This window comes from Malaclemys terrapin, chromosome 1 (assembly GCF_027887155.1).
Source record: "Malaclemys terrapin pileata isolate rMalTer1 chromosome 1, rMalTer1.hap1, whole genome shotgun sequence".
NCBI classification, from domain to species: Eukaryota; Metazoa; Chordata; order Testudines; family Emydidae; genus Malaclemys; species Malaclemys terrapin.
The window spans coordinates 225606960-225679048 of NC_071505.1; positions in this window are offsets into that span (position 1 = coordinate 225606960).

The window sequence follows — 72089 nt, forward strand, 5'->3', positions numbered from 1 at the left end:
AAATAAAAGTAATATACCAACCCACTTACTTGTCAACACTAACTCATGAATAATTGTTTGGGGACATACTATACATTATATATTGAGACGTAGTCTAGCTATAGTATGCAAAGGTTGTTAGAGGTGCGCTAATGGGAAACACTGTACCAGAGGGCCTCCTTTTCAGAGTTGCTGAGCATCCACAATTCCACTGAAGGTGACAGAGTTTATAGATAGCCCGCACTTCTGAGAACATGGTCATCATTGCCTTATTTACCAGGTGATGTTCAACAATACAGTGCTTTAAACTGTTCAGCTGATAAGAAAGTAATTGGAAACTGCTTGCCTCTGCTTCAAGCTGGAAGTGGTCAGAGTTCCCTGGCTTGTAGGTGAACAAGCTATGTGGAGCTGATGGGTCTCTTTGACACCAGGAAGGGATGTATCATTTTATTCTTGGGTTCTTTTTCGAGATAATCACCCTAAATATTTACTTGCTGTTGTGGCCACTTCTTCTTTACCATCTCTATGTATGGACACTTAAGCAGGTTAAGATTTGTTAGGTTGCATCAATAAAAGGGGCTGGGATACAGCTTTTTCTATCCAGACAGGACATTACAAAATCTACCCTATCTCCAGTAAACTAGCAGTCAATTTGTCAGGCCATCCTTGTGCACTTTGAAAATTACAGGGCCCTTCTCCTCACCTCAGCTTCATTCAAAGATTCTGCTTTCTACAGTCTCCAGTATCCGAAAGAAATGGGCAACAGTGACTGCTATCTTCTACTATTCTGTTCTCAACACTGCATCAGGCTCACAGAACCTACAATTATTTTTTCTAGACATCAAGATTTAGGAATGTCCAAACTGTCCAGATTTGGGGTCTTCAGAACGCTCTTTAACTTCCTTTTCTGACATTCTAGCAGTAAATTACAGATTATAGGTGGCTGTTTCCCCTTTGTGCTGAGTGTGTGCCCACCATGCATAGCTGACCCATTCTAAACACTTCAATGATAGCTTTGGTCTGGTACTTTAAAGTTCCTGTTTGGGGTCTGTTTTTATAGTTTATTCCTGTTTGGCATTTAGAAGTCCCTGCTCGTGCCTATGGCTCTGACCATCTCAGGCATAGAAATGGTGGATTGAGGCCAGGCTGAGGGTATGTCTACACTACAAGCACTACAGCAGCACAGATGCAGCATAGCAGCTTTGCCACTGTAATGCAGAAACTACAGCAACAGAAGTGGGGATTTTTTTGTTTTGTTTTTTTACATTGTTGTAATATATCAATCCCCTTGAGAGGTGATAGCTAAGTCAACTGAAGAATTCTTCCATAATATTAACTGTGTGTACAATGGGGGATAGGCTGACCTAACTATGTTGCACAAGGCATGGACATTTTTTTACAACCTTAAGCAGGTTAGGTGACCTAAGTTTTAGGTGTAGACCAGGCCTACATGAGCCCATCTAGAGATTTTCTATAGTTCGGGGAAGTTGAAAAGAGGAGAAAAATAGATCCATTTGTGGGGAGAATAGATTTTTTTCATATGATTGTATAAGAAAAAGTTTATTGTAAGGTCAAGGTCAATTTGGGATCACCCACAAAAATTGCCTTTCCTTGCCACTATCTGACTCATGTGTGTGATTCTGCTGTGACAGCAAAAAACAGAAACAAGGTCTTGCTACAAAGGAAGATGTCAGGTTGGGCTGAGGTGGTTTTGGCTTCCATCATGTTCTGAACCATCATGAAGACAGGGGCTGGTTTTGAGGCCAGACTGAATATGAAGCAATTGCCTAGTATCAATTCCTCCTTCATGAATTCTAGGAAGTGTGTGAGATGTGACACGTTGGTTAGAAATTTAATTTAATTAATTTAATTTAATTAATGGAGATATCCCATCTCCTAGAACTGGAAGGGATGCTACAGTAGAAACCACATAAGGGCAAAATACATCTGTTTCTCAGATCATTAAGTGAAAAGAAAGTCATTACTGAATATTTATAGGGTCTGCTGTGATTTCTTGGACCTGGCCAAAGCTTTAAATTAAGGATGGTCAAAATTTGAAAAAAATCAATAAAAATAATTTGTGGAGTTCACAAGTTTTCAATTATTTTTTTTTTATCAAAATTAATATAAATAAATAATTGTAAAAAGTCTGAAAATGGTCACCCTAATCCCCCTTTTTAATAGCTATATTTTAATTACCAATCAAATAAAATAGTATAGCTTTATCTCCCAAGGTATAAAACATTCACAGAGAAATTCACACTACGTTCCTTTGTATTACTGCTTGCTCCATTACTGTCCTGATAGCTATCCATTACCTGTAATCCATTACTAGTTGTATGTTCCCATGGTGATCCAACTATGGAGTGGTGTATCATCATTTGTCAGCCTAAGTAATGTCACACTGTTAGTAATAGTAGGTGATAGCTCCAGTCCAGGCTTATGTGGATATTCTCACAAGATTGTGTCTCAAAAGATTCAACCAAACAGATCCCAAATAAGAAAAAAAATATGCTTCATTGATGGTCCCTCAGCATTTGTTTGCAAGCAAAGTTTTTTTGGGGATAGTTCTTTCCAAGTATTCCATTTTCATGGAAGAAGGCAGCAGCTTTTAGTAGTAGTAGAAAGTCTATGAAGACAAGGGATGAAATCCTGGTCCAACTGAAGTCAGTAGCATTGACTTTAATGGAGCCAGTATTTTACCCTATGTAGTGATTCTGATACAGCCGCATGAAAGTACACTAATCAGCAAGACGATCAGTTAGGTCAGGGGACCAGGAAGTCAGCAGAAGGGTATCTCAGTATGCCAGTAGATCAGGTATCATTCTAAATAAAAATAGAGAAGGTCCAGAGATTCTTGAAAAATGTTGGTAATATTTCAAATCTGCCCCTCACTAGAATTTTTGCTATATCTCACTAACACTTAGCAATTTGGAAAACAATGAAAGTTTCTTTTTCTGAATGCTAATTAAGAAGCAAACTAACTCTAGTTTTACTGATAAAGAAATATTCTGAAGTTTTTCATATGAAATACCATATGATTTCATTCAGAATAAAGCAATACAAACCCCAGTTGGAACAAAACAACTGTTTAGCTATTCCCAGCAACAAAGCACTTTGCAGGAACAGCATGAGGACTTTTGAAAGTTCCTAAAATCATTAGAATAATTAACTGATATGTTCTACAGCTAATGAAGTCACCAGGGCATTGCTCATGAAGGATAGATGGGAGAGGGATATAGATACATCCATTAAGGATGTGATAGTTCACCGAAAAAAATCTGTGGACCCAAACCATCTTCAGTAATGTACACTTCAAACTGACCCTACACTAAATTGTAACTTCTGTATATTCAGGTACTACTGTGCGTGTATTGAATAAGATCATCCCTAAGAACCAATAGATTGCCCTAGATACCACATATATGAAATCATCACTCTCTGTCTCTCTCTCATCGGGTATCATTTCCAGTTACAGGTTTAAATTTGTTTGTATACTCTGCATGATCAAAACGGCTAACTAGGTCTAGTTTGTTATTTCCTGGGAATAACTGAGCAACTGGACAAAAATCTATGATTTTTGTAAAGCCTTAACGTTAGCTAAGCAAAACATTATATTGCTGTAGATGATAACATATTGTAGACACTTCTGAGATTGTGACATATTACCATGGATATTTCAAAAGCTAAGAAGGAAGGAAAGATAAAATCTGTACAGTTTGGCAAATCTTTATTGCCTTTATGAGTTTGGATCAGCTATTAACGAATAGGATATTTTAACTATGTAATTGCTCCAAACTTATATTTTAATAAAGAAATAATTTTAAACTAACATATATATAGTACATGTAAATTAACTTATGTGAATCATATGTCATAATAAAAATAGAGCATGGCTCTATTGTGGCTTTGGCAGCCAGTTTTGTGTTATAGAAAGAGGGAGAAGCAGGTGATAGAGGCAGTTTGACTAGGGAACAGAAGCAAGAAGAATGTCTCCATGTATCCAGCTTGTCACTAAGGCTAGCAAACAGGACAAGAACATGATCTCTACCTAGTACCCTCTCCCTGAGGCCAGCTGAAGGGAAAAGAAGTAGAGGAAACAGCAGATAGTTCTACATCTATCTATGTAGATGCTGAATAGAATGTCAAGCAAATGACCCAAATAAATTCAGCAAAAGATTTAATCAATGGATAAACTGCCACATATGCCATACTCATCCCTATTGCTGTTTTTGGCACTCCCAGAAATGCCACTTCTGAAACCTGCACTTGAAAGAATGAATATCACTGGATAATGCTGGTGTGTTGATTCTAGAGCATGGTGTGATTCCTAAAGTACAGAGGTGATGTGAAGATGGTTATTTCAGTCCTAGGCCTTCACATATACAATGGTCCACTGGAAACATAGCATGAAAAATGTATATATATATAGAATATATAATATTCTAAAATCAGAGAGAGGCTAAATAAAATCGGAACCATTTACCAGAGTTTGTTTTGTTTCTGATGATGGTGAGAGATTAAATATTTGGATAAATAGGAGAAATCCAAGCCAACCCACATCTGGTTTTGCAAACGCAAGCCAACCAATGGAGGCCTTATATAACTAAAACCAGTTTAACTCCTCTCTACTCAAGAATGCATCAAACTGGATGTCAAGGTTTTTCAAGACTGTTTAGTGATTTTAGGTGCCTCAAGTTTTGGGTTCCCAGACTAAGGCATCTTGAAAATCAGGCCCCATTAAGATATCTCAAATTAAACATACAGAACAATGAGCCGCTTTGGAAAATCTTGGTCTCATATTGTCAAAACTTTTGTCTGACCATATAATGCCAATCACATAAAAAAAAATTTAATGCAGAACTTCCATTGCTTTCTCCATTAACAAATTTTGCTTCTGTAGGTTCCCACTGATATTCTAAATACAAACTTTTCATTAAAACTGAGATTTGTTTTGCCAGTTAATTGTATTTCCCTTTAGTGACAGATTATGCTTTTTCACACCCGAGCGCATTTCATTGCTTTTATTTGTAATAGATTTTTTCTTCAATTAAATGATATGTTTTACTTCAGGGATGCAGTGGGTCATAAGAATTAAAGTTACTTGCCAGATGCCATGGTGGACTGCAGATGAACAGCATTTTCCCTTCAGGCAGACTATCAAGAAAGCCTGGAGGAGCAGATTAAAAAACAGGCTGGGTAGTACTGTAAGTATTGTGTGCATTGGTGCCGACTCCATGGGTGCTCTGGGGCTGGAGCACCCATGGGAAAAAATGGTACGTGCTGAGTACCTACCTGCAGCCCCCGATCATCTTCTCCCAGCTCCTCCCCGCCTGCCGCGATCAGCTGTTCCACAGCATGCAGGAGGGGGAGGAGGAGGGGGAGGGGGAGGATTTGAGGGCAGGGCACACAGGATTTGAGGGGGCAGAATGGGGCGGAAAGAGGCAGGGTTGGGGCGGAGCGGCGGTGGGAAAAGGTGGAGGGGGGCAGGATCGGGGCAGAGTGGAGGTCGAGTACCCCTCGGCTCATTAGAAAGTCAGCGCCTCTGATTGGGTGTATATAAGTTTACAGAATGTGAATGGTAGTGTAGGACTACTTATTTGTTTAATGCCTGCTATTTGGTTAGCAGACCAGCTACCATGCTCATCCCCTGTGCTCTGCTTCTAATTCACCCCTCCTTCAGTGGATGGAGCACAGTGGTATCCTTAGCCAATGTGCTGTTGTTATTTAGCATTAAGCACTGACTTTAGGAGTAGCAGTCATGCTAATGACATCAGAAGGGTGGCCAATGACATCGGTAGTATAGCAGGGATAAAGCATCCATGCTAGCCAGAAACATTACTGAACCTTTTGTCAGTGCCTGACTAGACTGATGGGAATGACATCTTTGTGCTTATGTACAAGACACCTTAATATGCACCAGTGGAGGAGTGAATTCTAATGCATACCAGCATGTTGCACACTAATTGGTCTGTGCGGTCCCTGCTGATGCACACTAAAAGTCCATAATGCATAGTACTGTTTCAAACAGGACTATACTACGCTAATATAGTGTGCACTAGAAAGGTCGACACAGGCCAATTAGTGCACCACACTGGTGTGGTGTGCACATTAGAACTTATGCCCCTGCTGATGCATAGTAAGGCACCATGTAGACAAGCCCTTTCTGATTGCACTATTGTTCATCTGGTTTGTACTGAGTTCTTTTTGGCCTGGTGTTGTTTTCAATATACAGGGCTATACACTAAGGAGACCTATGTGGTAGTGCAGAAAAGAACCCCCCCACACACACAAGCTATGCAATGACATCAAAGATATTGAATTTCAAAAACTCTGATTTTGTACATCTCCATGATCTATGCCCTAAAATGTCCAGAAATAAGCATCCTCTTCATGGATTCAATCTTGCAAGGTGTTAAGCATTCTAGCCCCGGTCCAACTAAAAGCATGTGCACAGTCCCATTGAAGCCAATGGGGCTACAAATGTACTTAAAGTTAAGCCTTTGCTTTGCTGGGCCAAGGTCAGAGTATTCAGCACCCTTTTGAGAAGGGCGAATACTCCAAAAAAATTCATGTAAATATCTCAGTGTCTAAGCTAATTCATATTGGCAGTGTTAATGCTGTATTTGCGGCTGCTTTTGGCAGTGTTCATGCTCTTTGTGGCTGCTGTCCATGAACATGCATAAGATCATGTTTTACCACCACATACCTATGTGCATGCATCCCTGAACTTTTGAAAAATTGGGACTTCAAAGATTGGACCCTTTATGTCCAGAATTCATACTCAGATGATGGGGTAACAACTTGGAGGAGATGAATAATGGATTGAAAAATCAAACTAATACCCCTCAAGCAAAAATGTATTGATAAAAACCTTGTATTACTCTTCAGTGAATGCTGAGACAGAGAAAATATCACTTTCTTTTTTTGCTTAACTTTCCTGTTACTCAAATTTCAGTGAATATTTCTTCTGCTTGAGAAAATCAGTGCCAGGAAATGTCATCTCTGAAGGTACAACACATCACAAAGTAGGTTATGCAGCATTCTGTGTAATCATGTCACTTTATGAAAAACTTCAAAGGTTTCTGGAGGACTTTGACAGGCATATCTATAAAGGCTTTATTTTCTGTGCTATTGTCTCAATCTACCAAAACCCAAATGTGGGACAATACATGATAGATATCTCCCCCTCCCAAACAAACAGATTAATGCATGAAACTTTAAATGTTGTGTCATTAGTTCCTCTGTTGAACTAACTTTATAGCTCACTTACATGAATCTTTATTTCTGATGTAAATAATTTGCAGCAGTAAAAGCCTAGATATTCCAAATTCACATTTGTAATTAACTTTGTAACTAAAATGAGTTACTTCATTCAAAAATGAAATACAGCTACTATTCCAGAAAAAAAAACAAAGAAATACACTAAAGTATACAAAATCCTTTCACAAGAGATGACACTTGGAGATATCTGTTAACTTTCCCGACAAACTATCCAAGCCATTCATATTCATTGAAGACTAGGAAGATATGTGCATGTATGGATAGCAGTATTTGAGACTCCTGGCTTCTGGTGGATAGAGAAGGAGAGTGATATGGAAACTTAAGAAGCCTGGATTTGTACATAGGGCCAGGAACAATGGCACTCACATTGTGTGAGCTAATTGAAAGGACTAATGTCCATTGTTTATTTCACCCCTTCCTGTTGCTGTTTGTAATGTGCTATGGCAGATAGGTAATGTCAAAATAAAATGTGTTATTTGTTTTGGCAAAAAAAAATGGAATAATGATAACAATAAGAGAGGGAAAGGATTCAGATTGAGACTATTTACTAAATCTTTTGTTCTTTCTATTCCTTAAAAAGGCCAGAACAGGATTTCTAAGTGAGATCAAAGAGCTGGATAACCATGCTAAAGCAAGCGTTAGTAGGAAAAGGAAGTCAATGGCCTATTGCATTAGACAAATAAGGTTCTGTAGTCTGACTAGAGATGTAGGAGTTCATCCACTGCTGGGTGATCCAACATTTGAACTATCATCATAGTTTATTATCTATGAAAAAACAGATTTTGATTTGGAGAACTAAAACTTTCCTAAAATAGTAAAGTGATCCAGTAATTTCCAATCACTTTATACTAAATGAGTCCAGAACTCTCATCACTTTCAAACTTAAGTGCTTATAAAAATGTCTTGAGTGCCCCAATAATTTAAAACCTTTCTATGCTGCATATTTGAACCACACTAGTTCCAAAGTGAAATGCATTTTAAAATGTGAAAGATTTTTCTCTACCTTTAGAAAGTTTTATATCATGTCACTGCATAGAGTATCCAGCGCCAACAGCAGAATATTTCAAGGTATGAGGAGGAAAGAGGAAAGTCCAGTCTGGGTCTAATCTGTAATCTCAAACATGTAAACCGTGTTTGATCTTTGCATTAGTGTCAGATCATGATCAAAGATCTCAAATGATCTTTGCATTAGTGTCAGACAGGGAGATAACTTTCTTAATTAGAATAGTCTACTTAGAATAATGAGTAATTCAAATGATGTAATAAACCATAAGAGTAAAAAATGGGTGCCGTTATAACAATCAGAAGTCTGAAATAGCCTTAGTGTTAGTTACTCATACTTTATAACAATATGCAGTATACCAATAAAAGTCTGTTCTCATAACCCCAGTGATTATGTAACTCACTTTTATGCTTTAATATGTGCCTTAAGCTGTATCCTGAAGCTTCTTTTAGAAGGCTGAACTGTTGGGCCATATGTTTCTGCTATATCCTTTATTTTTGGAGGTAATTAGACTCTTGGTACACTTGCTTGCTGAAGTGCCATCTGCATAAGTGGTCATAATCCACTTCCTAGTGGACAGCTATTCTCATCCAAGGCAAATACCTCAAGCTTTTGAAAATGGGAGGTAATAGTGGTTGATGAACTGAAGTGGGAGTTTTGACAGTTGGACATGAGTTTCCTCCCAAGTGGTGAATAGGGAAATCAGTAGTATTATCTCACTAAAGCTATAATGAAAGTAAAAAATAAACAAAATAAAATATCAGGGTAGGGGGCATTTCTGGGTAAGTTGCAGGATAGAGGCATTTGGAGCTAAACCATACTGTAGTCCAGTTTACCATGGCCACCAAGGCAGTTCCTAAACTGTAGCTAGTGTAACGTAGGGTATACATACTGCAGAACAGTGTGTTCTGCACTCATGTTACATAACCCGCTATAGCTAACTCAAATTAGCAGCTCAGGTTCAACCCAGGGTCCCCTACACATTAGCATGAGTTAAGTATACACCTTATTTTGCAGTGCAATCCTACCCTAACAACAGCTCTCATTCAGGAAGTGTCTGACCTTTGGCCTTCATACAAGAAGAAAGTGTGTCTTATTTTGGACATAGGGCAATTCCTGTTCCCTCTCCAGAGATCTGTAAAATCTCCAGCATTCTGTCTCACCTCTGCTCTTTAAAAAAAAGTTTTGTTTTTTTTTAGTATGCCATAAAATATTTTTTATGGTATGGAGGCCAGGTTTGCACTCTGCTCCAGATAGAACAAAATCAGTGTTAGGGCCACCATGTGCTTGTTGCCGTAAAAACACAGAAGCAGTATCAAGATACATTCTCTACTCTAAATAGCGTATAGTCTCAAGATACTGTGATGTTATATTTTAAGTCCTGCTTTAATATTTTGGATATTAGCTATAAACCACTATGTCTTTTAGCTGATATACACCTCTATCCCGATATAACGCGACCCGATATAACACAAATTCGGATATAACGCGGTAAAGCAGTGCTCCGGGGGGGCGGAGCTGCGCACTCCGGTGGATCAAAGCAAGTTCAATATAACACGGTTTCACCTATAATGTGGTAAAATTTTTTGGCTCCTGAGGACAGCGTTATATCAGGGTAGAGGTGTATTTTACTTTGAGAAAAATAGAGTGATAACTTTATAACTTTTTTGGTCAAGAAAAAGAAACTAAATAAATCCAAAGATAAGCAACTTCAAAATAATCCAGAGTCATTTAGCAACATGACACCCTTTTCAAGAGACCCTTTTCAAGACACTTTTGATATATGCAGCATGCAAGGAATTTTCTCCTCAGCAGCATTAAACATTGAACCCCATTATTCTGGTTTATTTTGAGCATGATATGCTACTTTATTTTAATTAATATAATGTTTAGATTTGGGTAGCTCCCATTTATGTTTCCATGACATTAGTAGTTGTAATAGGATTTACTGTACTCAGATGCAACTCTCTCCTCCATTTGGAGTATTGTTTCTTTTTTGTGCTGCTCTCATTATAGATTATATAACACTCTAGTGATAAACTCATGCATCTGCAGTCACTTACAATGACCTGTCAAAATGTGTTTGTGCCAACTCCACCAATGATAGAAGTAATTTTTAAAATTGCCTCCTGTATAATTCATGGCCCACAGAGCAAAGTACACCATCTATTTTGTTTAGATAGTTTGACAACTCTGCTAAATTTCATATGGAGCATACAACCCAAAATTGCTATCCACAACTTTAATTTTATAAAACAATGAATGGAGAATATTTTATTCAATACTTATATAGTTCCATTTGAGCTATATTGTATTTCTCATTGGCATTGTTCGATTCAGTACAGTGTGTCAATCTCTGTGGCATGATGGCAACTGCCAGAATTGAAAGTGTTTGTTCATAGGAGCTATTTTAATTATAATAATCAACACAATATTGAGGGGCACCAACGGTGCCAAAATCATCACTGAGATTTTGTTATGCAACCCTCATGTGAGGATAATAAGGAAACAAGAAAACAATGAGATGGTTGTTGGTGGAAATAGGCCAGAGAGGGAAGATTGTGAAGAAGTTGACCTTGTTTCCTGAATGGCAAATAAAGTTTGCCAAATAATCGACTATTCATATCTCTGACATGACACGAGAAAGATACTTCCTCAAATGATCAGGAATATAGAAGAATTCAGACTAGAAATAAAGGCACACAATTTAACAGTGAAGGTAATTCATTCAAGACTGGATGTCTTTTAGGAGATATGCTGTAGCACACACATAAGTTATGAGTGTGATGCAGGGATCTCTGGATGAAATTCTTTGGCCTGTGTTATGCTGGAGGTCAGAGTAGATACTGTATTTTCTGGCGTATAAGACTACTTTTTAACCCAGGAAAATCTTCTCAAAAGTCGGGGGTCGTCTTATACGCCGGGTGTCGTCTTATAGGGCGGGTGCTGAAACTTCCGAGCCGGACTGGAGAATCTGCGGTCGCCGCATATGGTGGGGGGAGCTCAAAAACGGCCGCGGCTGCATCCCCGCCCGATGACGAGGTGAGGGGGCGCCTCACCGGGAAGGTGTAAGTGAAGGGCGGAGCAAGCTGCAGGCGTCCGGGATGCCCGGGGTATGGAAAAAAGAGAGAGAGCGGCGCTGTGCCCAGAAAAACACGCCTCTTTCACCCGTCTGGCCCGCCCTTGTATCCTATTACCGTACCTCCTTCTCTGCCTCTCAGATCTCGCTCCTGAGGACTGCAGTGAAGCGGCGCAGGCGCGCATGTGCGAGATCTGAGAGGCAGAGAAGGAGGTAATAGGATACAAGGGCGGGCCAGACGGGTGAAAGAGGCGTGTTTGCGCTACCGCTCTGATAGTCTTGGAGACAGGGAGGGCTGGGCAGGCAGGGAGAGCTGACCAATCCAAGCAGGCTTTGTATACAACAACCAGCCAATCGCCGGTAAGGTACATCGCTTGCCGTGATTGGCTGGTTGTTGTATACTGGGTACCACATACAGTACAGCACCAGTATCTGTACCTGTTCATACAGTATAGCACCAGTACATACAGTATAGTATACAAATGTCCAACAGTCAAAACCCCATCATGGGTCCACCAGCAAGAAGAAAGAAATATGAAGCCAGTTTCAAACTTAAAGTTGTAAACTTTGCCATGGAACATAATAACTGCGCTGCTGCAAGACAATATGGAGTAACAGAAAAGATGGTTCGGGACTGGAAAGCAAATGAAAAAGCATTAAAGAGTATGCCAAGGGGTAAGTGTGCATTAAGAAGAGGCACTCCACATTGGCCAGAACTCGAAAAACATGTAGCAGACATGGTGAATGAGCATCGCCAAAACGGTTATGTAGTGACACGAAATAAAATACATTTGTTTGCACTTCAGTGGGCCAAATCTAACCCAGATCACAGCAACAGATTTAAGGCCACTGTATCCTGGTGTACTAGATTCATGGGAAGGCATAATATGGTACTGAGGCAAAAGATGAAAATTGCCCCAAAATTACCTGCAGATCTTGATAGCAAAGTAAATAGTTTCCATCGATATGTAATACAACAGCGCACTAAACATGGCTATGCGTTAAGTAGTATTGGAAATATGGATGAAACTCCAATGAATTTTGATATGGTTGGAAATAAAACTGTCCATCAAAAAGGTGAAAAAACAATTTTAATTAAAACAACAGGACATGAGAAGTCCAGTTTTACAGTGGTACTAGGATGCACAGCTGATGGCGCCAAACTGAGACCAATGATTATTTTTAAAAGAAAAACAATGCCGAAATTCAAGTTCCCTGTTGGTTGTTTTGTACATGTGAATGAAAAAGGCTGGATGGATGAAGAAGGGGTAAAGCTATGGCTTGATAATGTATGGAGCAGGCGACCAGGTGGACTTATTCAAAAATGTAGTCTACTGGTGTGGGATATGTTCAGGGCTCATTTAACTCCCAGCACCAAGCAAATGTTTGCAAGACTAAACACAGATGCGGCAGTTATTCCTGCAGGATTGACATCGTTGGTACAGCCACTGGATGTGTGCCTAAACAAGCCATTTAAAGATCGCATTCGAGAACAGTGGAATGAATGGATGGTTAGCGGCGAAAAGTCATTCACAAAAGGAGGAAACATGCGTGCTCCACAGTTGGATGTTTTGTGCAAGTTTGTCATGAAAGCCTGGAATGATATTGATGCAGAAACAGTAATCAAGTCTTTCAAGAAGTGTGGCATATCAAATTCATTAGATGGTATGGAGGACGACTACTTGTGGCAAGATGAAGAGGAAGCCGAAGCTGAGACCACACCATCTGATACGGAATTCGATCCATACGATGACTGCCTTACAAATGTATCACAAGATGTCATTGATGTACTTATGATATCAGATGACCAACAGGAGGATTTTGAAGGCTTTTAAAGGGAAACTGTCACGCCAGCAAAACCTGTAAAAATACCGTAGCTTGCAGTTATGATGGGCGTTGCTAACTCGCCAGGGACTTGCCCGGCACTTGCTCTCTCTCTCTTGTTTGTTATCTTCCTCCTATCATCATCAGTTCCAGTTTGGTTGACAGCTTAGAAAACAAACAGCATGGCAGCTCCCATGGGTTTATTGTCTTATCCTTCCTTTCAGCTTTAGAGTGAATTAGGAAAAGTTTAATCCACTTGCACTGTTTTATGTTTACATGTTTGATGACAAACAGCCTTATGTTTATAAGTGACAGTTTTCCTGCTAAGTACCTGCATGTCATAAGCATTTGAATTAAAATTACCATATTGAAATCAAATCTGATGTTTTTTAAATTTTTTTTTGGTGTGCGTTGGAAGAGGGGTAGTCTTATACGGCGAGTATATCCCAAACTCTATATTTTAACTGGAAAAGTTGGGGGTCGTCTTATACGCCCAGTCGTCTTATACGCCGGAAAATACGGTAATTGTAATGGTCCCTTCTGGCCTTAAAATAATGAATCTTCACATCAAAAAGTGACAAAAAAACTGTGCCTGACCTTGGGAAAGAGAAGAAAATTGGCTTAGATGTCATTGTGCTATGTAGTAACCTGCCACTGGGATCAGGAATGGGCAGTAATAACAAATACATTCAGAGGATAAATCCAAATGCAGTCTGTAGCTCTGTCTCCAACAGATACCTAACAGGTCTGTCCATTTTCACTTTTTGGCAATGCTGGGGTCGCTTTTCATGCTACTAAAATCTCGTAGAATTCAATTGTGCCCCCACTTTTGCCATCCCAGTATTCCTCATTTTAACAGAAGAGACAGGATTTTGATGCTCCAGCCTTGAAGATGCACATACATTGTTTCTACTGCAGCATTATTCAAAAGAGAGACTGATATAATGTGTGTGTGTTAATGTATGTATCTGAAGAGAGAAAAAGGGATTAAGAACATGGGGCAGGGGACCCAGGAGATGGAGACTAAAGAGTAGAACAGAGACAGTAAGGGAGAAAAGGGTCAGAAAAAACAGAGTTGAAAAAGAAATGAAAAACAGATAATAAAAGAATCAACAGAAGGTCCCGTGGCACCTTTAAGACTAACAGACGTAATGGAGCATAAGCTTTGGTGGGTGAATGCTCATGCGTCTGACAAAGTGAGCATTCACCCATGAAAGCTTATGCTCCATTACATCTGTTAGTCTTAAAGGTGCCACAGGACCCTCTGTTGCTTTTTACAGATCGAGACTAACAAGGCTACTCCGCTCATAATAAAAGAATGAAGAAATAACAAAAAGGGAAAGACAATGCTGCTGTCCCTATATATTTTATTATATTTTGGGATATGCAACTGTGACTGAAGGTAATATGTTGGTATAAAATTATGAACTACATTTTGTTTTGTGACTTCCATTTTTGCACCCTGTCTCCCATTTTGTGGACTAACTGCCAATTTCTGTTTTCTATCATATAATACCAGCCTGATCTTGTCAAGGCCATTCTTTTCCAGACACTATCCTGCTGGGCCGGGGTGAGGGACACCTGAGAAAAGGACTATCAATGAGAGAGCCATCAACTTTGAATGACTCTCAGTGACTGGCCCCTTTCTGGAGACAAATGGTTTTCTTCACCTGAAACTTGCCCGTATAATGGCTGGAGTTCCCTATTCTGGGAACATGGAAAAATAGAGTCAGACTATATTTAAGGGTTAATATTCTCTGAGAAGAGGGGCCATCCTCTGCCATGTAATGGAAGACCAGGATATATAGAGAGAAGTCAGGAGGGACTCTGCTTAACCTGAAACACAGACCGATGTTGGACTCACAGGAGTTAAATCAGACTGGGATTAGGCCAGTGAAGTGCTTCAGAACTGTTTGTCATTTTTCCAAGATCTGTAATTCTGGTGTTTTAAGAGTAAAAGTGATAGTGGTTAAGAAATTCCTTTGCCAAGCCTATCTTCCTTGCCTTCCTGCCAAGCTGTCCCTGAATGGGGTTAATTGAGAAGCTCAGACTGCCCATAGCAAGACAGAAATCTGAGGGAATGTATATAAGCAACTTGGGGTTTGGGAGGGCTGTGGCACTGGTTTTAGAGTCTAAGGGGGCTGATGGCAGAGCCCTACTTACCCAAGAAGGGTGATAGACTCAGGGTCTGATCTGGCACTGTACCTTAGGGATGCAGATCTGGGAAAGTGACCCAGCTCTGTCCAGGCCCAGTTATTTAGGAGCAGTTGGGATCCAGCAGTTGGGTCCACTCACATCAGAGTTGTCTCTATCCAGAGCAGGATTTGGCCAGATTTTGACAGTGATATCCAAAGGATTTAAGACCTAGGGCATCAGTGCACATAAGTTTGGCCCTGTATAACAGCCCTCTAGCTCAGTCTAAGATTGACAGCAATAATTCAAGCCACAGAAGCTGATATATCAAATATTATTTATCAAATGTCAGTGTCTAAAACTTTACATTTCATGACTCTGACATGTAAAATTGGCAACCTCTAGTTTTGACCTGACATTTTATGCAACCTCATCATTTAGCTAAGACTGATTGCATGTCCCAGCCTGTGCCTATAATTATAATGGCAGCTGTGATGGGTTGGACACTTCTCCCCTCTTTCAGAGTGCCACCAGATGTGCTAGAGTCCCACTGAGCGCACTGGGTTTCCCTTGCTCTGTGTTGCTGTGACCGGCTATCAAGCCCCTTCCCAGCACACCGACAGGTAGGGACACACCCAGCTGTAGAATCACACAGTGCCTGCGATCAGCTCTCTGTGGGAGGGCTCAGCTAGGGGAATACCCAGCTCTCCTGTGCACACACCCTCTGGAGTGTAAACCCAAAATTATATTGTCTTTTGCTGAATAGATCTGTATAGCATAAGCTCATAAAAATTGCCCCCTCCCTCAATGTGGAGGGAGATATGCACAGCTCTTTCCCCCACCCTCAGTTATGAAATACACAAACTGGGTTTTGGAATAAACAAAAAATAAGGTTATTAACTATAAAAGGTAAATTTTAAGTGATTATAAGGGATAGCAAACAGAACAAAGCAGATTACTGAGCAAATAAAACAAAACACGTAATCTTGGCTTAATTCACTTAAGAACCATGTTACAAATAGTAATTTCTGACCCTAAATGTTGTTTTAGGCAGGTTGCAGAGTTATTTCTCTTCACAGGCTAGACCCCTGTCTCAGCCTGGACTTAGCCTTGCCTTTTCCCAGCTTAGTTCTTTTGTTTCTTCAGGTGCTTTCAGCAGTCTTCCTTCATGGGGAGGCAGTGGAGAAGAGCCCTGATTGACTCACTTCCCAGCCTTAAATAGAATTTACATAAGGCGGGAATCCTTTGTTTCCAGTGGAAAAATACCAGCAGTGTCCAAAGTGGTACTCTGTACCAGGTGATGTTATCACATGACCTTGCAGTGTTAAAACCACCATGAGACAAGGTTTATTTGTAACATCCACAGGAAGGAACTCCAGGAAGTTGAGAGATCAGCATCTTCAAAGAACCATTCTATTGTCTTTCCTAATGGCCCATTCAGGCTGATTGCCAACTGTCTGTTGGGCATTCACCAAGCATACACAAAGTTGTAATTGTTACATAGTCAATATTCCTAACTTCAGGCACTTTACTCAGTACAGCATGACATTATAATTGGATGGTAAGGATAGAGGCCCTCCACAGTATCTCCCTAAAGAAAAGCAGTCACATTAGACTCTCAACTAGTCAATTCCACCAAGCTGAGGCTATGGCAGTTAGGCCACTATATCCCCAAAAGGCAGCATACAAAATCAGTATTGGATCCCTATGGCAGTAAAGGTTTGATGAAAAGGGTCTGTGCAAAAAATTTCTATCCAGATCTAGCAAAATTCCACAGACCTGATGATCACTGGAACCTCTGATGATCACTGGAACCCCAAACCCATCCTCATTTCAGTTGGATTTTGTCTTTTTATACTGCCCTATTATAATCCTGTATTTTCACATTGTATCTCATGATACATTCAGTCCTGTCTTCAAAAGGGATGCTTGAAATTGGAGATCTTTGAACCCATCAATCGCTTTTAGCATTATTATTTTCTCAGCATTTCACTTCCATTCCATAACTGCTCTCTCTCCCATTGAATAGCTGTGGTTTGGGATTATTTGGGAATTTATTATTTATTGTTTTAATTATCATAGCACCTAGGAACCCCTAGTCCTGGACCAGGACCCTGTTGTGCTAGGTGCTATACAAACAGAACAAAAAGACAGTTCCTGTCCCGAAGAGCTTCCAATCTAGGCAACAGCTGTTCTCTAAATTTTACTTACTATAAATACTCCATGGGAATTGTGTGATTATGGGAGACGAAGTTTAACCGATATAGATTGGAGGACAAGTACTGCTTATAACTATAGGGCCCAGATATTCCTGATTGATTTTTTCATTAAAGAGTCACTGAACCAACAAGTGGTGATACCATTTTAAATTTAGTATTGATAAGCAGAGAGGACTTCATAGAAGAACTTGTTGTAGGGGACAACCTGGGTTTAAGTGACCGTGAGTTAATTCAGTTTAAACTAAATAGCAGGGCACACAAAAATACGTCTTCAACTAAAGTCCTTGCTTTCAAAAGGGTCACTTTAAAAAAAATACTTTAAGTCAAAGTTGCAGAGGCTATCCAAAACCAGTATCCCAAGCAAGGGGAAGAAATTAATAGTGAAGGGTTGCAGACCAAACTGGATGAGTAAGCATCTCCAACAGGTTATTAAGAGAAAAAAAAAAGAGACTACAAAGAAAAGAAGGTGGGATGGATCAGCAAGAAAAGCTACCTTTTGGAGATTAGAAAGTGTAGGGGAAAAGTGGGAACAGCCAAAAGCCAAGTAGAATTGGACCTTGTTAAGGAAATTAAAAGAGTCTATAACCATATAAATAAAAAGAAAACAAGGAAAGAAGAAGTGGGAACACAAAGTACTGAGGATTGGGTGAAGATTAAAGTTAATCTAGGCATGGACCAACACCAGAAAGAATATTTTGCCTTTTCTCAATTGTATAGTGCAAATTTGCAAATTGTATGGTCAAATTAGATTCATAACTGTCCATTTAAATATCTGAGGAGGTCACACAATTGTGGTAAAGTGCACATAATTTCGGGCTTAGTTTTGCATACATTTTACATACATAATGCTCAGGCAGTTTTGAAATCTGGCCCTATATTTTTCACAATCTCTGAAGTGTTAGATGTCAAATTAAACTAGGTAACTAATCATTCAATTGGTAAATTGCTTTAATGGGAGTTTTGTTTAAGTAAGGACTACAGGACAGGGTTGAGAATTTCAAAGCTGACTATGGAATTTTGCGGCACATCTCCAGTTCAGTCTCAACCTAAGGACCTAATGTATAAGCTAAAATGTGCAATAAATTTTAAACAAATAGTAGAGAGTGAAGGGTAGGTGGCCTTTACAGTAATCAAGATGGGAAATGACTAATGCTGCTGGGGGTGTAGGTAGAGATTTTATAGATATTAAATAAATGAAGTGTACATGATCTGGTAATTGAATTAATATAGGAAGCAAGTGATAAATCAGAATAAAAAAGATCTAAATTCCTCACAAATTAAATACATATAGTGCAGGAATTATTACTGTACTACTGGCAATTCCTAGTGTATTGGGAACCAGAGTAGAAAACTAATTTCCTGAGCCAAAAAACATCACAGCCAGATGGCTTTATATGTCTATCTACCTCTGCAACCTTCAATTGGCCCCCAGTGTGTATGCATTATTATACGGGCTATAATTACATGATCAGGATCCGGCATCATTCAGTGTACAGGATGCCCTGCCAGTGCTAGTTCTCTCCACAAACCCTTGGTCCTCCTCAGATCTAAGTCCCCTCCCCTCCCAGTCCTTTCCCCCTACCAACTGGTTCCCAGTTGTAGTCTCCTTGCCCTGCCAGTCCCAGTCTCCCCATCTCATTCCTCATCTATCTCAGTGTCCCCCATACCCACTAGCTCATTTACTTTGTCAGCTTCCATTCAGTCTCCTCTGCTCCCCCAAGCTCAGTATCCTTGCCCAGCCAGTCCTAATATCCTACCCATTCCCAATACTCAGTCCCAGTTTCCCTCCCTCCCTGCCTTCCAACCTCTAGTCCCAGTCTCTACCCCCAGACTCCTAGTCACAATCTACTCCCTCTGAAGGTGAATCAAGCAGCTTCTGCCTTTCCAATGCCTGGGCCCAGTAGGGGGGTTGAGGGGGGGAGGTGTCATTGAGAGCACGGGAGAAGCAATCTCCATGCTCTTGGTTCTGATGTCCAGTCCTGACCCCAACAAGGCCTTCAGCAACCCAGTGCTACAACTGCAGGGAGAATCCTGCTCAACATATACAGTCATAGGCCTGGTCTACACCGGGGTGGGGGTGGGGGGGAGGAATCAGTCTAAGATATGCAACATCAGCTACGAGAATACCATAGCTGAAGTCGACATATCTTAGATTGACTTACTTTGCGTCCTCACGGCGCAGGTTTGACGGCCGCCACTCCCCCGTCGACTCCACTTCCACCTCTCGCAGCGGTGGAGTTCTGGAGTCGACAGGGAGCGCATTTGGGGATCGATTTATCGCATCTAGATGAGATGCAATAAATCAATCCCCGATAGATCGATCACTACCCGCCGATTCGGCGGGTAGTGTAGACGTATCCTTAGCAAGTGTCTGCGGAGCATGTGCAAACTGAGATTTTACAAAGACTTATAACATGAGCAAATTTGGGAGGATTTTCAAAGGGTAGAAAAAGGCACATCCCTGACACAACAGCCGCCTCCTACCAAATTTCAAGGATCTGCTCCAAAGTCCCAGAATTTTTTAACCTGGGCAAAACAATGCCAGGCTTGCCGATTCATTCTGCATAACATCTCTAAGATATGGCCTCTCCTGTGCATTCCCATAGCTAAAACTCTTGACTATCTTGCATTTCTATTATTGCAATATCCTTCTTTCAGGCCTTGACAAATGCAATCCTGCCCAGTCATATAAATTCACAATGTTATTGCAAAGACCATTTTATAGCCCACTGATTTGACCAGATCACCACTCTGAATCCTTCCACTGGCTACCACTTCTCTATCACATCAAACATAAGCTGTTTATTTTCACTTACATGGTGCTTCATGACTATGAAGTATTACTGAATGTCTCTGTTGACCACACCTTTACAGTGAAGCAAGGACATCTGCAATCCACTCCATTTGGCCTTCATGCCTATCATCTCTCCTTCACTATAATTATGTCAACTCCCATTTCTGACTGGCCAGTGATGCCAACCTGCATCACCCATTTATTAAATTTTCAAACAACCACTTTCATATTTTTTCTCATCCTGCTCCTCATGATTGCAGGGAGCTTTCATAAACATTTGCAAAGTTACATCATTATTCTCATTTAAAATACACATTAAAACTCTTCTTTTTCATGATACCTACAAAAAAAAATTGACAATGCTGTAGTGCCAAGACCACAGCCTTTTATGCTGATCAACATTATCTCACTGTTTCCTTTTTTCTCCCCACTCTGTCTGTCTCCATCTGTTGTCTCTTGTCTTATACTTATATTGTAAGGTCTTTGGGGCAGAGACCATCTTTCTGTACTGTTTGTACAGCACCTGGCACACTGGGGCCCTAGTACATGATTGTGGCTCTTAGGTGCTAGGGTAATACAAATAATAAATAATAATAATGTGTGTTCCAGGATGGCCCCTATGAGGGGAGGGATAGCTTAGTGGTTTGCGTATTGGCCTGCTAAACCCATGATTGTGGGCTCAATCCTTGAGCGGGCCACTTAGGGATCTGGGGCAAAGTCAGTACTTGGTCCTGCTAGTGAAGGCAGGGGGCTGGACTTGATGACCTTTCAGGCTCCCTTCCAGTTATAGGAGGTAGGATATGTATTATTATAAAATAGGTATAGAAAACTGACTACAGTATACTCCCATTTTTCTGATACCTTATTATCTGAACCTCCACATTATCTGAATCCCTTTCTTGTCCCCATCTGCAAAACAACTGCCTGCATGCAACCCCCCAGTGAAGCTGCCAGCATGTAACCACCCCACCCTGTGAAACACCGTCACCCATACCCAGCTGCTGGTATGCACATCCCCTTCCTTTGTCCCATCCCCACATCTCTAGGGTAGTTGCTCTTCATCTGGTCAGTGTTGTAGTTCTGGCATTGGCTGATGCAGAACTGAGGTACCCAGTTCCTTCTTCGTCATCGCCTCCATGCTGCTCCCCACACAGCCCACAGGAGCTGGGGCACATGTGTTCTGAGCAGAGACTGGAGGAGTTTGCTGCCTTGTTATTAGTGCACATGCATAGTGACAATAGTGAAGTCTAGACCCTGTCCAGCTATTACTGACTGCAAGGGAGAGCGTAAGAACATAAGAAATAAGAACTGCCAGACTGGGTCAGACCAAAGGTCCATCTAACCCAGTATCCTGTCTTCTGATAGTGGCCAATACCAGGTGCCCCAGAGGGAATGAACAGAACAGGTAAGCATCAAGTAGTCAATCCCCTCTCACCCATTCCCAGCTTCTGGCAAAACTGAGACTAGGGACACCATCCCTGCCCATCTTGGCTAATAGCCATTGATTGACCTATTCTCTATGAACTTATCTAGTTCTTTTTTGAACCTTGCTATAGTCTTGGCCTTCACAATATCCAAAAGGAATTCCATAGGTTGAATGTGCGTTGTGTGAAGAAATACTTCTTTTTGTTTGTTTTAAACCTGCTGCCTATTAGTTGCATTTGGTGCGCCCTAGTTCTTGTGTTATGAGAAGGAGTAAATAACACTTCCTTATTTACTTTTTCCACACCAGTCATGATTTTATAGACCTGTATCATATCCCCCCTTAGTTGTCTCTTTTCCAAGCTGAAAAGTCCCAGACTTATTAATCTCTCCTCAGACGGATGCTGTTCCATGCCCCTAATCATTATTGTTACCCTTTTTTGAACTTTTTCCAATTCCAATATATCTTTTTTGAGATGGGGCAACCACATCTGCACACAGTATTCAAGATGTGGTGTACCATGAACTTACATAGAATATAGAATGCTGGAAGCTGCCCCCTCTATTATCCAAGGAGGGATGGCTCAGTGGTTTGAGCATTGGACTCCTAAACCCAGGATTGTGAGCTCAATCCTTGAGGGAGCCACTTAGGGATTTGGGGCAAAAATCTGCCTGGGGATTGGTCCTGCTTTGAACAGTGGGTTGGACTAAATGACCTCCTGAGGTCCCTTCCCACCTTGATATTCTATGAAACTCCAAATAAAATCTGTGTCCCCCATGTTTTTTCGTTGAATGGGAGTGTGACAAGTTGGGTCACAGAAACGCCCTTGGGACTGCCACCTGATGTGCTGAGACTACCTCTAAGCCCATTTTCCCTGACAGCTTGGGACTTCAGAACCTTGCCTTGTTGAGCCAGACATGCTAGCCTGCTGCAAACACAGACCCAGGTCTGAACCACATACCCCAAAAGCTGCAGTCTTAACCGGAAACAGCTTAAGAAGTGCTCCTGTCTCTAGCACCCAGATACCCAGGTCCCAATGGGATCCAAACCCCAAATAAATCCATTTTACTCTGTATAAAGCTTATATAGGGTAAACTCATAAATTGTCCTCCTTCTATAACACTGATAGAAAGACATGAACAACTGTTTGCTCCCCCAGAAATTACTTACTCTGGGATAATTTATAACAAAAAAGTGATTTTATTAAATACAAAAAGTATGATTTAAATGGTTCCAAGTAATAACATACAGAACAAAGTAAATTACCAAGCAAAATAAAACAAAAAACACAGAAGTCTAAGCCTAATACAGTAAGAAACTGATTACAGATGAAACCTCACCCTCAGAGATGTTCAACTAAGCTTCTTTCACAGACTAGACACCTTTCTAGTCTGGGCCCAGTCCTTTCCCTGGTACAGTCCTTGTTCCAGCTCAGGTGGTAGCTAGGGGATTTCTCATGACTGCAGACCTCTTTGTTCTGTTCCCCCCCACCCTTATATATCTTTGGCACAAGGTGGGAACCTTTTGTCCCTTTGAGTCCCCACCCCTCCTTCTAAATGGAAAAGCACACAGTTACATGGTCATATGTCCTGTGAGACCCCAAGCCTTCATTCTTCCCTGCCTGACCCACAGGAAGACTTGCAAGTAAACAGAGCCATCTGCAGTCAATTGTCCTAGTTGATGGAAGCCATCAAGATTCTAAACCACCATTAATAGTCCACACTTTGTATAATTACAATAGGACCTCAGTTATATTTCATATTTCTAATTTCACATACAAGAATGATACATTCATACAAATAGGATGAACACTCAGATTATAAGCTTTGTAAAGATAACTTACAAGAGACCTTTTGCATAAAGCATATTCCAGTTACATTATATTCACACTTATTAGCATATCATAAGATCATATGGAGTGCAACATCACAGGGAGTATACTGTATTTTTATATAATGAAATTCAGGCACAAATATTAACAAAAATTTAATATTTTTAATAGGGTTTCGCCATCAAGCCAGACAAAATTGACTTTTCTTTTGTTTCTAGTATCATATCATATGCAATGTGTTTAGTCATTATGAATCTTATTTGGTACTGTACCTGACAGATCATAAGTCAACTCTAGAAATTTAGTGTACGTACAGTATGTACCCTTTTTTATTGCATGCAACCCTTTGTAACATACACAGCTGCCATTTCCATAGGATTATACAACTAGTAATTTGTATTATATCAGGCTGAAGTTTGGGAATACTACACCATTTATCAGTTCATATGTAATTTCTAAAAAAAAAAAAATCTGTTAAATTGTCTTTTGTTGTATAGCAGTACAACAAGTTAATTTTTGATCTAATGGTAAAGTGACTTATGATGTGAAATGATGAAAAAGTGTTAATTTTAATAGGATGTAGGATACTAGCAGATACAAAACAGTCTTCTGGAAATTAAAGATGTGTTCAGTTCAAAGGAACTTGGTTACATGTGCTAAAGAGTATTTTGATTTTCATATTTTCTTATGAGAGAAAACGTTCAGAATGGAACTCTCTCTCTTATGTGCTCCACCCTTCCCCATTTATACATACTTTTACATTTATCTATATATCATATTGCACATAAAGGTCTCCAGTAGAGACACACATACATACCATTATTTATATCATTTGCTCTATAGACTGTTTCCTGACTATTTATTCACTTTATTCTAGCTCATCTTAGATGCCACTGTGTATTTATTCAATAATTGTTTATGACAGATCCTACTTTCTTACTGTCAGTGTGCACACATGAATGCTATAGCACATGTTCTGAATACTGCATGCAGTCAGCAGTACATTTGCCTTTCTTGGCATACAATTATAAACCAACAAAGTTTGTATTTTTCATTGGCCATCAGTAAATAAAATAATTCATGATTTTTTATCTATGACATGCAACATATGGGAAGACACTGAGGGATAATGACCGAATCCAAAGCCTATTGAAGTCAATAGTGAGGTTCCTCTAGACAGACTCCTACTGACTTCAATCGGCTTTGGATCAGATCTATGTTTTTATAGAGGTATACAGGGGAGGCATACCTGCATTTGCTAATAGGTTTTAACTCAGGTCCTTCTGTTGCTGAAGACAATGGCAGAACTCTTATTGCCTGCAATGGATGAAAGTCCACTGTTTGTTATGCTTCTACCCCAACTAACAAGAACTGTTCTAAGCCTTTATCTCAATTCTCCTACAGAAAGCAGAAAGAAAAAAAATGCCCTTTTCAGCATATTAGGTGTGTTTCAGAAATTGATGGTTAGCAGTTAAAACTTGATCCTGTACCACTGAAGTCAACAGGAGTTTTGACTAATTTGAAAATAGGATCAGATCCTCAGATATCAAGCTGATAGGAACCCCAGAAAAGTAGCGAGAGACAGGAAGTGGAGGCACAGTCAATACAATTGAACTCTGATCCATAAATGACCTTGTAAGGGATTTTGGTTTGAATGATAATTATATTAATTGCCAGATTGGAGTTTCTTTCTTTTGATTTTTTTTTGGGGGGGAGGTTATTTTGTGCACTGTTTTTTCTTGTCCTCAAAACTGAGGACAAGAACACCACTTTATTTCTTTTAATCTCCCAGATCCCTAGAGTAATTTTAGCAGTGCATATGCAATACTAAGCATGAAAACCTTTTCTCTTTCGTATGTCTATAGGCATGTCTATGTGTCCATGTCTATGTTAGTTTAAAGCTTCTAAAATATTTATTGTTGCTTGAAGCATATTGAACCTTCATCTAGAAAAGACTAAATTGACTCATTTGCATGTTGCAAGGTGAAAGAGAACTCCATATTGACTTATTTTGACAGACAACTGTTGGATATAAATGCAATCTATACAGGTATAGATATTTGTTTTCCAAACTGGCTACTGGTGGAATTCATAAACACTGATACTGCACAAATCAATGAAGGATTCATTTCACTATTTAGCTGAGGTCTCTTTCTATTATTGTGTTGAAATAAGATTGCCTAGCATTCTGTCATGCAGGTTTTAAAATAGCTGAAATGTAACCAAAAAGAGACAGGTGCTAAATCTAAAACCTGATTAATAAAGAGAGGAGGAAAAAAGACATGTTGCAAAAGCATTACTTGGAAAATACTATAACACTGGTCTACAATTTTTGAGAAGTTGTCTGCTTCAGAGATAAAATGTGCTATTTATTATGTATTTTGATGTGCTGAATTCAAATATGACAATTAAAACAACTGATTGGCTACTGTTTCTAAGATATTTAAGTTTTTACATTTTATGTCTATGTATATTGTGTAGATAGTAGAGTTTTAATCATAAATAGTAAACCTAGGTCTTTTCATATGTTTATGGCTGCTTTACATGATAATATTTCACCTGTCCTGTTTATGTAACACTTTAAAAATCAGCAAAAGGGTTATATAAATAAAATTTATTATGAAACAAAAGGCAAAAAACTATTATGCACATAGTTTAGTCCTATTCAGTGTCTACTCGGCGCTTCTTGGCTTGTCTCTTGTATTCATTAAATGGAGCATCTCTTGTCACTGTCCAGCAATAGTCTGCAAGCATTGTTAGGCTCCATTTGCGCTGATAGCATTTCTCCATTGTTGCAATGTCCTGGTGAAATTGCGCGCCGTGCTCGTCGCTCACTGCTCCGCAGTTCGATCAAAAAAAATCTAGATGAGAGTGCAAAAAATGTATCTTTAATGACATGTTGCAACCAAGGCTTTTGTTTTCCACCAACAACCTGTAGTTGTCTGCCTTGTTGTTTCTGAGAAAATTTATTGCCACTAACTGGAAGGCTTTCCATGCCATCTTTTCTTTGCCATGCAGTGCATGGTCAAATGCATCATCTCAAAGAAGTTCACGAATCTGAGGACCAACAAAGACACCTTCCTTTATCTTAGCTTCACTTAACCTTGGAAATTTTCCATGGAGGTACTTGAAAGCTGCTTGTGTTTTGTCAATGGCCTTGACAAAGTTCATCAGACCCAGCTTGATGTGTAATGGGTAACAAAATCTTCCTTGATTCGAAAAGTGGTGGATGCTGAACACTTTTCCTCCCAGGCTCCAATGACTGTCGGAGTGGCCAGTCTTTCTTGATGTACTGGGAATCTCTTGCACGACTATCCCATTCGCAGAGAAAACAGCAGTATTTTGTGTATTCAGTCTGCAGACCAAGCAAGAGAGCAACAACCTTCAAATTGACACAAAGCTGCCAGTGATGTTGATCATAGTTTATGCACCTCAAAAGTTGCTTCATGTTGTCATAGGTTTCCTTCATATGGACTGCATGACCAACTGGAATTGATGGCAAAACATTGCCATTATGCAGTAAAACAGCTTTAAGACTCATCTTCGATGAATCAATGAACAGTCTCCACTCATCTGGATCGTGAACGATGTTGAGGGTTGCCATCACACCATCGATGTTGTTGCAGGCTACAAGATCACCTTCCATGAAGAAGAATGGGACAAGATCCTTTTGACGGTCACGGAACATGGAAACCTTAACATCACCTGCCAGGAGATTCCACTGCTGTAGTCTGGAGCCCAACAGCTCTGCCTTACTCTTGGGTAGTTCCAAATCCCTGACAAGGTCATTCAGTTCACCTTGTGTTATGAGGTGTGGTTCAGAGGAGGAGGATGGGAGAAAATGTGGGTCCTGTGACATTGATGGTTCAGGACCAGAAGTTTCATCCTCTTCCTCTTCCTCGTCTGACTCAAGTGAGAATGATTCTGGTGCATCAGGAATCGGCAGTCCTTCTCCGTGGGGTACTGTGCATATAGCTGAGGGAATGTTTGGATAATGCACAGTCCACTTTTTTTTCTTTGACACACCTTTCCCAACTGGAGGCACCATGCAGAATTAACAATTGCTGGTATGACCTGTTGGCTCTCTCCAAATCATTGGCACTGCAAAAGGCATAGATTTCCTTTTCCTGTTCAACCACTGGCGAAGATTTGTTGCACAAGTGTTGCAGCATATGTGTGGGGCCCACCTCTTGTCCTGAGCTCCAATTTTGCAGCCAAAATAAAGGTGATAGGCTTTCTTAACCATAGTGGTTATACTGCACTTTCGTGATGCAAAAGTCACTTCACCACAAACATAGCAGAAGTTATCTGCACTGTTCACACAAGTAGGAGGCATCTCTGCTCACTTTGGCTAAACAGAAATGTGTCCCTTTGCAAAATCAAACACTGACAAATAAGAGAGCACGACACTGTATGATTTCTAGAGCTGATATAGGGCAATTTGTTCAGCAGAGTGATGTAAGCTTCATTATGATTGCATCATCCATGACTTCTAGGAATAACATGATGCAATTCATATCATGTATGATGCAATACCAGCTTCAGATTGCATCATTCATTGTTTTGCCTAAAAAGCAAGTACTGTCCAAACCCAGTCATAGATTTATTCATAGATCCAGTCAAAGATGTATTTTGTCATTTCTGGTTTAAATTGAGATCCCTTCCCTTTATAATTCACTTATCCTCCGCCATTCCCAAGTCAAGGGTTGACCCAATAGCATATCTTGAAAACTAGAGCCAATCAACAATTTTAAGCATCATTTTCGTTCTCAGTGACCCAGAATTAGTAAAGTTTGACTACATTTATTTCAGAAGCATTTTGGCTGTAGAGCAGTGTTACTAGTCAAAATGATAATGGAGGATGTACTTAATCCAGGATTGCTAGTTGTGTCTGTGCAGGAATGCAGGATACTTCTAAGGAGGCTGTATTTGGCTTCATCCTAAATCAGCATCTTATTGATTTTGCCATGAATTGTCATCCTTTCCTGGGGAGGTGCTGAATGTGAACATTTCATGAAGTAGGAATCCAGATGTTAAATTGCATTCCATGGCAGGGCATATTTATTAGAGCTGCCTCTGTAGCTCACAAATCCCCTCCATTTATTGATATGCTGATCGGTGACCATACACGAAAAAAATCTCCTTAACGTAAATGCATGTCTCCCTGCTGCTGGTCTGAAATAAAAGCTCATGCTTCCATTCAGGCATCTCCAGAACAATTATGGCCTCTAGAGCTTGCCCTGCCGGAAAGGATTATAGAATCATAGCTAGTAACAAGATCCTTCATAGCAACCCCTCCCTCCCAGGGGGAAAATTGTGGAGATTTTAAAATGATTTTAATTTATTTTGGTACATGCATCTTACCATGATATGTGTGTTGGTTTGAAGCATGTCTTCTAGGAGCTTCTGCACAGGGCAATGAATTTTGTCTGCATAAAATCAAATCAAATGATAATTGACCTGAAGTGACACAGTCCCTGGAACATGGCTGTTTCTTCCCTCTTCTGCTCAAACAATAATGTGATCTTTCATTTTCCTTGGCAGGCCCTTCCACCTGTGCTGTCTAGAGAGAGGGAACCAGGAACCTGGGGGAGTGGACTCTCAACCAGCGTACAAGAAGGAAGAGAGTCAGGGATAAAATGATGCAGGGCATTTTGGGCAAACTCAATGAATACGTGTTGTGATGGGGCAAGGCCAGATGGCTACAGTAAAGTAGTGAGTAACAGGTATGTTAGCCCCAGGCTAAACAAATCCCTGGTACCATGGTAACCAAATGGCAGATGCTCCAGGTTAATCAAGACACCTGGGGCCAATTAAGATCCTTCTAGAAGGCAGGAGAGACAGCTAGATTGATTGGGACACCTGAAGCCAATTAAGGACTGGCTGGAACTAGTTAAAAGCCTCTCAGTTAGCCAGTGCATTGTGGGTGTCAGGAGCTATAGGAGGGAACTCTGTTGTTAGAGGAACAAAGTAGTACGAATCCATATCAGGTAAAAGGAAGGAGACCCTGAGGTAATTGTGAAAAAGATATTGAGTGGGGGCTGCTGTGGGGAAGTAGCCCAGGGAATTGTACATACCCTATTTCCAAAAGTCAGCTCTCATAGCTACTAAGTTTAGGATCCCTGGGCTGGAGCCCGGAGTAGAGGGCGGGCCCAGGCTCCCCCCTCTCCTCCCTGATTAATCACTGATACTGGGAGACAACAGAGACTGTGTGAGGGAGGGTTGTTTCTCCTCACCTCCTTTGCTGGCTTATGATGAAAATGGCTCAGTAGACTGTGACCCTTGCCTCTAGAGAAAGAAGGGCTATGTGGAGGGTCACAGTGAGCCTCTGAGGCTAGCAAAAATCCATCAGGAAATGCAGGACCCACGGAGTCAAGGACAGAACTTTGTCACAACTGGTGTTAGGAGTGGGATCATCATTCACAGCGTGACGGAAGAAAGAGGTTAAAAAAAAGTGCACTGGGGTTTTGGATTTTTTTTTTTTAATTTTATTTTTATTTTATTTTTTTGTTTGCTTTGTATCACAATGGAGGAGGTGGAAAGAGCTCTGGTACAAGCTACTGCATCCCAGCAGGAGGCCACCCGGGTTCAGGCAAAGGCGCAACAGGAGTCTATGCGGCTACAGCAAGAAGCCAATCAATTATTAATGGGCCAGGCAACCCAAGATTGTGCCCTCTTGCAAGAGGTAGTGGACCAGCTAAAGATCCTCACCACCCAGGCCTGGGGGTCAGATGGGACTCGAACCTTGAGGGCCACTGGTTGTCTGCCAAAGATGACGTCAGAAGATGACGTAGAGGCATATCTCCTCTCATTCGAAAGGACTGCTCATCATGAGACATGGCCCCAGGAGCAGTGGGCCACATTCTCACCCCTTTTTTGTGCGGAGAGGCCCAGAAGGCCTACTTTGACTTGCCTGCCACGGATGCCACTGACTATACCCGACTGAAGGCAGAGATCCTAGCACGATCGGGGTGATGGCAGCAGTACGGGCCCAGAGGTTCATGGAGTGGAAGTACTAGGAGAACAAACCCCCGAGGTCCCAGCTATTTGACCTCATACACCTCACACGGAAGTGGTTACAGCCCAAGGTGTGCAGCCCGGAGGAGATTTTGGAAACGGACCATTACATGTGAGGACTGCCACCAGATCTCCGCAAATGGGTAGGCCAGAAAGATCCATCCACCTATCCCTACAGCGGGGTAAGTCGGCTGTGATACGTCGAATTCAGCTACGCTATTCGTGTAGCTGAATTTGCGTATCTTAAATCGACCCCCCCCCGTAGTGTAGATGTAGCCAAATATATCCTCTATGTTCCTCTCCTCCTGTTCTACCACAGCCCATGTGTGCAAAATGTTGTTGAAGGGCCAGGGAGAACAGGAATACTGGGGGGACACAGTCACAGAAACAGTGAAACTGATATGGTGATAGTGTATACAGTTTGGCCGTTTTGAACTTTTTTCATTTAGTTTCTTAATATGTATTGTTTGGTTTACTGTCTTTTACATCTTGATGTCAGCTGGTCTGTTAAATTGATACTTCTTATGTACAATCATGTTTAAAATAAAGTGTTCAATCTGCAAACAAGGTTGTATGATCAGATTTTATTATCAGTAGAAATATACTACATCACAGTAATCCATTAGCTGTGTGTTGAGATAAATTAATAGTTTTTTTTTTAATAAAATGCATAACAAAATTCACAAAAGATCATTATCCGAAGAAGTGGGCTGTAGCTCACAAAAGCTTGTGCTCTAATAAATTTGTTAGTCTCTAAGGTGCCACAAGTACCCCTTGTTCTTTTTGCGGATACAGACTAACACGGCTGCTACTCTGAAACCTCATCCATGTCACCCTGAAAACTCATTATGCAGGCGCAGAAAGCATCCCTGGTTTTCCTTGCACGTACAAATCCTGCCCCAATAATGATAGGTACACTTTCTGGTTATGTGTACCATTCCAGCAATCCAGTCCTGGCACAACGATTTACCTTTTCACATTCCACCATCATCCTACATTTACTGTGCATGTAACTGAACCTTCTTTTTTCAGGCCTTCTGAGTTTATAGTATGATTTCCTAAGCTATGGCAGAAAGGTGTATGTGGGGTCCCCTAGAATAACAGTGGGGGTGGGGACTCCATTTATAACAATGTCATTTGAAGGGAATAATGCCCCAACTTGTCAATGACAGTGAAGTCACAATCTAGAGAATCCTGTCATCATGTACCCATCCAGAACATCTGACGTTGGTGTCCATGAAGCTGCCTCTTTTGATCTGCTAGTTGGATCATCCATTTCTCCAGACCACAGATAAGCAGCAGCTGGGTACTTATGGGGGACACATCATGAATGCCAATTCATTGTCCCCCTTGGACCTTTGTGAACCAGTTTTGTACCAGACATTTGTGCTGCAGCAGAATTTCAGTGGCGTTTTAAAGACAGTCCATTCTGTCAATGTAGACAGCCCACAAACCATGACACATATTGTTGAGGACTGCAAAATAACCCAGCTTCCTGTAGGTCTTCATGCTTTAAACATCATTGATAAGAATGCTGTGGCTTGGCTTGCCCAGATTTCATATGCCAAATAAATTATGTGCTTCTTGTGGAGGAGAAACTCTGGGCACATGAGTGCCATTGAAAGCCCGAGCACAGCTTTGGAAACCTATTCTCTCAAAGCCAACAATTATTTCAAGGACACTTTTTATGCCCACCACTTTTGGGTAAACCACAGTCCTGATCACCTCACAAACTTCTGCCACAACAACCCCACAGTTGACTTGGCCTCATGAAGCTTTTTAGCCACAGACCTGTAGCAGTCTGAGGTAGCCAGCTTTGAGCTGGCTATAACCTGCTTCTCAACTGGCATGGCCGCCCTCATGCATGAGTCCTGATACTGGAGGGTTGGGGCAAACTGCTCACAGGTGTCCAGGAACCTGTGCTTCTGCATGTGAAAATTCTGGAGCCACTGTTGATCATCCCAGGTCCACATGATGATGGGAACCTGCCACTCTGTCCTTTTGGCCCTGCTCCAATAGTGCCGGTCCAATAGTGCCCTCTTCTGAGAGTTGCTTCTGGTAGGACAAATGCACTGCCAAAATGTCTGTGAGCATCTCATCGATGCTCTGCCAGAATCCTGAAATAAGAGGAAAAGCATGAGGTGGAGCAGTTCTTCCACTGGTGCTGGATCCATGTTACAGGGAGTGCACAGACTCAGAAATGGCTTCACTGGATATCTTGGTGGGCTAAGAGAACTTCCAGTCAAGATGGACAGACAAGTTCTCCCACAATACACCATGATCCAAACCCTAGAGCAGCTACAGCTATCAAGGGCATTAAGAACCCTAGGATACACCCCCAAAACCACAGCATCCAATTTGTGTCTGCACAGCACAGTATGGACACATTGGCACAGTTCTGAGGCTCACATAGCAATGCAGTGTGGATGCTCAAGAAGGAGTTTGGAAATATGTGTATAAGTTCTCAGGCTTGCTATGCAGTGCAGATTTACCCTGAGTGAGCACCTTCATTTGTAATGTACAAAACAATAAATTGAAATGTCACTTGACTAAATTAACTGCAAAAGCCAGTGAATAAACTTTATATCATATGAGACTATTGTTAATATGAAACAAGCAAAATATAAAGTATCTTTGGTTTCCTCTGCTTGTTTTGAGGCACGTGCCACTTTTTCCTGACATTCCAATAAGATTAAGCTAATATGAATAAATTTGGGATTTCATAGCAAACAGTTGCCCAAGGGAAAGTCTCTATATAGTGCCTGATAGAAGAGGATTAATATTTAAAGTGAGCTGTGCAATCTTAATAAAAATCACAGACACTTTCTGGTAAATTTTCAAAGTTGTGCACAGGGATTTAGCTGTATAACTCCTATTAATGTCAGTGCCAACTGATCAGCTAAAGCACAGTGAACTGCTCTGAAATGTATCCTTGCCTCAAGAATGTTTCACTGTGATTTGAAAATCACTATTTAAATTCATTATTTTGAATTAACAGCAAAATTTTACCAACTTGTGTGCCAAAGTAAAGTTTCTAAAATACATACCTATACTCTTAAAGAAATTTTCAGCAGTGCTGGGAATCAACAATTGCAGCTGAAGACAATGGAAGCTGTCTATTCTCAGCAGAGCTTTCTGGAAAATGGAATTTTCCTGTAAATTTTCCAAAATAGAAGATCTGAAAAAGTTACATGAAGTTAAAAGTGAAGAAAAATAAACTAGACCTCATTCATTCTATTACAACAAAAGGCAAAATGGTGAGTAAAAGAAAAGAGGAGGACAAAAGAGCAAGAACATAAATACAGAAATGATTGATTTTGATAGAATACCAGAACATTTCAAAAACTTGAAAAGTTTTCCTGACACTGCTTTAAAAAAAAAAAAAAAAAAGCAAATGTTGATTGGAAAAGTTTTTATTGTGAAAAATGGCAACAATCTGTTCTTGAAACACCTATCCTATGGTAGTAGGGAAGAGAAGCTGGGACGGGAACATAAAAGTTGTGTGGCAGAGTTGAGAATTGGGTCACAAAAATTGAAGGGCACGATTTGTAAGAGTAAGACTAGTAATCCTACTTTCTTGTCCAAAATCCAACTCTTAAGTAATGTCCTAATCTAACAAATACCTCTTCCTTGGTATAGTGCTTACTACTGTGAGCAATCCTATTGACTTCAGTGGGGCTAGTCAGGCAAGTAAGGTTACTGTGCATATAAGTGGTCGAAACATCAGTCTCTAAATTATCATTTTGTTTCAGTTTTTTAACAGTGAGAGTAATTAACAGTTGGAACAATTTACCATGGGTCATGGTAAATTCTCCATCACTGACAACTTTTAAATCAAGATTTTTTTTTTAAAGATATGTGCCAGGAATTATTTTGGGGAATAGTGTTATAGAGCAGGTCATACTAGATGATCACAGTATAGAATTCCTCTTCATTTCCTGGGCTAAATTACCTTTACTTACCTCACAGGGTGTTGTGAGAAAGAATAAATATTTGTAAGATGCTTTGAGAACTTTATCCAAAATACGTGTGAAGTATTATACTATTACAATACTATAATTACCAATACAGAGGAATAAACTATCCAGAAACTGGTTAGCTGTCAGTGATTTAATTCAATATCATGGGGGCTTAATGTGCTCCAAACTAAGTGATACCAAAAACCATAGAAAAGGGTGGGTTTCATCCAAAAACACAAAGAGCCAAATTCTGCTCTTAGCTACACTTCTGCACATGCAATAAATCCACTGACTTCAATGTAGTTATTTGAAATTTATACTATTGTAAACAGAAAAAAAGAAACTGGTAATGCATGCATTTTTTTTTCTAGAATATAATATCAAACAAATATAATATAGTGTGTTTTTAAGAAAGGAATTTGCCACTGATTCAATAATTACTTAAGTACCATAGGCAGATTTATTTTGGAAATATTAGTACTGTGGCTGGTAGAATACAAAATACAATTTAATACTATGCAGTCTGAAGTTATATAAATGAGGTAATTTGAAGTTAAGAAGAAATGAGAACTGCCCCCCCACCAATTTAGAGAATTAATTTGAACTTCTATAAATTGTTATTTTTTGATAATTAAAATGCTAATTGTTTTGTATTCTATTAATATGGAAAGAATACACTTGGAATAGCAACATTTCATGAACAAAACAAATCAAAAAGCATATTTCAAAAGCTCCTCTTGAACTTCTACAATAGCATAATTCCAGCTCTGTCCATTATTAGGGTGTCAATTTCAAACACATATGACTGTGTTATACTGGCTGGCACATTACTTAGTGACTTCTGGCTCCTTTTCTGTAAAGTTGGACAGAGAGAATTGTTGGCTTCCTGCACTGCAACATGAGGAACATAAGGGAAATAATGAGCTGTACTGCTCGTTAAAGAACAGTTCCACTCTGAACTAAAAGTAGACTATGTAAAAATGGAACTTTCTTACTTAGCAAATATGCTCCCCATGTGTGTTCAGAATTATATCTGCTTGTGTTGGGGCTAGAGCCTGAAAGTAGATCACTTGGGCACATCTTTGCCCAGGCAGAGCCCACTGAGTGCCCAGGGTGATACATTCACAGGACCTAGCTCTTGAGGCCAGTTTTTAATGGTATTTAGGTGCCTAAAGTTGTAGATAGGTGTTTTTGAAATCCCCACTAAGCACCTAACTCCCACTGAAATCAGTAAGAGTTAGGAGTCTAGCCAGGTGCTTTTGAAAATCATGTTAGGCACTTATCTTCATCTTTAGCTGGCCAGAGACCTTTAAAAATCTGGCCCTATGTGACTAAAATATTTTTTTTTTTTTACTCCTTTTAAACCTGCACAAGCACCATAGATTTGAGAGCATGAGCTGGAGAACCTTCCTCTTTACACATCATCAACAGAATAATTTACTAAATCCAAATTACAGAATAAGTCACTTGACAATTATGCAAATATATGGAAAATAATTGGGCTGCACAAGTGTAAATAAAAGTATGATTGGGCCTACAGAACCTTTATTATTTTTAATGGTGCATGAGTATTGGTGATGCATGGAAGAACATACATTCGCCTACACTCCTCCGCTTCAGACTGACAATTAATATAAATATCCTTTTACATATTAACTTAATAATGTTTGATCTGAAGGTCATTGACAGACACTTAACATGGAACCTCATTATGCCACTGTTTATAGTCACTTTTCATAGAGAAACTTCAATTTACTGGTACATATCGGACCAGCAAGTCCCTTTCCTATCATTTTTCACTGGTGATCTTTGGAACTTTTTATTTCTGAATGGAACATTTCATTAATACTGAAGGAATATTATTAACCGAGGACAGATATATATTTTATTACCCTGTATGTATATGTATTTTTATTAGGGCTGTCAAGCGATTAAAAAAATTAACCACGATTAATCATGTGATTAATCGCACTGTTAAATAATAATAGAATACCATTTATTTAAGTATTTTGGATGTTTTCTACATTTTCAAATATATTGATTTCAATTACAACACAGAATACAAAGTGTACAGTGCTCACTTTATATTTATTTTTGATTGCAAGTATTTGCACTGGAAAAACCCAGTGCAAGAAATAGTATTTTTCAATTCACCTAACACAAGTACTATAGTGCAATCTCTTTATCATGAAATTTGAACTTACAAATACAGAATGTAAAAATTTTTGACCCTGCAAGTCCACTCAGTCCTACTTCTTGTTCAGCCAATCGCTCAGACACACAAGTTTATTTACATTTGTAGGAGATAGTGCTGCCCACTTCTAGTATACAGTGTCACCTGAAAGTGAGATCAGGCATTCTCATGGTTGTGGCCGGTGTGGCAAGATATTTACATGCCAGATACACTAAAGATTCATATGTCTCTTCATGTTTCAACCACTATTCCAGGGGACATGCGTCCATGCTGATGATGGGTTCTGCTCGATAACAATGCAAAGCAGCGGAGACCGACACATGTTCATTTTCATTATCTGAGTCAGATGCCACAAAGTTGATTTGTTTTTTTGGTGGTTTGGGTTCTGTAGTTTTCGCATCAGAGTGTTGCTGTTTTAAAACTTCTGAAAGCATGCGCCACACCTTGTCCCTCTGAGATTTTGGAAGGAACTTCAGATTCTTAAACCTTGGGTTGAATGCTGTAGACATCTTTAGAAATCTCACATTGGTACCTTCTTTGTATTTTGTGAAAGCTGCAGTATAAGTGTTCTTAAAATGAACAACATGTGCTGAGTCATCATCCGAGACTGCTATAACATGAAATATATGGCAGAATGCAGATAAAACGGAGCAGCAGGCATACAATTCTCCCCAAAGGAGTTCAGTCACAAATTTTATTAACATATTATTTTTTAAATGAGTGTCATCAGCATGGACGCATGTCCTCTGGAATGGTGGCCGAAGCATGAAGTGGCATATAAATGTTTACCGAGCTCTGGTCAAGTGTAGGTAGTCTCTTGGTCTATCCAAGGCCATGATCAAGTGTCTTGATGTTTTCGGTCTTTTGGCCTCGAGATGAAAACCTTGTCTTTGCTTCTGGGACCTTGAAGTGAAAAAATTTCTCTAAGTTATATCTGGCACGTAAATACCTTCCAATGCTGGCTACAAAAATGCCATGCAAAAGACTGTTATCACTTTCTGATGACATTGTAAATAAGAAGCAGGCAGCATTATCTCCTGTAAATGTAAACAAACTTTTTGTCTTAGCAATTGGCTGAACAAGAAGTAGGATTGAGTGGACTTGTAGGCTCTGAAGTTTTACATTGTTTTGTTTTTGAGTGCAGTTATGTAACAAAACAAATCTACATTTGTAAGTTGCACTTTCATGACAAAGAGATTGAACTACTGTACTTGTATGAGATGAATTAAAAAATACTATTTCTTTAGTTTATCATTTTTACAGTGCAAATATTTGTAATAAAAATAATATATACTTTGATTTCAATTACAACACAGAATACAATATATAGGAAAATGTAGAAAAACATCCAAAATATTTAATAAATTTCAATTGGTATTCTGTTGTTTAACAGTGTGATTAAAACTGCAATTAATTGTGATTAATCGACAGCCTGAATTTTTATATGTGCACCCAACCCTCATTAACATTATCTAGTACTTCAAGTTTTGTCAACAGCAACTGTTCTGCAAATCTAAAATGTAGACTCTTTATGAACCAACAGACAACTAAAAATTTGGCTGCTTGACAAATGAATTTATGTAAAACTAACCAAACACACAAATAACAAATGTGTGCTTTAAGGAATGCCTGATAGCCAATCCAGATACCTTGATACTCATTTAAACAATAGGCATTGAAGTGCATGTAGGGTTTACAGTCGAGCAATGTGCTCCATGTGAACACCAAGCTGAGTGTAGAGTGTACCATAAACATTTTTTAGACACTAGTGGTGAAACCCTAATCTGGGTTAAGTCAATGTCAAAATTCTCATTAACTTCAGTGGCTCCAGGATTTCACACTGGAAGTCTTTAGGACTGATGCTTTCCATCTCTCACTGAAAAACATACTCCATTCTCCCTGTTTACAGTAACTTTCTACTTTTCTATAGCTCACAGTTGTGATCAGTTTTGACTTCTTTTGTAGATTAATTCAGTATCACCACAAAGTGCATGTACCATTCCAAAACTTTAAAACACCTACATTCAATCAATTTCAAGTAACTAATTTTTAGACTGAAATAAGTTCAAAGTCTTCTGCTTAGCTGTGAATTTTTACAAACAATTCCAACTGTTCAAATAAAAAAAAAATCAATGTTCCCGTAGCCATCTCATAGGCTGAAGAATCTCAAGAAAGCACATGACAGTTAATAGACTAAAACAAATATTATAATTTTTGGAATATTTTTACAAAGCCACTCCTGTTGTTGTTTTATAGAGGACAGCATACTGATACTAGAACAGAACAGTTTTCCTTTATTCATATATAAATGTGCCTTTATATGTTAAGAATCATGATGATACTGATTTAAGAAAATAAAGTTTAAAATATTTATGATTATTTATCAGGTTGCGGCAGTGCCTAGGGACCAACTGAAAACCGGGCCCCATGGCAAGTACAAACATGGAATAAGAGACAGTGTTTGCCCAAAGAACTTACATTCTAAATAGATGAGGTAGACAAAGGATGGGAAAAGGGGTATAAGATTCAAGCAGTGTAAACAGCAGGGATGGATTTCCAATTAGGCACAGTAGGCACGTGTCTATGGGTGCCCTCATTTTCTAAAACCTTACCTCTCTAAAACTGTGTGCAACACAAAGGTCAGCTGGGGGAGGGGAGGAGGAGTGTTGTTGTCGATGTGCCTAGGAGTGCATAAGGTGTTAAGGTGTAAATCCAGCCCTGATAAACAGTGGGGTGGCAGCAAACATCTTATTAGTTCTGTGATTTTAATTTTGTTATTTAAAACCTTTCAATGGGGTTATAATAGGATTAACTAGATAGAAAGATAAAGGAAGGGAGGAGATTAGTGATGATGTGGAATGGGGTGGAGGGGTAAGAGCAGATAGTCAATCAGTGCAGTGGACAATGTTCTGGGTGAAAACTGCAGAAAGCAGACTGAAGACATGATCAGTGTCTTTTTCAGTCCCTGCTTAAGCAACTGCTGTGCCAGCTTCAGTGTCTGACTGGCTCCTCCCTTTAATTTCTTTCCCAATGACTACATGGCTGGAGGGAAGGGGGGACACCACATAGATCCTAGTGCTCCTAGAGCAATGTCTCCCCTGCCCAGCTCTTGATCTGGGGAGTAATGGAGAAGATGGGCGGCATCAGCTGGCTGCCATGTTAACCCCTTCCTTCACAAATGAAGCAATACATACTTGAATTGCTTTGTGAAGCTGCCCTGCCAGCTTCAGTCTCTGGCTGGCTCCTTCCTACAGTTTCTTTCCCAAAAATTATGGCGATCCATTGTAATAACTTTATTAGAGTAACACTTTAGTGAATTTTGGACATGAATCAAAACATAGTATAATCAAATTAACCATGGACTTTTACTGTATCTGATGGTGCAGATGAAAATAAGTAGGTGAATATATGATTATAGGATTCAGCAAGGGAGTTAAGGAAAGTACAAGACGAATTGCTTTTTCAGTATTACAATGAGTGTTGTGTTATAATGGGATTACCTGTTCTTATGTTGTATAAATTATAAAATAATTATTTCATCTACAACTGTATATGCTGTTCAAGTAATGTGCAGGATAAAGGATGATAGGCAGTATTCCTTTTATTTTTTATGTGTACTGGTAAATCAATACTTCATTACATTATTAATAAAAATATAAGGACAAGTTCTGCACTTCCGGACAGTTGTGGAACCCTTGAAGTGAGTGTTGCAGAGGTGTAACTGAAGGCAGAAAATGACTTAGATAGCATGATTAAAACCTAGTGTTGGTGAGAACAAATAGGAATTCTGTCCTTCAGGAGTGGCCTTTGCACACCTAGTAAGGAAAGTTTGACATGCTTTGTCAGAGACCATGTGTTCCGCCATGGAAATGGATACATTCCTCACACAAAATTCCAAACCCAACTACCTAATTCTTGGAACAGTGAGGATGATACCATCTTATCATTACTTCACCTTCCTGTGTAGAAGAAAAAACATTTTCCAACTCAGTTTAATACTTTCAGGGTTTGTTAACTCATTTCTATACCTTTATGTGAAACCAAACCCCAACATTTTCTGAGTACATTAAAATAGGGTGTGTATGTACGCACAGAGGGGTTGTGTTCTCAAACGAATGTGACTTTAATATTCAGGCTATTGCCATTTGATTAGTTCATTATCTTTTATCCTTTTCCACATGTTCTGTGTTTTCTAAAGCATTGCTCTGTATCACGGCACCATTTCATTTGATACAATACTGTTAGGATCGAATAGATAATTTAAAAGAGAATACACTATTTTATATTATTTCAGATACCAAATCATATAGAGTGAAATTCACCCCTGTACGGTGGGACAGCACACAGACTATGTACTACTTAAGTCCCACCAAATCCTTATTTTGAGAGTTTCTATGTAAGGTAGTTGCAGGGTCCCCATCACCATAGTGTCTGAGCACATTGCCATCTTTAACATATTTATCCTCAGAACACCCCATGAGTTAAGGGAGTTCTATTATTCCCATTTTTTTATGGCTAGGGAATTATATACAGGCAGACTAAGTAACTTGTCCAACTTATTACAGGAAGTCTGTGGTAGAGCAGGGACTTGAACCCAAGTCTCTCAAGTCATAGGCCCTTACCACTAGACCATACTTCTTGTCCCTCTGCTCCACCAGAGGCGTGCACAGGAATTTAAATTTGACCCTTTTTGGAGGGGCACATTCTGCCTTCCCCCCACCCTCCCCAGCTGGCCCCAGGAGGAGCTCGCCCTGACACTCTAAGCAGGAGTGAATTTTATCCATATAGATTAAATGCAGTTTAGATCACAGTGCTTGGTAGATTACAAATAATTAAATATGTAGTTTTACCCACCCACAAATCTTATAGCCGTCTATGGCCCTGATTCTGATCTCATTTATCCTGCTGTAAATCAGAAGTAATGTCACTGAAATAAAGATTAGAATTAAGCCCTTAGCTCTCTATTTATAAATCACTTGTATACAATATTGATTTTCATATGATAGGAGGGTAGGCTGTATAATAGATTAGATGATATGATGAATCATACAGTGAATGGGTATGACAGTACTTGATTTTTCTTCATTTTCTTAAAATTGTTTTTTAATTGTTCATAAAGATGAAGAACAACAGCCTAGCATGAACCATCGAAGACTGAAATTTATAAGGGTAAGAAGATGTATTGTGCAATGTAGTATTTCTGTAGATGGATGTATGTTTCTAATACTGCTTGTTTTCAATTCCCTTTAGAGATGGCACAAGCCTAATGAGCAGTCAGATCTTTGTTGTGCTTATGAACCACTGGAAAATGAGAAAAATTTACCAGAGTCATATCAAAATGATGGTATGAATCACAAGTTGTTGAATCAGTGACATCTCATCTGGTAAGCAATTAGCTTAATTTGCAGAATCCCTGAAAGTATTCTAAATAATATATTGTTTGAAATGAACATATTTATTTACACAGAGCTTGTGAGAGATCATGGTCTCAACTTGCTTCCTGAGTGATGCACTTGGGGATAACTTGGAAGGAACAAAGGTCATGCCTTTAACAACCTCATGGAATATGAAAGTTTTTAAGCAAATTGGCTTACAGTAATTTTGTCATGATATAGCTAGCTGTATATCCGATAAACTCAATTTGCCTGTTTGCCAGAATCTGGGAATGGGCAGCAGGGGCTAGATCACTTGATGATTATGTGTTCTGTTCATTCCCTCTGAAGCACCTGGCATTGGTCACTATCAGAAGACAAGATACTGGGCTAGATGGATATTTGATCTGACCCCATATGGCTGTACTTATGTTCTTAATGAACCTGATCCTGCAATGGAGGTCAATGGGGCTCTATGCAGGCATAGCAACCTGCCTACGAACAAACAGTTCACTGCTGAATCCGGCTCTATAATTGTAATACTCAAAGAAGTTAAAAACAATGGGTCTGAACCTGCTCAGATTTACTCCTGTTTTACATGGCTGATTCCAATGACTTAAATGGAGGTTACTCTTTATTTCCACCCTTGGAGATTAGATTAGAATTAAATTGATAGAGCGCAGGTGATCCATATTGGTCTTCAGGTAGATATTTGTTTGAATTCCAGATGAAATTCTGATATTGGGACACATTAATTTTTCAAACAACTATTAGAAGCTAATAGTCAAAAGTTCCCAGCAAATGGGAGCAGCGGGAAGCAGTGGCCAGCACATCTCCGCAGCCTGCACCGCTTCCCACAGCTCCCATTGGCCGGGAACAGGGAACCTTGGCCACTAGAAGCTGCGGGCGGCTGTGCAAATATAAACAAACTGTCTCACGGCCCACCAGCATATTACCCTGATGGACTGCGTGTGGCCCGCGGACTGCAGGTTGCCCACCACTGGGCTAAACCAACCTGGAAACTGCAGCTATGTTTGTAGACACTACAGGGAACAAGAAGGCTCCTTTAGGGGCCTAAGTCAGCAGGGAAGAGCTCAAGAAGCAGAAGAGAGTGAGAAAAGTTCTCCAGGCCTGGTAGCCTTGGAGAGACTGCAAAGACCAAGCTTTAAAGGTCTGTGAAGAATGGCATACTCCAGGCAGGAGGTGTCTGGCAGCAGAAACAGTCCCTCAGGGAGGTGGGGCTATGCCCATATGAAGCTGGAATGAAGGCTGATTTTGTGTTCTATTTTTGAAAGACTTTGTGTTATTTTGGATTATAGGAGAGAGCCATTGAACTGGGCTTGGGGCAGAGTGGTGCAGTGTGCATCTGAAGATTCCATAAACTGGACCCCAGGAGGGGATTGTTTGAACTACCTTTGAAGTGAGTGAGTTCTTATAAGTTCCTGAAGATGGGGAAAACAGAGGCAGGGTGCTATAGACTGACTTCTGTCCATGAGGGAGTGCTTGGGATGCAGTAGCCCGTGTTACACTCCTGAATTACACTAATGTGAGTATGATTGCAGACTCACCGTCTTAAGCTTGTATGTAAATGTATACAGGGCCAGCTCCAGGCACCAGCGCACCAAGCAGGTGCTTGGGGCAGCCAACGGAAACAGGGAGGCACGTCCGGCTCTTCGCTGGCAATTCGGCGGTGGGTCCCTCAGTCCCTCTCGCTGAAGCTAGCCCTGAATGTATAAACCAAATATAACTCCAGAATAAGCTCTTTAAACTTTTCAGGACACAGCAGCCCAGTCTAATTTTAAAAAACAAAAATAATGAACATTTTATACAAGAAAAGGTAAATCTTTTTAAAATAGATTTTAATTGCTGCAAAGTCTTTATAGAGAACGGGTATAACAGCATTTAATTATAATTAGAGTTTCAGCACTGACATTCCCAAACATCTGTTTCACCAAAGTCAATGCTACATCTGCAATGCATTTTTTTCCATAATGTGCGCTAATGGCAATAGTAAGTTTCTAATAAAATAGAATAGGAAAATAATATCTGAATCATATGTTCTCCTTTGTGAGGATAAGCTTGACTAACTGTTGGTATAGGTTCTTATTACCACCTAACGCTGCAATGATCAATCAATTGAAGGGACTGAAAGTAAGAACTAATAAAAAATATATCATAGAAGGCCAGTACATTGTTTTCACTTTATTTTTGAACTGACCTTCTTCTCATATGTCAAAGCCAGTTTAGTGTATGTTTCCTCTTGTATCGAGAATGCATTGAAATGTAGACTGATTATTGGTATAAACTGCCTTTGTTACAGCTGCAAGTCCCAAGGATAGAGCTACAACATTTGAATCTATATCATGCTTTGGATGAACATGTTCTCAAAGTTCTAGAATACTTGGACATGGATTATGGGTTGTCTCTCATCTCTTTTTTTACAAAGAGGCTGTTGTCTAAAATCTAAGATTATCACTCTAGTTTTATTGTTATTGGAGTGAGACAAGCAAAAAACTTAACAAAACATGCTGATGTATAATAGTGAATTAGTTAACTTCTTATCTGGCTGCTTCTTGTACAGTATTTCTGATGTAAAGGGAAAATAAATCTTGAATGTATAAAAGTTAATGAACAAGCAGGTCAATTTTGCACATAGACTGATTATCTTTTTATCAGGGAAAGGATTTCAAAATTAAAAAAACATAAACAAGGTATTGACTCTTACCCTTTTGACTTTTGAAATGACTTTTTCTGTGAAACAAATTAAAAAGAACCAGCACTGCTCACTTTCTGATGAAGAAAACTGACAACACGCTGCTTAGATGGACAAGGTGAATGAGGTAATGTCTTTTATCGGACCAACTTCTGTTGGTCAAAGAGAGACGCTTTTGAGCTATTTAGTCATTTAATAAATAATCACACCTGAAAGGCAAGAAACAAAAATTGCTTTCATCTTTTTGTTGTACGGAACATATTTGTGACTTCCAAGTTTCAGAAAGCATAAAACTCACAATATACTTTGGTTCACAATACTATGATTTTAAAATAACTTTTATTGAAATATGAATAAACTTTTTGTTACACAACGATAACTAGGAAATCAGACTTTTTCCCTGGTAAATGTGTTTCAGGTTCAAGGGAAATATTAAAACACCCCACATATCTAATGAAATCCTATTGTGTCTCTTATTTTACATTAGTTGTGTAAAGAATCCACCCAGACAAAGATCCAAATAATCATGTTTAATAATTATGCACATCATGCAAGGCCTGTTACAGGGAGGGTTGGAGGGCTCGGAAGCCATTTAAAGGGATTCTGCTTAATTCCTAAACACTATGGACCAGATCGACAGAGCAGCTTAGGCACCTAAGTCCCAGTTTTGGCTCCACTGTGGTCTACAAAACTCCCACTAAATGCTGTTGGCACCTAAACTCGTGTGAAACCTACGTTTTCAGAGTAAAAGTTCTCTCAGCATTTATGTTTCTTCCTCTGAGCATGCACACAGCTGCCTCGCTCTAGGCATCCAGATACCTGTCTCCCAGGTGGGGAAAGAATGGTGTTTGGCTACTTAAGTATTGAGCAGGGCCAATTCTAATAGTCATACTCAGAAGTGCTTATTGGATCAAGTCCCATTCAAAACCTGGCCAGAGGAGGTGGTAGTGGTGATATGCATTTTATAACTTTTATCCCAGTGATTGGAGCACTTGGTGATGGTGCTTCCTCCCGCCTTGTAACTTTTACCCCAGCTTGGGAGACCAGGTTCAATCCCCGCCCCCTCGCCAGAGGGGAACAAAGGATTTGAACAGGGGTCTCTCAACTCTCAGGAGAGTGCTTTAACCACTGAGATATAGGATATGCTAATGTGGGGCTCCCTCAATCTCTCCTGGTAAAGATATTCCACTGTGGATAAATAATGAAAGACTGAACCCTGAAGGTGGGGGCCTTAGCCACTGTGCTACACAGTGCCATTCTCCCCCCGCCCCCTCTCTCTGGCTGGGCTAATGACTATTTTAGTATCTATCTACAATAGAACAGTCATTAGGTCAGAGAAAGTGAGAATGTTTGTAGTCCAGTGGTTAGGGCCTGCACTTGGGAGGCCCAGGATCCAGTCTGCCTGCTCCAATCACTATTTCATTATTTATCCACAATGGAAAAGCTTTAGTTTTTCATAATGGAAAAAAAAAACGCCTACACTTCTTCAATGAGAAAGACATTCACAACTGTTGAAATTTGGAAGTACAGTGGAGAATGAGACATGCTAATAGCACTATTACTGGGTGGTAAAGTCATGCCACTATGCGCTTCATCTTAGAACAATTGACGTCATTAACAACAATTCTATTGACTTGAATGGATCAGAGCTAGTTGATGGCATGGCTATAGGGCGCTTTTTTTCCTCAATAGGAACAATAATTGCTGGTACTATCGCGTAATGCACAATCTCAATTTATGCATGGAGAAGAGAGTTCAGCAAATTTATATTGAACATTATTAAAAACGTACATTGTAACAGAGCATCGAGGGAGTCTTTGTTACACAGTGTTCTTGGATCCCTATTTTTCAGAGTTTCTTATTTTGTGGTCAGAATTTTGTGACCATAAATAACTGCATCTATATTTTGCCCCCTAAAACAACTACATGTATTAGCACCTGCTCATCGGGGCATTAGATGCCCAGTTACTAACTCTATGGGGATAGTTACTCATCAGCACAAAACTGTGTCCACGGAAATGGAGGTTGGGTAGGTACTTGGCTGAAACTCAGGTTAATAACAAATCTAATCCCCAGATTATTCATTGTTTTTCCTTCATTTATATCATTGTGTTGATGGAATTAAAAATGGAATATTTTTGCCAGTCCTTTGTTACATTTAATGTAACATATGAAACATATAATCTGTTTGAAATATGGTAACACCATAGTTAAGGACTCAATCCTACAATATGATCCTCATGAGCTAGCTGATCTTTGTACCCACCTAAAGTTCCACTGAAGTGATGGATCTCCACTCAGATACAGAGCAGGATTGGGGTCTATTTCTGAAGACAGTTTCCATTTGAATCCTGAATTTGCTCCCAGATATTTTGGCCTGAAATTTCAGACACACTTTAACCATAGATTATGGTGGAAAAACGACTAATGTACTGTGACAAAGTTCCTCCTCTATCTTGGTGGGTCCTGCACTTATTGGTAGATTGTCTTGCCTCAGAGATTACCATGTGGATTGGGGAACAGCCCAGAGGCCTTCCCCTCTGGAAGAACCCACAGTCCAGGTCAATTGGGAGGTTTGGGGGGAACCCAGGCCCACCCTCTACTCCAGGTTCCATCCCAGGGCCCTGTGGACTGCAGCTGTCTCTAGTGCCTCCTGTAACAGCTGCATGACAGCTACAACTCCCTGGGCTACTTCCTCATGGCCTCCTTCAAACACCTTCCTTATTCTCACCACAGGACCTTCCTCCTGGTGTCTGATAACGCTTGTGCTCCTCAGTCCTCCAGCAGCACACCCTCTCACTTTCAGCTCCTTGCGCCTCTTGCTCCCAGCTCCTCACACTTGCACCACAAACTGAAGTGAGCTCCTTTTTAAAACCCAGGTGCCCTGATTCGCCTGCCTTAATTGATTCTAGCAGCTTCTTCTTAATTGCCTCAGGTGTCCTAATTAGCCTGCCTGCCTTAACTGGTTCTAGCAGGTTCCTGATTACTCTAGTGCAGCCCCTGCTCTGGTCACTCAGGGAACAGAAAACTACTCATCCAGTGACCAGTATATTTGCCCTCTTCCAGACTCCTGTACCCCACTGGTCTGGGTCTATCACAGTACACACACTTCCTTTTACCTGATCACTTTTCATGGTCATATTTTCTCCTCCCTTTTGTTCTGTGCCATGGCTCTGCAGACAATTCTCAGTGTTCACTTTGGTTTTATTATCAGTAATATCCTTTCCACAAACAATGAACTCAGCAGTGTTCGTTGCCAGTGGCACACTTCAGAAGCTATTTTTGTTACTGCCTGAGGTCCTTGTCTAAGACAGATCAGAGTTTTTCATCATTTTCTTTGCAGTAATGTGTTCTGTCTTCCTGTTTCATTCAGTTATGAGACATACCCGTCTCTTGATATGACTACTTGAACTGGGTGTGACATCTCACATGACACACTGTAGTAGCTGACCAAAAAAAAAAAAAGTTTTCATTCATTTCAAAACTTTCATGGTTCCACAATAGATTTATGGAAATAATTCACACACACATACACACACTGCAAAATGTCAGCGAGGCATTCACTAACACCATTGCTATAAATAATAAACAGGTTAAGAAATAGGTGTGTACTGCTATCATGCTGTCTCATACCAATACTGGACAGCCCAATGAAAAGATTGTCAGGTGAAATGGCTTGGTATAAATGACACATCAGCAGGAACATTTTGGGGAGCCCCAAGCCTGTGTGGACATTAAAATAAGTCAGTGCAGAACATTTCCTTTCCTTCAAGGTCAAGCCTTACAGTGATTTTGAAACATCAGAAATACAGATACAAATACAAAATATGAAAAGCTGTTCCTTCATAGATGCCAGCTTTCCTCCTAGAATCAGGAATACAATTCTGAACCTAAAGAAATTATGAAGTTAAACAACATAAAAACATGCACTGACTTTTTGAAAATACGCAACTGTAATTATTAGTATTATTATTTGTATTACAAAGCACTTAGGGGCCCTAGTTATGGACAAGAACCCCATCGCACTAGGTGGTGTATAAACACAGAACCAAAAGATGGTCCCTGCCTCAAGGAGTTTACATATTAAACCCCCAAATTTCCCAGTATACTGCTCTTACATTAGTACTGAATTTGGCCCTCTTAAGAAAGCAAATCATGTAAAAGTGACAATAACTGTAATAGGATTCTTTAATTCAATAAATTATTTTCTTCTCTTACTTCTCTCCCCAGCAGATATGACTTTGCATATTACAGGTTCTTTGTGTTTTCCCTTCTCATTTTCCCCAGATGGAGACAGTAACTTATACATTCATATATTATGACTTAATTTTATATATTGTCATCTTTTGCCATTGGACAAGAAAGCTCTTTGCTGTAAACCGAAACACACCAAAAGATTTAAGCTGCAGAGAACTAAACCGGGGGTGGGGATTTCACTGGTATGTTAATTTAAAACTGCTTTAAATGTGGCTGCCAGTGGGGATACAGCTGCATGTCCCATAGCATAAATATGCAAAAGACAAAATTAGAAAAAAAAATCATGTACACAACTCACATGCAGTACAGTATATGGGTTTTATCATACCTCGCCTTATACATATAGAGAAGTACTGAGTTGTCTGGTAAAAGGACAGCATGGGCTTGCTGAACACAGCTATGAGTCTATTGTATTAAATGTGGTGAGTTGCCTAGAGAAGGGAACATGATATAGTATTTTGTAACTACTGTACAGGAGATTGCACTCTGTTTAAGTCCCTAAAACAGCCCACACCATACAAATTGCATGCATGTAATGTTCCAAGTTACAGATTTCTCTTATGAAACAATGCACTGCATGGCACTATAACCTTGGCCAGCTTTGCATGTAAGAACACGGTTACCGACTGCATACTGAAAGCAAGATAATTCATTCAGATACCTGCATTGCAGTGAGCAACCATTTACTCCTCTGGAATCCTACAGCATTTAATGCTACCTCCCAGCCATGCAGTAAGCCAATTGTCAGAGGATCATATAATTCATTTCTCATGCCATACGCCAGAGACAGACAATTACTGTCAGTGCTCAATGCTGCAGTTATTATCATCTTCTAGAACAAAAGATGCATTTTTTGAGAGAGAGAGAGAGAGAGAGAGAGAGAGAGCGCTTTGTCAGCTTTTTTGGCCATGAACCTTAAAGAATTCACTCAGTTTAACAGCCTTAATATCTTTGCAGCACTATAAATAAGGATCTGTTTTCCCAAGGTAGACAATGTATCTATAGTACATACCAAAAAAAGGGAGGAAAAGAGAAAGAAAGCAAACAAAGGTAGTTCATATTAGGCTAGCACCAGCCTGACCCTTCTGACATTGAGGCCGGCAGCTTGCTATAAATTATCATTCCTGTGAAGAGGAGAGTTGTATTTGATATGCGCCAGGGTAATTTAGAGAGAGAAATTGCATGGCATCCTCTCTAGCTGCACAGGTGACCTTACTGTGTATGGAATATAGTGATTCCAACAGCAATCTGTCTTATATTATGATGATGATGATGATGATGATGATGTAAGGACAAACTTAGAGCGCCAGCTACTGGCAGCTGTTTACTGGCATAAAATGATGCTGTAGAGTGAAATTCACAGCAAGGGTGACTTGCTGGGTTTAGCTTTTTCTCTAAAAGGTCGTCTGCTTTTTCGTTAGCTGAAATCCCTTGCATTTTCTTTACAAGAAAAACACACGTCCTTCACATCCTCTCCCCTTCCTTTACAGCTTTACCTCTCTGTACAACATTAAGGCCAATGTGCCAGGGATGTTCATTTTATGTCCATATTTCAACTTCCCTCCCATGGGTTTCTTTGTTTGCTTTCCTGTGGTGATGCCCCTTAGTGCAACAGGACTTCAGTGCCGCCGCAGGCTTTCTAGCATTACAGCCCTGCAAATGTCAAATGTTGTTCCAGTGAAGCTCTGCTGGCTCAGTGGTATTCAGTTGCTTGGAACTTCTCCCTCTGGGCTCTTTCTAGCTTTCTCTTCTCTTCTCCTCCCCCCTCAAGTGTCTATTGCTTGGCACATTTCCCAACCTCATATTAGTCATGCTAGAAACTGAACCACAATATTCTCAGTTGAGATGGTTCCACAAGCTGCCCAAGAGCCCTTATGTGGCCAACAGACCATACAGCTTCAGTAATTTTGCTACAAATATAGCGCTTATGGATGACAAAGCAGTAATTGTGCATTTCAAGCAGCTTTTCTCGAGTTATAATGAAGATCACTGCAAAGTTTGTTCCTGAGGTAAACAGGAAACTTAAGGTTATTGTTAAAACTTGTTGGGCTCCATGGACTTAGAAATGGCAAGCTTTTGTGAAGCCAGAACTTGAAATTTTTAAATGCAAGCTGTCAACCTATTTGTGCAACAGACTTAGTTTTCTTAACAACATTGAATCCTGGGCAGTATCTCTAGTAACTACAGTATATGTCTGTCTTTATTAGAACTGGTCAGAAAACGGAAGCAAATAAAAAAAAACACGATAATTTTCCATTCTTCACTGAAAAAAACCCAGGAATTGTATGTGGAATATGGAAAGTTCTGGAAATGTAAATACTAAAATCATGTCAATTAAACCTTTATACCACACCATTTTGCATTCCTTCCTCTGTCACTCCCCTTTCTAGGTATATATACATATATCTGTCTATAAAGAGAGAGAGAGAGAGAGAGAGAGAGAGAGATGGATAGCTATATCTGGATGTCTGATTTACCATTTTGTATTAACCCCTTGGAACTTTCATATATTTCCTGTATGCTGGAGACATAAACCCATGATCCTACTGTATCTTAAAATCCAATTGCATAAATCAGATTTGACTGGGAATGGGCAAAATAAATATTTCTTTGTTTATACATGGAGTAGAAGGAATCACCAGAGACCTGCTAATAAAAGCCATCAAAAAGGTTTTATTACAGAATCATTAAATCCCTTAAACAAACAAGGGAGGAAACAAAGTGCCCTTCCTTGTCATGGGGAAGAAAAGAGTTTGTTCATGGATGACCTAGTCAATTTTACAGATTCAAGGGAAGGGAAGGAACTTTGGGGAGAACAAAAGAAACCTGAGCCCTGGGACCTCCATCCAAGTATGCTGTAAGGGCCAGCCTGGTAATGGACAAAGTCTTTTGTGGTAATTGAGTCCTACTCGGAAGAGCGTGTGAGGCCTGAGGACTCCTGTCATATGGAGGACCTAGAGAAATCTGGGCTGATATTAACTTCCATTTAAAAAGATACATTCTAGCTCCTTTCCTTGTGAAAATACCCTTGATAAAATAAGCCATTTCTGATCCTTCTGTTCTAATCTATCCAGATACTTATCCCACACCCATCACCTTGGTATCTGTTCTGTACGATGATGTATTAAGTGATGTGACTAGTATGTGTCATGTGAGCTTTCATCTCTAGGCCTCTCTCCAGAGAGACACTTGCATGTGGGTTTTAATAAATTATGATCATGTGCTGTTATGAATAAAGACCAGGCTAAAGAAGCATGCCTGGCTGTGGGGGTGAGTTACAAGAAGGTTCTGTCGCCTGCATAAATGATCTTGGAAGACTCACAGGTAAAGAATGCAGGAACAGTGAAGGGGAAAGCATGGAGTCACTGGGGACATTTTTTGATGGGAGACAGACATTGTAGAAGACATGAGAGGAAGGATGGTCCAGGGTTTAGGACCCAATAATTGGGAGACAGAGTTCAGTTCCCTGCCCAGACTTCTTGTGTGACCTTGGGCAAGTCACTTAGGGCCAAGTTTTTAAAGGTAACCAGACACCTAGTGGGATTTCAAAAGCATGGAGGCACCTAATGATGCCAGTCAGCTCTGTGTTCTTGTGAAACCAGGGTGCAGTATCCAGCCTGTCTGACTCATGAAGGACACCCTCCCCGAACTTCTGCTTGAACCAAAACCGATCAGAGAAAAGACTTACAGAAAACAATAAAAGGTGGTGGGAGACACACCTAAACCCCTCCTGACAAAGGGGACAAGATTAAGGCAACTCCCCTAGCCTCATCTGCATCAAAGATGGGACAAGGAGGCATCTCCATTAGCATACAGAATGGAGAACAGAGATTCCAAGGCAATAACTGCACTGAACTCTGGGACCAGAAAAGCAGGGAAGCACTGCATCATGGGGGATCTCTGCTCCAGATGTCAATGAACTCATGCCTGCACACACCCAGCTCAGCAGTTATCAGACCAATTCTAGTAATGAATCCTTGATTGATATCCAAAATACTGAAGCTGCCTAATTGCATTGTGAAATCCCTGGAAGGAACACCACCCATAGCCAGTAGTGATCAGCTCCTATTGTCTAGCCTAAAGAAAACCCTTGAGTCACCAGTTTACCCATAAACAGATCTAGTGTTCTCCCTTAAACCATTGTTGTTTCCCTATAAAAAGCCCTACCCATGCTCAAGTAAGTGCTCTGATGCCTGGATTCAACTCTGCATCAGTTCCACTGGGATTTCATCTTCTCCTGACTGATCGTGCTGGGGGCTTTGCCTGTCTCCAGCACTCAGGACCCTGAGCTACCACCATCAACTGGGAATCCTGACTCTCTCTCTCTTTCTTTTCTACCTTGGGTATAATTTTCTAACCCTGACTTGTTTGATCACATATAGTTTTCTATATATGCCTTTTGTAATATTTAATAACTTAACTGTTATGTTGGTTTAGGCTCTCTTTGTGTGGTTATCACTATTATTCAATAAATAACTTTTATGGTTAAGCTGGTTGCTCCCCTCCCTCTCTCTCTGAACTTTACTCTTTTTTGGTTTTGGCTTCCCCATTTACTCTGCAGCAACGCTCCTCTTACCTAAGCTAAAGATCCCTGTAGCACCCAAAAATACTGTGGGGTTTGCTCATCAAGTGGGTTACTACCAGTACAATTATGATGTGAAAGTGGGGATAGGGACGTGCTGAACCTGTGACATATGAAGGTGGCAGCTTGGAAGTGCTGCTCTACTCAGACAATTGATTCCAGGGGCATATAAGGGTGACAGCCTGGAAGTGCTGTTTGACCCAGCCCACTGAGTCCGGGGACATATAAGGGGTCAGCTCAAGAGTGCTGTTTGACCTGGTCCACTCAGACTTTCTATGTTAATGTGTGTGTGTGTGTGTGTGTGTGTTAATCTGATTCTGGGGCAGGAGGAACCCAGCACGGGGAACCTAGGTCCTACCGGATAGCTCCATTGGGAGGGGACTTGTAGAAGAGAGGAGTAGCGCTCCATATGAAAACAAGTGAAACAAGCAGTACATTAATAGAATTACAGCTCCACCTCCCCCTCTCTCCTCCCTCCCCCCGAAGAGTAACCCTAATAAATGACAGGTTTCAGAGTAGCAGCCGTGTTAGTCTGTATCCGCAAAAAGAACAGGAGTACTTGTGGCACCTTAGAGGTGCCACAAGTACTCCTGTTCTTTTTCCTAATAAATGAGTATATCCCAAAGTAACGGGCAAATCTGATAACACTCACATCAACTGAAATCAATGGGAGTGAGGTGCCTAGTAGTGTTTGAATATCACACTGGGTGCCTAAATATCTTTATCTGGCCTTTCGTGTGTCTGTGTCTCAACTCATCATCTGTTAATATAAGTACCTATCAGTGATTGTTGGATGGATTTAAGGGGGTGGGAGGGAGAGAAATAAAGCCCCACCAGAGATGAAGCCCCACTGCAGAGCTCTGACCTCCTCCTTTCACCCCATTCTTTCCTGCACTGTTCCAACACTCCCTTTCACTGCTCCAATCCCCTATTCACCCCAACTGCTCAGACTACCCTACCACTGCGCCAACTTCTCCAACATTCCCATTGCTCTGAGTCACCCCTCTCCTTTCCACTTCATTCCCCTGCTAAGCTTGGAGGGGTTATGAGTGGGTGGGAAAAGTAGTGGGGTCTGTGAGAAGTTCAGTACCAGGAAGGGGCAGGAAAGTGGAGATGAAGAATCTTTATCCCAAATCTGGGCCTAGTGTATGGGGGAGGAGTCCTAACACATTCAACGGCTGCATGCGAGGCTCAGAGAAGTGTGAAGTGGCCTATTTATCTCAGTGAGATGTTCTCAGACAAATAGGAACACGCCATGAAAATAACTACAGCCTGTCTCAGTGGATGGTCTCACAGTGTCAATGCTTGTCAGCCTGTGTTATGCAACAAACATGTTTGTTCACAGCTCTCACGACAAAGAGGCAGGTATCAACCCAGATTCCAGATCACATGGGGGAAGTAAGAAAGAGGAACTCAGACCCTCAAGAGGGGCAGGACCCCCCAGATTCCAGCTTACATGGGAGGGAGCAGGGAGAGAGGTCGCCCAAAAATAATTAGAGCACCTCTAAAGTAGCTATACTACTCAAGGTAAATTTCCCAAAAGTATCAATCCCCCTTGACAGTGGGAGATTATCACAACATTCCTACTGATCATTCTCAGATTTTCTAAAGGCAGGGCTTTAACTCACAATGCATGGATACAGCTCAAGTTCAATGGCTACTGCATGTCATCCTGAGCCCCTCAGTTAATGTGACAACAGCCTGTCTGGAAACACCCTTGTTTCAATAGAGCCCAGCCTATGCTGCACCTGTACACTTCATTTAATCCAGCTCCAGCTAATTTTCATGCTAAATGATTTCTTCAGTATAATCTTCCCCCCAACAAAAATAGGGGCAGCGGGTCCCATGCACTAGCTGAAATAATTCCCCAGTGACTGAGATCAATTTTCAGCTCCAAGGGATCATCTGAATCATCCTCACAGTGAAGGAGATACAAAATTTCTCCTTTTCCTCCTGGCTGAGGTAACTTCCAAGAACCAGGCTGTAGGCTGTGGCAGATGAGGTAGCCAGCTGAACTGCTTGTTGCATGCTATGGTGTGATAGGTCCTAGGGGAACATAATGTGGTGAAGTTTCCCAACTGATAATTGGGAAAATTTGAAAAAAACAGTTAAACTGTGAGGGAAACTGGATGTTCATTCCTTTGCTGGCCCTCTCCACCCTTTCTCTCTGTTCCCTTTCAACTTACACCCAGAGGGAGGGGCTATCTCATTTTTCCCAGGCATCTGGTTTCTGGGGTAAAGAACAATTAGAACTCCCTCATTTGGGACATCTGGGGCTGCTGCTTTAATTCCCCCCCCCCTCCAGCCTCCTCTCTGCTTAAGGCAATGTCACCTGGAAACGGAGAAGCAATACTTTTGGGATCCAATCTTGTAAGTTTCCCAGGCCTCTAATGGTAAGGGGGCGAGGGGGTTATATTGGTGGAATGGAAAGAGTGTTAGTTAGATATGACTATATAAACAGTTTTATCCCAAATACAGATCAGAAGTATTTATTGAATACCTCTTCCTTTTCTGCATTATTATTGGTAATTCTACTGTTTTTTTTTTTATGTAGTAATGGACTAATGCCATTTTCAGGATTCTTTTTTGTGTTTAATATACTTTCAAAACTCCTTCTGGTCCTTAACTTTGTAAGTCATAGATTTTCCTTTATATATATAATTTTGTATAGCTGCCTTCACTTCCCCTCTAAACCAGATAATGTTTTAAACCAATATAGCCTTCTGTCTTGATTGTGGTTTTTTGGGCATCTAGTAATTGTTCTTAAACAATTCCCAATTATATTTCACATTTTCCTGATCAAATTCTTCCAACTGATTTGGCTCATAACTGTTTTCAGCTTTGTGAAAATGGCTCCAAGTATATATGTAAGCAGGGTCTGAATGAACTCTCCCCTGACAGCTGTCTGGGAGGGACAGAGACTTCAGGAGCAAACTGTATTTACATGAACACACTTACTCTGCTTAGATATCCAGCAGATAGAGCAGTGTTACTCAAAGTGATAAATTTTTACCGGTGTTGGGTTACAAATCACTTTAGTACTGAATGCAGGGATAGTGAAATGTTGTTATCAATGTTATTATCTTTATTGTATGAATAAAGAGGAGCAGAATTGTGCTTAACCTAGCCCAAATGAGGAGGTCACCCTCAGCTGAAAGGTCCTCGCTAAGCCAGGGACTCAAATGCCAGAGACCTGTGACAGTAAGAGGGATGGAGACAGGTGCCACAGCCAGGAGATGTGGAGTCTTCCTAAGGGTCTGGTTTAACCTGTTATTTCCCACCTTTCAAAGATACAGCTAAATAGTCTTCAATAGGAGCCTTTAATACTTTAAGTGCTTAAAGGAGAACTGAAATCACTTGTGATGGGACAGCATTTTTGAAAGTCACTAAGAGCTGACAATCACTAAGAGACTGACCTGCGGAGGTCACAGCATAGAAGCAGGTGGTAGCAGAAGGTAATTGACAGAATAAGCAGCTGGTAGGGCAGCCAGTGGAAAGGAACCACAGTTGGGCAGGGCAGCTAGCCAGAGCAAGTGCTCAGATGGCGGAGCAAGCAAGCACCTTCCCCGGGTCGGAGGTGGACTCACACTGATGCACTTTTCAATCCTGGGTCCTCACTCAACAAGGACAACCACTCTGAGTGGGGTATGGTGCAGGAGCAGAGAGGCACAGAAACAGAACTTTTGGTTATAAAACTTAAGAACATGAGGCAGAAGGCACTGTCCCATGAACTCTGGGCTGGGTGTCCTGCTCCCAGTTTTATGATTATGAATCCTGCTTGTGGCATTTTCCCTAATTAATGTCAGGTGACTTTCCTTCTTCATTAAAAGTTTCTTTTCTACACTCAGACTATGTGCTTGCAAGTGGGAAAATATTGCCTCTCAGAGGCACCAAGGGATGTTGTGTAATTTTCCCTGGATACTGGATGTGGGCTCAAGCTGGTTCTGTGTTATACTGTTGAAAAGGAACCTGGCCCTGGTTGCTGATGGCTCCACCTGGCAGAAGGGTTAAATCTATATTACTGGTCTGAACTTTATTCTGTTTATCCATTATAAATGTCATCAAGTCATGATCACTTGTGCCTTAAGCTGCCATTATGTTTTAGTTTTGTGATCTCTTTTTCTGTCAAGATGACGTCTAATATAGAATTTACCTGTATTGGCTGCAACACTTTTTAAGTTCAAAAATTGTTTTCAATAATATTTAGATGTTCCAAGGATGTTTCAGTACTAGCAGTATGAGACCTCTAGTGTATGTCACTCAAATTAAAGTCCCACATGATCATGCAGCTTTCTGCCCCCCATACATTATAGATAGGTATGTAAGGAGCTGCTCTTCCTGTTCTCTATTGTGATTTGGTGGGCTGTAGCAGACAGGAACTGTACCCCATCTTTTGCTTTACCTGTTAGTACATTGATCCATAAACATTCAAGATCATTTTCATCAAGTTATCAGTGACTTGGAAAGAGGTAATGCCATTTTTGACATAGAATGCCACTTCCTCTCTGCTTTTGCCCATTCAATCCTTCTTAAATAGGTTAAAACCATTGATTTTAACATTGCAGTCATGTGAATCATCCCACCAGATTTCAGTAATACCAGCTAGATCAAATTTATGTTCAGAAATGAGCAACTCTAATTCCTCTTGTTTGATCTCAGAGAAGATTGTTTGGATGTTCTTCTTCAGCATGCTTCTGAGTTCCCTAAAGTCATCTACATCTGCAAGATATCTCACAATGCATTATCATTAGTGCTGATATGAACCATCACCAATGGATCCTTTCCCATCAACTTCAAAAGCCTATCCACTTTTCGAGAGATATCTTGTATCTTGGCTCCAAAAGATAGCACACCATCATATTATACACCTGTGCTAGACATAAAGTTCTGAAAATTATCTGGAAAGAAGAAGAATTGACCCATAGGTAGGGTATGATTTATAAATAGTAGATTGTGAATGGAACATAGGGATCTCCAGTGTATAATTTTCACTTCCAAGATTAAATTTATCAGCTAATATGATGTGGCTAAGGGGACAAGGGGAGGATAAAAAAATTAATGTATGAAATAAAACAATTCATAGTGGGACAAATTCACGTCATGTACATCTACTGATTTCAGTGGAGTTACATGAGGGAAGGATGTGTCCCAGTGCTATTATTTATAATTTTTATTAGGGTATCATCCACAATGTGCTATGGGCTATCCAAACACATACAGTTGAGAAACTTAATTCTTCCTCTTCCGTAGGAAGGGAGTAGTTTTGTTGTTGTTTTCTTGTTTATTTGTTTATTTTTTTTAAACAGGACCATGTTATTCCATGAAATTCCTCTGCAGGACAGCACTTCTGGACTGTACGAAGACAGTCCTTGAGCTGAAAAGCTAACAATATTTTCTCTCTCTTTCTTCAAATACTTCATATTTAGTGATCACAGAGGACGGTGCTAAGGCTCTAACAATACAGTACAATTCCATCCACCCCTCCATTTCTTCAGACTGTCACTATAATTTATAGGGAAGAGTTAAAAATAATAACAAACATAAAAGATGAATAATCAACATACTAAATAGCTAGTGCCAAGGACTCTAAATAACAATACTTTATGAACTGTGAAAAAGAATCATATTTTTTTAGTGGCTGAGAATACATGTTAATTTTTTTTTCTAATGAGAATGTTTCTAAGCCACTGAAACTATATCTTAGTTTAAAAAAAAAGAGCGTCATTAGTTACATATCCACTGTCAGTTGGATAGCAAATACACTCTCCAGCTTGAATTTATCACAGCAGAAATTGACAGCAGAAACCCAAAAGAATCAGCTAAGTGGGGACTCACCTGGCGCTGTGCATTGACTATTTCAATTGCGGAGCCACTGCCACTGTGCAATGACTGTTGTTAAATAGCAGCAGAGATGCATAAATGACCATTAAATGTCTATTAACATTCTGAGCCAAATTCTCAACCTCTGTGGGAATGCTAAGCAAATGGACTTGGCAGAAAATATCATCTTGGGGCTTTCCACCCCCCACAAAAGCCAGAACATAGAGCATCTACAAAGGCTTTCGAACAAATGCTACCTCAGCCACAGAGCTGCAGAAGAGTGTGCAGACTGCCTCCTTCCCCTGCATGGTTTCTTTTTTTAACCATATGCATAGTCACAGACATTCTGATAATATTTTGCCCCTTCCTTTACTTCATCCTCAACATCCCCTTCCACTATGGTATGGAAAGTATAGGCAGTCCGTGACTCAAGCCTCCCCTATATTCACACCCTACACAATATTGCAATAATATGTCTTGTGACACATCATATGAAAGCTAACAACAATTGCACTACCATTGTAAAATTCATGTGCTAAAGGTATATGTGAAGTTATGAATTCCCTCTATATTACATGATGAGAACATGTTTAGGACTAGAAAGCCTAGCCTGTAATGGTGATAAACAGATCTGGCCTAGCACTGTAAGTTTATCCCAATTTACATATTACCCCTAAACAAAGCCAGCAAGATAAACCAGCAGGGATTATCCTGGTCCTGAATTCAAGAGACAGAGAATTAACATGGCTTCTGCATCCCAGAGAGACAAAAGAGACTGAATCCCTGGGAGGCCTTCCTGACTTGTAAGACAAGACATTCCTTTCGGTATATAAGGGCAGAGAAAGACTCCATCTTTATCCTTCACCCTAAGGAGCCAAAGAAACCAAGCAATTTGATCTCTGTGTTGGGTCCTGGCCAGGCTAGCCAGTAAAAAGCTGGAAAGGAGAATGGGGGGGTGGGGGGAGAGGTGAAAAAAAAAACATCTTGAACAAAGACAGTATCTTGCCAGATGCATGTTTTCACTTTTATTTGCTTATAACCATCTCTACCTTAACCTATTTTATTTGGTATCACTTAACCCATGCTCTTCCCTTAACAAACTTGTTTTACTTTTTCTATAAACAGAGTGCTGGTGTTTCAGGGGAAAGGTGTATTTACCAAGTTAAAGAATCACTATGTCACAGTTTATTATTTTATCAGAGCAGCAAAGTCAATATCTTCTGTAAATGGACAATGGTAGGGGCTATGGATTCAGAGAAACATCTCTGAGGAGCTTGTTCATTGACGGTTACCTGCTAGGTGAGGTTTGGGCTGAGCGAGCCTTGAGGTGTTTGCTGGTGAGGAAGACAGACTGGTGTTGCAGGGAACTGACACAAAGTCTAATATCCAGCAAAACTTGCCCTTGCTGAAGCAACGAGGTAACATACGGGTTCACAGCTCTAGGTATCCCAAGCAGTGTGTTATACGACAATATTTTTTTGTTCAAAAATTTGTCAATCCATTTTTTTATATTTGTAAAAATGGACATTTCCACATTTCCACATTTCCCTTCTTGGGGGGGAGAGGGAATGAAAAAACAAAAACTAGTTGAATTTCAGCAACTGATATTTTTTGAGATTTGTGGGTGTTGGCAACTGAAAACCATTTTTTGGGGGGAGGGGAGCAGTTGGACAAAGACATGTAGTCAATTTTTTTGCCTTACAGACCGATTTGTTTTGTCTTTGGTTCCCAGAAGAATTTTGTAGAAGCATTTTGACTAAAAGAAAAATCATTTTCTTCAGGATTTTTTCATTTTCTTCAGGATTCATGAAAAGTTTCAACCAGCTCTAGTTGAGAAAGCTGCTGGCAACCGGTGTTCTACAAAATTCTGGGTATACATAGTCTCAGTGGGCTTCCCCTTCCACTGCATTTATGGCTTTCCATGTCCTAAAAGACTGAAAATGTATACTAGTCCCTGACAGCTACACTTGTGCAAAAATGACAGAATCAATTTCCAAAGGTTCATGTCCTACTCACATTTGTACTTTCTTCAATCTGAATGTAAGTGAAGCTAAGAATCAATCTGAGATTAAATAAAAAATCCAGTCAGAATGGACATCTTTTAGATAGCTTTGCATAAGTTACAATGTGTGAGGTTTTCATTAAAACCAGACATAAATGATACTCCAGGTCTATTTTTCACTGGATATACAAAGTAAAATGTGTGTATTTCAAGTTCCAGTAAAGACTATGTTGCTGGAAATGTTGTTATGCTTGCTTAATGAAACCAAGTATATAAATAAATAAACATAATTTCTAAATATTTTGGGTGATATGAAGATTTTTTTTGGTATGTGCAGTCTTTATTAATAATCTGCTTATCAAGAAACAATGCAATTTCCTATTTATGTGGTATGGCTTTCTGGCTTTAAATCCTTTAAAGTTTTCTAGGGCAAATGTAGACTCTTATCACAAATCATTTACTCTCATGCTAACACTAAAAGAGCTTTTGGAATTTTTTTCATCATTTTTTAAGTATAGCAAACAATGCAGCAATCTCATAACTTCAGTATCCTTTTCTGCTGAGTTAAAAAAAATTACTCTTAATCCAATACGTTTGATTCTTGTGCTTCCAAAAGCATATTTTTCTTTATATTTTTTTTTTCCCAGGGAGTATTACAAAAAGAGGACTTTTATTGTAGTTGTAACAAAGTAGTTAATACTATATTGTGAAAGCTACAACTAAAAAAAAAAAACTACAATTATAGTTTATCAAAAAAGACTCTCTTGTTGTTCCAGTTAAAAAAGGAGATATCTTGTAACTGAAATTTATGAATTTGAAACACAGCTATGCTGTATCAGAAGAAAATAACATTTAAAGTATAATCATAATTTTAGATCCTTGTCCCATATTCCTTGCATACCCTACATTCCCACTTATGCAAGTGGGAATTTAGGTGTAGAAGGAATGCAGGACTGGGTACTAACCAGCACAGACCCTTGTACCTGCATGGAGTCTTTTTGAAGTGAATAAGGAATCTGTCTGGGCTTTTCCTTAAATATAAACTGGATTTTTGAGGAGCTCTTAAGCCTCTATGGTTTGCCTACAGACTTGAAATATGACAAGGTCATGACCTAAAGTTAGAAAAGTGCCTTTTTTATATATGTGCCTGTGAAAATACACTTGGATTTGACTGAACTATAAAATGTCAAAAATCACCATTTTAATCTATAATCTGTATTATGATCAGCAGAGTTTGCTGGAGGCTTCCTGCTAAAAACTGTGAACATTTTGTCTGCACTGAGCGTGCCCTCCAGTATCATTGAACCTTCAGACTGAGAATGTTCCCCAGACTCTTTCTGCATCATGTTGAAACAGGCAGATGGAACCAAAGGCACAACCAGTGGGAGGATATGTCCTCCCCAACATTTTTTCCTGCCAGGTGATGTTCCCCTCAACCTGCCTGCCCTACATGCCCGATGCTGCATATACATTGTGATGGAGTCTTAAATTACATTATCACATATTACTGTATACCCATAAATTCATAAATGTAAGAAAATTAATGTAACAATTAATTGGAAATGCTACGTATGAAGAGAAGGCAATGCCATAACTTTTTCACACATATGAAAAGGAGATTGGATAAGGGAAACTAACTGAAAGTTGTCTAATGTGCATTTTATTAGCATACAATACAAGCTTGAAATAAAAGAAAATTGAAATTCAATTTTAGGCCACAACCTTGCCATTGATAGTGCACTTGCTTACTTCTTCACGCTATCCATTGCAGGATACATACGCAAAACATGATCTTGCAAAGACTTACATGCTTGGGACTACAAACAGCAAAGTCAAGCCAGAAGGGTATGTAAGGGGCCTGTCATATTCCAAAGAAGTTTTCCATAAGGGTCTGCTTTTTAAAATTTATATCTGTTGATTAGTTAATACAGAGGGGGCAACCTATCAGTACTTACAATATATACCCAGCAAATATGTGCTGCAGATAGAAATACCTGAAACACAACTATGTTGAACTCAGTGAAATTATTTCAGGTATTTGATATCCCCTCCAAATATTTGTAGTGGATCCTACACTGAAGTTGAATGAATCATTTGCAAAGAATTATTTATATAACATGTATAACGTCTTTTTTCTACTGTTTTGCTATCTCTAGACCATTTCAGTTTCTTCACATTTGTTATTCAAATATATACAATGAATACATGAGGATTTTTTAACTCTTTGCAAATATTAGAAACAAAGATTGGAGCTTCAGTGAGATTTGTCATAAACAGGGTCAGATTCTCACTTGACTTCAATGGATCTATGTCAGTTTACAACAGCTGAGGATCTGATCCAGAGGTCCCAGACTGGGTGAACATAAAAATGTTTCTGGTGTGAACAGTTGCAGGTGAAAATTTATTATTTTTATTTGTATTGTGGTAACATCTAGGGGCCCTGATCAGGGATAGGCATTGTGATGAGTTTCAAAGGTCAAAATGAAGGTTAGGTGTCTAACTGCTATTGAAAGTCAATAGGAGTTAAGCACTTAACTGCTATTTGGGCCTTTGAAAACTTCCTCCTGCACACACAGGGTTTAAAAAAGATGGTTGCTGCGACAAAAGAAAGTATATTCTCAGCATATGAGTGCCAAAAGGTAAATACAATAAATAGAATAAAAGTAGTGGCATAGCTTTAATGATGCAACTGGTGCAGTGGTGCCAGGGACCACAAAGTTATGGGAGCCCAACTCACTATAGAACTCAGGTATCTCTGGCTTCAATTGCTGCTGGTGGTCACTGGCATTCAATATAGATCATTGTAGCAGTGGAGCTATATCTACTGGCCTTCAAAGAACCCCTCAACCTCTCCAAGCTCATCATCAGAAACAAGCTCCCCACAGACCAGGACACATCAAGTCAAAGAGACACTGCCAGAAAAAGTAAATGAAAAACCTGCAGACATATCTACCCTGCTAAAAATGATCAACCTCCCCCCCCCCAGCCCCCACACACACTACACACTGTTCAAGATCCATGGGTCCTACACATGCCTATCAAAACATGTGGTGTGCCTCATCCAGTGCACTAAATGCCCTAATAACAACTATGTGGGTGAAACCAGACAATCACTACACTCTTCGCACAGGAAAGTGAAAAAAAAGACAAGACAAGGTTCACCATATCACCTGTGAGTGAACACTTTTCACAAAGCTATCACTTTATATCTGACCTCTCAGTCCTCATCCTCAAAGGAAACCTGCAAAACACTTCAAAAGATGAGCCTGGGAGCTTAACTTCAACACTTTACTAGATATTAAAACTCATGTATTGAATGGATGCACTGGACTGATGGCTTATTACAACAATCTATAACCCATTTACAACCCCACCAGCTGCTTTCCATGCCCCTCCCTTCCTTTCTTCCTTTCCTCCCTGTGATCGGAGAGATGTTAATGGGCTAGTTCATCTTGAATGATCCCTTGATATATGAGTTAACTACTTATGCTAAACAATCTGTTTAACCTTGTATTTAGCTGAGACAATCTCAGTATGTTTCCCAGACTTGAAGAAGAGCTCTGTGTGAGCTCAGAAACTTGTCTCTCTCACCCAATAAAAGATATTACCTCATCCACCTTGTCTCTCTTCTATTTCCTAACATTTTGACCTGGTTTGCATAACTAGCTTAGCAGTTCAATTTGAAGCTCCTTCCCCCTCCCCCCTTTTCCTGAAACTTTATTTAAATAATTTAAATCTAGGCAGCAGGTGGGGAACTGGAGGACTGGACTGGGGCTGTGAAAGAGTTAGAGGGAGGCAGAATTTGAAATCGGGAAGGGGGCCCTAACTTATTCTTACATTAGTATTCTCTGGTGCCTTGCTACACCACTGAATAAAGGAAGCAGAAGAGATTAATAGGCAAACTTTCATGTTTACTATAATAAGCAGCAGTCATAAATGTATAATACTTTCATGTGACTGAAACTGCAGGTGGACATAGATACACTCTAGAGGGCTGAGATGAGGAGACATCCTGAGAAAACCAAGATTACAACTTATAGAAGTCTTAATGCCATGCAAAATATGTAAATATCTTCAGATAGTTACTAGTAAGGTGAATTGATAGAACAGCTCTATATTTCAAGTTCTAAATACATTTCATTCTTTTGAAAGAGCAAGACTACACAGCTAGCAGTCATTACAATCCCTTCCTGCCAAGCATGTTGTTTTATTACAATATTGTCAGGCTGAAGCAAACTGCTGAAATGCTAGTCTACCTCACAGATATATTTATCTATGGATAGTCTATTTTGAAACTTTTTTTGAGCTGTTACTTACATGTTAAGCTTTTATTTGTATTTTCCAAGAAATAGAAACTGCAGAGTAAAAATTGGCTTGGCAGGTTAGCAGCTGGGATAATTTGGAGAATTCTTTCTCAGTTCTGACAACACTGCAGTGTGAGTGAAGACGTTTGGAGTAATATACTTAAAATGGTTTAAGAAAAGCCTGTAAGCTATAAAGCTCCCGAATTGGAAACATATTTTTTTCCATGGCAACACATCATTTAAATCTTTTATGAGGAATAGAGTTTGGGGGTAGGATTAGTTTCCATTAATGTCAATAGCTAAATCCAATAATAAAGGGGCTTGGAAGAATAATATTTTAATTACTTTCTACTAAATTTACAAAAGATAACACTGCACTGTTTACTCAAATACATTAATTAAACACAGGTAATTAATTTATAGACTGTTGATTATTAGCAAGATAGAGAAACTGTTGTCATTAATAACAGAACTTTGATATTTCCTCACATAATTTCCTGTTTTCCAGGTGTAATAAGCATCTATTCAAAATGTGCTATGAGACATTATTAGCCATAAAAAAACTCATATAAATTAGAGTATCTACTTTTTGTCATGTTATGATATTTGCTTTTAATAATCTTCAATTGTCTAGTGATCACTGGGTACCTGATCACTATTATCCAGAATTCTTCCCTATGTGCAAAAATCCATAGGGGGATTTTAGATGTATTACATTTTAAATGTCACTATATCCTGATTCCACCAGGATCTGGCAGAAATCTGAGAAATTGTATCTGATTTGTATCGTAAGCATGGAATTATTTGTACTTAATGGTATGAGAATTTTTGCAGGTATAGTAATGGATGTCATCTCCATCAGCTCCCACTAAAAGGCCTAGTTATCCTTATATTACATATCATATAGATATTCTCATGTGATTAGATCTTAGGATCAAATCTTGTACTATTTTTGATTAGGACTGCATTTCAGGTTTTAGTATGCTTAAGGTCATTTTGAAATGAATGCCAGATTTTCAGGGGTTCCATTGTTCCATAGTTACTGGAGTCCAAAGTGCATAGTACATCTCAGAAATGCCTGAACCATTACATATTCTGGACCTTCAAATGCATACTATTCACTTCCCCAAGAGCATTAGAATAAAATACAAACAGCAGTGTATAAAATACAAACACAAGAATTAAACAGAATGGAAATTTTCAGACAGCTTATCAGATCCTATGGCCAAGTAAGTTGCTGTGAGGAAGCAATAGTCTTTCACCAAATATTTCTTCAATAGGTATTATGGATAAGAGTGATCAGATATGGAGTCGCCCTCCAAAAATATTTCTTCTGGCTGTTGTATGTGGGAAGAGAGAGGGTGGAGGGGGATAGAGGCCAGAACAGTGTCCTTGCAAAACTTCACCCATGTTTAGAAGAGGAGAAGACTGCATAAAAATGTAGGATTTTTTAGGGAACATCTTTTTAAATGTTCCATTCATTTAGGTGTCTAAATAGGAAGTAGCCAGGGCCAGATTTACACCTTATGCTCCTGTAGGCACAATATCATCAGCACCCCTCTGCCTACAGCTGATCTTCATGTTGCACACAGTTTTAGAGAGGTAAGACACCCCTAGAACACCAGCGCCCCATGACACGTGCCCACTGTGCCTAATTGGAATCCAGCCCTGGAAGTAGCCACATTTTCATAAGTGCTCAGCGGTTTCAACAGGGAGGAACATTCTCATTGGAAGTTGTTGAGTCCTGAGTTCACATTACAATCTGACCCAGGTTTCCACTGAAAGTGAGGATCATTATGACTATTAAAAATATGGCACCCACACTATCATTACTCACTACCCTCGGAGGAGATCTGAATTTGGTCTACAGTATTTTACATGCATCATGATGTTCTAATGATGCTGAAGTTGTTTATATAAACCTGCCCCATAACCTGCCTCTTTTTATTCCTCCCCATTTCTTACCATTCTTTTCCTCCTTATTGTATCATGTCTCAAGTCATTAGCTATACATAAGAATACCCTTCCTCATTGATAAACGCAAATATTTTGTGTACACTGCATATTTTTGTCTCCATTACATCATCTTGCTTTTCAATCTTCGTAATTTGTTGTTTCATACTATTTGCTCCCATGTCCCATTGTCGTTTCCCTCAGTTTTCATATATAGCTGTTCTAGTTGGCTCTTTTATTCTCTAGAATCTTCCAAGTGTTTCTTCAATTGCAGCTCTGTAGCAACCCATATCTTTGTCTGTATATTTGTACAGTATTGATCTACTTCCTCCCACATAACATACCCATCTCATCTTCCCTGTGTGCATCCACCTTACATAAAGCTGTCATTTCTGTGACTTTATATTTTCTACATTTTGACATGTAGCAAACATACCTTATTTTCTCTGTTGAAGTGTTCACTTTTTAATTCTTGCCTTCAAAAATTAATTTGCAGTAGCTTTCATGATGTTTAAGTGATAACATCAAATTAATGCATTCACCTATTTTTCACTAAAAAGCAACAGAGGGTCCTGTGGCACCTTTGAGACTAACAGAAGTATTGGGAGCATAAGCTTTTGTGGGTAAGAACCTCACTTCTTCAGATGCAAAAAGACTCTTGCATCTGAAGAAGTGAGGTTCTTACCCATGAAAGCTTATGCTCCCAATACTTCTGTTAGTCTCAAAGGTGCCATAGGACCCTCTGTTGCTTTTTACAGATTCAGACTAACACAGCTACCCCTCTGATACTATTTTTCACTGTGCATTATTCTCAGACTGCAGATCATGAGAGTGGTAGTACAGAAAATTTCTCCTTAAATAAAGAAACCTTTGCTCTAGTCACTCATGTTGCAACTTTTACACTGCAAAGCTATATGTTTATTATTATAATTAATAGCATACTTCAGTGGGAGCAGTGATGCACTAATACCTTGAAAAATTATTTATATATGGCAAAATTACAACGCTCACAAAGAATGAGAACACTATGGTAATTTAAATCTTATTCAGTGTTGTAAGGAAACAATAAACTGATGTAAATTAGTTAACAAAACTTTTATTCAGCTTAATGATTTTGCTATAAGTAAATAAATACAGAAACATAGAGAAAATAATGGACCCAGACTTACAGTTGTCACTCCAAATGCAATCCTGCAAACATATATTCACCCAAATATCACTTACTCACAGGAATAGTCCAATGTGAAATCGATAAAATTACTCGCATGTTCAAGGATGGGAATACATGGGAATCAGGACCTGCAGGATTAAACCCTGATTGAAAACTCTAGAACTAAATCTGAATGAATAATGGATTTTTTGGGTTCCCTGGCAATTTTTTTTGGGGGGGGGGCGCGGAATAAAAGGTTACTTTTGGGTAGAGTGCACAGTCTTTGCTGTGAACTTCATGTACTGTATCCTGGCCTAAGTGAGCTCTGAAACAGAAAAAGATACCATTGTTTCTTAAAAGGGGCACACTTACTGGAAAAGTGGGTAGGCTTTCAAGAAAGTATTATACAAATGCCTCTCAAATATAGAGCTAGTGTTACCTCAGGCAATAACTTTATTTACAGCATGGATACTGAGTGTGAGGACTGAGCACCTTCACCTATTGAGATCTGGGCTCACCTGTGTCTGAAGGTCCCTCCCCCAGCCTAAGGGGACTGAACCTGGGGCTCAAATAAATCCAGGAGACAACTAACAAGAAAACAGAGACAGGAGTCAAGTTATAGGGCCATAAGCAAGGATCCAGAGGGGGCACCAAACAGAAACCCCCAAACAGAGCTCACTGTTCTTCAGAGGTGTCTAGGGAATAGGATGACCAGACAACAAACGTGAAAAATCGGGATGGAGGTAATAGGTGCCTACATAAGAAAAAGACCCAAAAATCGGGACCCGTCACTATAAAATCGGGACATCTGGTCACCTACGAGGGAATCAGCAGATGAGGCCCAGAGGAACTCTGCCTGGACGCGTGATTGGACGAAGGAACAGAAATAGGCCCCAGAGTTGCAGAGCACCTCCCTGTACAGCATCCTCCTCTTGGTTTTATAAATGGCTTCTTTGACTAACACCAGGAGGAAATTGATGAGAAGGTCCCACGAGTTTGTGGGGCCATGGACAGGTTGTGCATAAATCAGAAGCTGTGGGGAAAAATACAGCCAGAACCTTCTTCTAAGACTCTGAAGAGAAGAAGGTTCTGGAGGTGCCGGGAAAGGGGCTGCAATCTGGCACACTTGAGATAAATGTGAGGCAGAGTTTCCCTCACGCTTCAGAAAGGACAAATGTTGGGGATGGGGTGAACCATGCCAAGCACACACCCATGCTCACAGCTCTATGAAGGAGCAGCAGGATACAGGCTAGCCCACCAGAGTTTCTCACCCTCCACACATAGCAGAAGGTACTGCCACTTAGTCTCAGAGCAGAACACAAGGTTGAGGAAATGAAATGTGTGGAGCATGAATGTGTACAGATGTTTCCTCGGTACAGGAGGGAGGGACTGGGGGGGAGGGTGGGACTCATGGGACAATGGCCATATAGCAAGGTTGGGAGGGCCAGGGGTAAGGGGCATGTGGGGAAAGCCAGAGAGGCAGGCAATAAGGCTTCCCTCACCTTGTGGAGTACGTGCTGGGGAGTATGAGGGATGGAGAACCCCATGTGCCAACCAAGCGCCAGGGGATCCACACACTCCCTCCAGTTGTAGTCCATAAGGGCTCCGATACAGGTGGTTCCTGCTGGGGACTTCACCACCTGCACACCTAGTTGGAGATTGTTTAACAGGGGCTCTGTGAGGAGATCCAGTCAGTGGCCGCCGTGGACCTGGTCGCTGAAACCAGTTTCCAGGTGTGGAGGAGGTTCTGGTAGAAAACAAGCAGCTTGGAGAGGTAGAGATAGAGAAAAAAGAGCTGTCAGTCATATCAGAGCCCTTGGAGGTGGAGGAAGAAGGCGTGCACCAACACACTCCATGCTGGACTACTTGCACCATAAAGGAGTCTCTGCAGGGCCTGGAGTCAGAAGGCCTGGCTATGAAGGCAGATTAGGCTCTGTCCTCCCTCTCCAAGGGAAGGCTCAAAACCTCAGCAGAGACCCAGTGCACTCCTGGCCAAAAGAACTCCATAGCCAACCTCTGGAGCCAACCTCTGGAGCCAGGCTCGGATAGCTGGGGCCGGGCTCAGGGTGCTGAGCCGGTGCCAGAGCATGGACAGGACCAGCTGGTTGAACACCAGTGCCCTCTCCTGCATGGAAAGGCACCAGAGCAGTCCTGTCCACCTTCATAGCTGCTCAGCCACCCTACCCTCCAAATCCTGCCAGTTCTCCGGTGGGTGGGATGGGTGGCAGAAAGATAAACACCCAGATAGAGCAGTGGACCCATGCTCCACCAGATGGTCTGAAGCATGGGTGGGAGGGAGCTCATCTGCCATCCGTCCCCAACCAGATCTCTTGACCCAGTTGACCTAGGGGGAGGAGGCCTCTGAGTAGATAGCCTGGCAGGCCTCCAGACTTGCCAGGTTGCCAGGGTCCTGGACCATGAGGAGTAAGTCATTGGCATACACTGGCAGGACCACCTGCAACTCTGGCTCATGGGGCACCAACCCCCTCAACTTCCAATGGAGGAGACAGAAGAAGAGATTGATGACCAGAGTGTACAGCTGGCCTGACAACTGAGAGCCTTGATGAACCTTTCACCCAAAGCTAGCAAGTTTGGTCAGAGTCCAGTTGAGCTTGACTAGACACTCCTCAGCAGTATACAGCACTTGGAGAAAACACACAAACTGGGGCCCAAAGCTGAATGCCTGCAGAGTGCACAGGAAATACCAGTGGTCCACCACTGTCAAACACCTTCTCCTGGTCCAGGGACAGGAGGACAAATGACAGACTATCTCTCCAAGCTCAAGGAGGTCCTGGACCAAATAAAGGTTGTCAAAGATAGTATGGCTCAGAATGGTGTAGGTCTCCTAGCATTGGACCATTTCCACCAGCACAGACCCCAGACACAGTGAGATGGCCTTCACTATGACTTGTAATCCATGCTGAGGAGTGAGACGGGATGCCACTTCCTAATGTCACAGAGGTCCCCCCTTTGGTAGCACAGTGAGCACAGCTGAAAGAAATGCACATGCTGCGGGTCCAATGTTGGGGCCTACACACTGACAAGATTCAAAGTCAGACCCTTCCCACAGGCCTGGAGGTGCAGCAGGTGACCCGGTTCAACCCCAGGGCCCAAGTGGAGATGATGGAAGATGAAGAAGGAGGAGGGATGGCTGCATGAACAGGGCAGCCAGGGTCACCCACAGTGACAGGGTGGAG